A 72089-nucleotide genomic window follows, 5' to 3' on the forward strand; every position below is an offset into this window, starting at 1 on the left:
AATAAAAAAAAATGAGTACCATTTCTTTTAAATTTTAACTCATTTTAATGAAAATTTAAAGAAAATATTAAAATAAATAAATTATATTTTTCTTAACAAGTACCTATTTATAACTCATTTATTAATGGACGAATTTAAGTTTATGTTTTATTTACCCACTTCTAAATGGGTCAACTCGAACCCAACCTATTTAAGTCTCACCTGCTTATCACCTAACCCAAACTTGATCCGCCAACTCGTTTTATTTTGTGTTCAACTACCTTTTCCTATAACTCAACATTGACTCATAAGTTTAATCTTACAACAGTTGTTGTAGTTTTGAATATTGCCTTTGTTTTTGTATATATGTATTAATATGCTTTTCCTCCATTCATCTAATTTTTTCTTGGTTTTTATAGTCGTGTTAAAAAAATGAGTTAACCAAATGCTTCTAGTGTCCATTAATCAAACAACATTTTTAAGCTTCAATTGAGCTATCATCTGATTATTTAGATTTCTCACTTTTTCATTTTTTTTAAAGCTATATTAACTTAAACTAATCCCATTCAGTCACAAACTCAACCATTCCATTCTGTACTTCGTTGTAGTGGGGATTTTCGAAAAATCAAACACTGAACAAAGGAATCAGTCCCATTCATTTATCTCTAAAGGAGCTAATAGAGGAGCCACTACAAGATCACTTCATTCAGCTATAAATGTGTAAACAAAGGAGCAGCTCTTCTTCCTTTGGCAGTGGCTAACAGCTTTCCATTGACAAAAATAAAGGGCTTTCATTTTGTGAGGTGTGGGAAAGATTAAAGCATAAAGTAGAAAATGAAAAGGAAGAGGAAAATCTCCTTTAAATATTAATTTTGATTTTCTGTTGGTTACAATAGATGCATGTGTAGACACCCCATTTTGTTCAAGCATCAAAAAGCGAAACCGAAAATTGAATTTCAGGGGGTCTTGGTTCATTTTTTATTTTTTCTCAAAAATCAAGAAATATATTCAAAATTTGTGTTTTTAAGGAAGTGCCTTCTAAGCTCTTTGCTTAGTGAGGACTCTCCTGATGTGTTTCAGTTTACTTATCCTCACCGCCCTTAAATAAATGCCCATTCATTAAGTTTGCATTACAATAAAGAGGGCAAAGTTGGAGTTTCAATTTTTGTCACCCAAAACTACCAAATTCTAGCCTTTATGCTTTCAAAAGTATTTTATAATACTTAGAAACAAGTGCACATAATGTTGGAAAAATAACAGAAGAGAGAAATGAATATCAATAAAATTAATAATAAATAAAACCCAAATACTTATCAGAAGTTGATGTGTGGAACAATCTAAGACGACCCGAATATTTGCACAGCGAAAGATCTCAAATATATTTACCAGAATACTAAAAAAAACTCATTATATCAATATCTCCAGTAACAAATTTAATACATCCCTAAAAGCTCTAAAACATTAAAAATGCAACTAACTAAATATCTATTCTAAATAATTCTTCTATCCCACCCATGCTTTTGCAATGCTATTCTGATTTTTAGTTAAGCTCCTCAAGGTATATGAAATATAAGATAATAAATGGGGTGAGACACCTCTTAGTAAATAAGGACTAGACTATTATCAGTGTGTGACTAAAATGAGTTTCAGTGTAAAAATAATTCAATTACGATTTTATTTTAATAAAAATATCATTAGAAATCTGTCAATCACATATATAATCAAATACTCATACTTTCCTTCAAAACACAATTTATGTCTATCAAGGACATCATCACATAAATACCCAACATGTACACAAGACTCCTTTCGACCGATGCATGTCATGTTTAACCACTATGACCGGGTTGTGCGATCTGAAGACTAGACTTAACCTTGGTTGGTCGACCAATGCTAATCAAAAGTAACTAATTTGTAAGTGTGATTTGCCTCACATTCTGGTTCGGAAACAGGTGTGTACTACCCTTCTCGGGCCAAATCCACTATCCACCGCAAACACTTGCACAACAATGTGACTACACTAATACTCATCTGTAACTACGATACCGAGCATCCACCACGCATCTGACTCATCAAGACTTTTAAAACATATAATTGCAATTTATGCAACAACACAATACAGTGGTCTCATCATTTTCTCAACATGTAATTGTAACAATATCCCGTCACTATTTCCAATGAGCCACATAATTACTATAACACCATACAATAATAATCTCATCATTTTCCATTGTACAAATTGTCATAAATCTCATCAAAATTCCAAATCAAAAACATATATCGAATATAACACCGTAAAATTCCAATTTTCTCAATTAGGCAACAAAATTAAATTAACTCATGCTACACAATTTATTCATTAATTATAATTTCACAAATTGCCTGCAGAATTTTCAAAATATATACTCATTAGATTTAACTAAATTGCGGGTATGATCAAATCCCCATTTTTAAATTTAATCCTCAATATACTAAATACCCAAATATGATCAAATCCCCGTAGTTTAATTTAATTTCAAAATATTCCTAAAAACCTAGACATATGGAAATAACATGAATATAATTAAATTCATGTACTCAAATTTAATCAAGAATTTTTTAAAATAAAACCTGACATAATCTAAGCCACTTACACTAGCCCTGGACTAGTGCCTACGACATGTCATCAACAAAATTTCCTCGATTAAATCGCTGCAGAGCAGAGCTAGGACCCTGCTGGGATTGGTGCATTCCTAAGAGGGCGGTGAATTGGATATTTAAAAATTTTTTTCCTAAGTTAAATTAACCAGTAGCAGTAATACACAACCTAGGGTCTGTTTAAGTATTTCCCAATCATTCACAATATTTAAATCATTCACACATTCATAATTGATTAAATCAAAGCATATATGTGTAGGAAATTAAAGTGCAGGAATATAAGAGCAAATACAAGATATGTTATCGGGGTTCACCAACTGTGCCTACGTCCCTGACTCACTCAAAAAATGAGCAGCTCGAGAGCTATCCCAAGTATAGGAGTTCTGTCGTGTAATATTAAGTCCAACGGCTAGATTGTCTCCTCAGGGAATGCGTTTTAATCTCAAAATTTACGTTTCTCCAATCGAAAACAAAAAGGTTACTGAACTCAGTTCAGATTCAGAGTTTTCAAGGTTGTTCAATTTTACTTCTGAAGAATTAAATGACACATAATTTAAAAACCCTAAAACTAACATTCACTAAATAAAAAAAAAGTATGGAAATCCTAATCTACTTAAGGAAATACCTAACACACATTATTAAAGATGGCAACTACGAATAAGGAATTAAAACATGCAATGGAAACTCAATCAAACACACACACACGCACTAAAAAAACAGAACTTTAACACAAGCCAAGAACTCAAATCAAAATGCAACACATAAAAAAAAGAACGATGATAGAAAATAAAAATACGAACTTTGATAAAACCGGTCCTAACTAAACCGAACATCGAAAAAAAAAATTAAATCTTGGAAAGAAAAAAATAACTAATTTAAATATGAACCCAAGCATAATTAAATATGAACTTCCAACTAAATCTACCAATAAAATAAAATACAAAAAAATAATAATAAAACAATCAACTATTGCAAAGATAATAAAATATTCAAAACCCAAACTTTTTAAATACCTTCAATAAATAAAAAAAACAATACCATCCTATATCAATATTAAAAGAGAAAAGATAAAAGAGAGAGATCCATGGGAAGATGCTTGCTGAAGCTGTTGCTGGAGAGGATGGTTCGGGTTCCAGCCGGTGTGGAGTTTGCAGCTGTGTTGGGGCTTCGGGGCTGGTTGTGTGTGATGCTCTGTTGTGGAGAGAGAGGCTGTTGCTGTGTGTGGTTGCTGGCAGCAGGCAGTTGTAGCAAGCTGGGCTGTGACAGGCATGGAAGGCTCGTGCAGTGGCTGAGTTGCAGGACTGAAGGTGCTGCCGGAGTTGGTGTAGCAGAGGAGAACTCAGAGAACAGAGGGGAAACAAAGGGTGAGACAGAGCTAAGGGAAGAGAGAACAAAGTAGAAGAGGAAGAAGGAGAGGGAAAAGAACTAGAGGGAGAAGGAAGGAAGGAGAAGAGAGACAAGATCGAAAGAAAGAAAAAAAAAATTAAAGAAGAAGAAGAAGAAGAGGAGCAGAGGAGCAGCTGCGCGGGCCAGTTATAAAGAAGAGAGAAAAATTGCCCTACCCAGATTAGCCAACCTGACCTAGCTGAGAGATTTGACCCATTTAGAGGACCCAAATTATTATATTTTTTTCATTTTTTTCGTTCTCTATTCATCACAAATCTGACTCTTCTGGAGCTGGTTTCTCGCAAAACGCAAAACACGAAAGTTGTAGATAATTCTTTCCTATTTCTTCAGAAATTTGAATTGTATCGATCGAAATCCGAAAAGTTATGCACAAAATACGAACAAGTATCGGTTTTGGTTCCCGGGAATTTTCCTGCGACAAAAAATTACCAAAACTTCATAAATAGTGCAATAAAGTTCAAGAATGATGATTTTGGCACTTTATTAAAATATTGGACAAATTTGGACATTTAATTAAAAATATAAGTAGTAAAGACCGGATTAAAATGCCCAATTACGCAGTTTTCACGCGTAATCAGTCCCCGCCTCAAGATCATAAGTAAGATAATTCCACTATGACTCGCTTAATGGGTGGAGTGACACCTATTACAACACCTTACAAGATGGTACACCTAGTTCTCTTAACCGGGTCTGAACCAATCTGGTGCTCTCCTAACCAGGTCTGAGCAAGTTCAAGACTATTCACAAGGCTAGTCTCTCTCTTCCGACCACACGTCGGGAATACAATAAATATAAAAATTTATGTATAAAAAAATGCTTCTTACACAAGTAGATATGTACCACTATGAAACTCAAATACACTCACACATGATATGAAATATAAGCTCAAGTGAGTATGTGTGTTTCTTAAAAAGATTTTGTGATCTTTGAAAATGATGTGTATGATAATGCACTTCAAAGATTCAAACTCTAATAAAAATGATTTTCTCCCAAAAATATTTTTCAAGTAAAGTACAGGAGAACCTAGGGTTTTACACTTAAATCAATTTATGCAATGAATAACAAGTGAGCTTATGAACTCTTGCAATGTGTGTGCAAGATTCCTAAGCAAGACAAGTTTTCTCTAAAAGAAATTTTCAAGAATAGTAATGGGAGAAAACAAAAGATCAACTCTCAAGAGATTTTTGAAATAAACAATATATGAGAGTATATATGCTTTTTGATTTTAAAAGATCAATGCCCAATAATGAATACTCTCTAGAAAAAGATTTATGAAAAATGATTAGTATAAGAGAGTAAGAAAAATTTAAGGTGCAAAAATTTTGGGAGGATTTTTCTAATCTAATCTGATGTTCAAATTTTGTAATAAGGGGGTCTATATAGACTCCTTAGAAAATCTAACCGTTAGAGACATATTAGGAATTTTTGGAAATGTTTAATTCAAAATTTACCCTAATTACCGCAGTTAATTTTCGCCAACTCGATAGTTTCGGTCAACCAAGCCATAGGTTCGGTCGCCCGAACAGACACATGAGAAAAAGTGATTTTTTCATGTTCGGGTGCCTAAAAACATGACCTGCTCGAGGTTCGGTCACCTAATTAGAAATTCGGTCTACCGAACTTCAATATTCGGTCACCCGAGGTCAAAATGAACTTAAAGTTTTGGCATCTGGGGATTTTGGAAAAAATCAAGACTTGGGTTCGGTCGATCGTGGACATTTAGTTAAATTTGTTCGGTCGCCCAAGCCATAGTCAACAGTTTAACTTTTCATCTGTTCAGTCGACTGAGGCGTTTTCAACGTACAAGGTTCGATTGCTCGAAGCCCTTTCAAACTTAAAATTTTAGCAAAAGTTACGTGCGGGGACCTAGGGTCTATCTAACGCCAAAGCCTTTTAATTTAATCATGGATGCAGATGCAAATATTACAAACCATAATATTACAGACCAAATAATGAAACAAAATGCATTATACAAAATAAACAATAAGTCTTCTTCTTCTTTGCTCTTCTGAAACTTCATAGAAAATGTCACGAAATATATGCGCTTTACGTTCTTTCTAGTTTCCATTTCCTTATCTTATGTGTGTGTTTGAATTAGAGCCCTGTTCAAGTACTGAGTGCACACATAAGTAACTTGTGATTTATCATTATCAAAATCAAGGATCAGACTCAAAAAGTCAACAGACCCGAAAATGGTGACCGTTCTTCAATTCCGCTAAGAAATGGAAGAAGAATTGAGAGAGAGAGAGAGAGAGAGAGAGAGAGAGAGAGAGAGAGAGAGAGAGAGAGAGAGAGAGAGAAACGGAGAGAGTGAGGAAGATACGTAGGGGGGTGTGTTCTCAGGAAATCCTCCTGAAGCTGGATTGTTTATATATATATAATAATAATAATAATAATAATAATAATAATATATTATTATTATTATTATATTATATTAATATATTACATTATATTATTTAAATTAATAATTATTATTATTTCAATTTATTATTATTATTATTATACTTCCATGCATATTATTTTTGGGGTTGTTATACAATCACTGTCTTTAAAGCCGATTTCGTGCCTACAAAAAAAATATCTTCGATAGTCACTATGTGCATGACCTTTAGGATTACCCAATTGATTCCATGTTGTGTTCATTCACAAACATCAACAAAATATAAATCACAAGAAAGAGTATATGATAGAGTTCTTTTAAAGAATCAAAATGTTTCATGATATGAAGTTGGATTACAACTTATATAGACAAAATTAAAAATAACTTCTAACACAATAAATACAAACTCGTTAAAACAATAGTTAATATTCTAAAAATCATTAAAATTTTAGAATAGTTGGTTGAATTGTCATTTGTTTTCTGAGTTTAGTTGAATCTATATTTGATAATATAGCAACTTGATTAAAATTTTTAAAAAATGGTGAATTGGCTAGATCAAAGTTTAACCAATTAATATACATTTAGGTGTTCTTTATCTATTTAGCACTCATATTTTACACAAAAAATAACAAACATTCAACTTTATAATTTTAATTTATGAAGTTTGAATTTTGAACTTTTAGTTTAAGTTTTTTTAGCATTATGGTTGATAGGTAACTTGAATTTAAAAATATTGAATCATGTTTTAGTTGCTTTATAATGTGTTTAGTCATTAAATTTTTATGAAATTACATCTAACAAGCATTTTGTAATACTATAATTACTATGTATTTTTTAATGATTTTTTAGTAATTTTGTATTTATATATATATTTTTAAAATATTAAAATAATAATAAAATTATTTTTATCATGTTTGTGCTAGTTGATTGATCCAAAGTGATCGAACCGATAAACTGTTCAATTTGAGACTCGGGTTGTAACACCCCGACCCTCTACTCGAGCCCAGAGTGCTGCTAAAACATAACATACACATTTCTTTGATACCATAAACAAATACAACCCGCCCTAACAAGGGAAAATAGGTGTTCCATCCTAAACATCATATACATACACAGCGGAAAAATTTCTAATACATCAAACACATACCAGAGTTATTAACTGTTCCCCAATACATACCAAATCCATATTGTAATATTACAAACCCCAAAAGCATAAAACTGTTATCTATGTCTCACCAGCTCTGACAACTAGCTCGGCGGTACGCTAAACTCAATCCCTCAAAGGATCTGAAACATGATTTGTATGATAGGGTGAGACAACTCTCAGTAAGACGGATTATATTATTATCAGTGTGTGACTAGCATGATACTTCGTGTAAACATATTACTAGCAACATTTAATTACATTTAACTGGCATTTTAAAACTGTACTGAACTAAATATCTAAAAATACATAATTTATGACTAATATACTACTGGCTCAATATAACCCATTCTATAGTAAATATGCTCATATATGCCTAGAAGATACAACCTAGACTGCTGAATTAGCGTCGTCATACTATCACATACTACTACGATATGCTTCCCCCCATGAAGGGTTGTGCGGCCCATAGGCTAGACCTAGCATGTAGCTGACCGAGTATAACTAAGTCAAACTAGGTAGTAAGTACGATTGAGCCTACCCCATAACCAGAATTCTACATTGAAGGGTTTCCCGAAATTCTACATCGGATGGGGCCTCGGAATTCTACATCGAGAAGTACTCCCCGGGACTCCAATCAACTATCCAATACCCACACTTTATCTAAGACATGTGGTTGCACTATCTCCCAACATATAGCTATGGCACTGTGCTCACAATATAACATTATATCACAGAGCTCTATAATCATATATGACAATTTTCATCATAAAACTGAAATCATAATTCATTTTTATAAATTGCATAAAACATAAATTGTTCGTAATCTTGTGGGATATCTGTCATAAATTGTCTCGATATAAAATCGGCATATCAGACTCACATTTGATTGTCATATCTCATCTCGACTTATAGCTATCATATCACATCTCAACATCTAGCAATTACAAATCAATATTACACAACACATGTTCATTCATGCTAATTAAAATTGTAGTCATGCCACACCATTCTTCACCTGATAAATCATAAATAAAAATACTGCTTAAGAAAATAGACACTGTGCTGCAAATAGGGGTATGAGTATCTCCAAGTTGTTATTTTACTAAAAATATAGATACGTAGGTATAAATAGGAAAAACAAAGATAATCAACCCTACCGCCTTTAGTTCGTATTAAAAACACGGCTAAGGTTTGAAATCATAAATTCCAACAGGTGAAAAAATTTAAAAAGCCCAGTACTTTAATCCAAAAATATCATATTCGAATTTAATCGGTTGGTTTTGAAAATAACATCAGTTAATCGAACCCTAGGCTCGGAAACCCTAGAAAAGCCATAATTATATACATATAAACAAATCATGTATATTCAACCGGTAGAACTCATAAGGTTAGCTGGCATAATATAATCCCCTTGTTTCTCGAAAAAAGACCTGAGCCACTCGAAAACTGAAGCCCTAACTTTTCTTGAATCGGCTGAAAACGAGCTCCTACGAACTGCGCCCGGAGCATATGCATGTACTCCGAGTATCCTTAGGAGAGCGAGAGAATCCCTAAAATTTGAAACCCTAGTAGAGCAAAAGAGAGGGATTTAAATTTTGTTAAAAAAAAAAATGAGCTCACATCTATTTATAGTTGAGCAGCCTAGGAGAAAACCATCGACGGTTTTCCTTGTACTCACAAAACCGCCGATGGTTTGGCAGTTGACTCGTCTAGTTGACCAAAAATCGTCAATGGTTTTTCTCTCACTCTGTGAAACCGTCGACGATTTGGGTTTTGCCAAACCAAAATCCTTCATTTTCTTTGATTTTCCTTTATTTTTCTCTTTTATATTTATTTCCTTTTATTTTTCAGGTTCAGGTTTGTGACAACCCAAAAATTCATGCCATTTTTTTATGCTAAATAATCGTATTACTCTGATACCCCTAATAACATCTACTATAACATCTTAGTCCTAAAGTGGGCACTGAGGAATACTTGTTCGTAAGATAACACACTTATGCAACGGAAAACATAAAATCATATAACCATAAGTACAATACCAAAATTTAGTATTTTCCCAAACATATACATACATCACTCCAGTATTCACCACTAGATCATCTAGTATCTACACCAAAAATACATCTCCTAGCATACACTTACCTTTCAGACAGGGGACTATAAAAGTCCCCTCTATCTCCAAGCCTGATTTGCTCGTCTAGCTGGTTCACTTGAAATATGTTAAATTATTGGGATGAGACAACTCTCAGTAAGACGAAATATGCTATTACCAATGTGTGGTAGCTGAGTTTACATAAATAATATACTGTTAAACAACTGAAACTAAGATAGCATATAAAATGATATACAATATAACTCACACCTATGTGGCTTAAAGAACAACTATTTCTAAACTTTCTATTTAATCATACTTTTAGTAATTATAAGTATATCTGTTATTTTTTTATAATATACATAACTGTGAAAACTTCCCTGGATGGCTATATGTCATGATTTAGCCCTTCATGACAGGGTTGTGAGGCCCGTAGGCGGGACTTAACACTGATTGGCCTACCAGGATAAGTCAACTGAAACCTCTATCGTCAAACTGGCCGCCTAAATCCAGACTATTGGGGAGTCTGCAATCTCTCCCAAGGCACGATCGATTACTCATATAATCCATACACTATCTAAGATATTTGGTTGCACTCTGTATTGTAATAGCTACGGTACCATGCTCTGTAATCTAATCTGTTCCATCGGGGTCTAATACCATATAATACTGTTATATATCTTACTGATTTGCCATGATTCTATATAATTGTAATAACCATGATTCTGTTAAACTGTAATAACCATAACGTTGTAATAAACTAATCTGTATAAACTGTAATAACTGTATGCTATGGTTATATAATATCTGTATATCATGGTTCTATATTATGTATATCATGACACTGTGAAAACTGTATATTTGAGTAAAACTGTATATCTGAGAAAAACTGTATATCTGAGTAACTATAAATCTGTATATAACTGTATATCTGTATATACTATAATATCTATATAAACTACGTATACCATAGTTCTATAAAACTCTGAATAACTGTAGCTCTGTATCTAAACTGTATATTCTGTGTAACATAATTCTATAAAACTGTATAAGCATAATTTTGTAAAAGTTGTGCAGAATACTGTACTAAACTAATATTTCGCATGTCACACAAGTAAATAAAACTTATTAATTATAATATGTAAAACTATATGATTTCTTACTTTAGAAACCCATAAACAAATACTATATTTTTTTGGTAAATATATGTGGTTTATTGGTATAACATATTTACCTGACTAACTGGGAGGCCTGACCTCAACTTTATCCTCACGCCTACAGCGCACCAAACTCAAAACCCTAAAATAATGTACATTTCCTAATTCAATCAACCTAAACTCAAAATAATAACCATACTCGCCTTTTTCCTCAGGCTCACATATATCTTTATCCATAAAATTCTAAACTACTAGTTATTTATCAGCGTTACCTAAGTTCCTGAGAAAACGCCCGCTGGGATCCTTAACCCATGCATGTAGTGTTTGAAAACCCAAATCCTGAAATCACAATACCCTAGTTTAATCAACTCAAACTTCAGTATATTTTCATTTAACACAAGATCTGGGTTTAGAAAAGCCCACTAACCATATAAACCTTAAAATAACCTACTTACCCTGATTTTGGGATGGTGCCTGAACTAATCAAACCAAAATTCTGCTCTGATTAAGTTGTAGAGAATTTCCCCGAGATCATCGTGGTAACTTCTGATTATCGAAATGGGGAGAATCAGGGTCGAAATCGTAGAGAGAAGGCAGAGTGTCCGAATTTTAGGGAGAGGAAAGAGAGAGAGAAAGAGAGAGAGTTTTTCTCGCCAAAATATGATTTTTACGTATTTATAGGTGGCTGGCCACATGACTTCGTCGATGAGACACATGAACTCATCGACAAATCGAAGAAAAGAGTTCGTCGACGAAGGTTATGAGTTCATTGACGAACCAATGTCTAAAATTTCCTCATCTCGGTATCACTTTATCGACAAGACATTGAGACTCATTCACGAATCATGGAAGGGCGTTCGTCGATGAAATCAGGAAATTCATCGACGAACCCTGTTTTTATTCCTTTTGAATTTTCCTTTCATCTTATACCATTTTATTTTTATCAAGAGACACTTCACTTCACTTCACTTCATGAATCAAACAAAATCTTATTACTTATTTGATTTTGGAAGAAAAGAATGAGACGCAACCAATAATAGCTCAAGTGCCAAAGAAATTTGTAAGTTTGAGTAGACTTTGTTAATAGGACGCCAAAATCAATAGTGATGTGCGACCCATAGTGACCCACCATAGGCTGCGTGAATATTGCCCACTATCAAAGATAAAAAAAAAATAATTGAGTCTTTCCAGTTGGCAATTATAAAATGAATATAAGGGTCAATCAAGTTTAAAAAAATTTAAATTTTATTGTTTGGAGAGTAGGTATGTAATTTTATTTCTAATATTTATATGTGAGAAATGTTTTCTTTTTTCTTTTTTCTTAAAAGATATTATAAGCTTGAAAATAATTTAGAGGACTTTACTTAGATGACAAACTTTCTTTATTTAAAATTTTGATAATACTATTACTATTAAAAAAGAACCATTAAAAAGAAAAAAAAAGTTGATTTTGTTATAAAGTAATTGAAAATTTTTAAAATGACTAAATCAGACATGTATTTTTTTAAAAAAATTAATTAATATATTAATAATTTTACAACACTTTAAAAAAATTAGAGACATTAAGTTTTTAAAAATTTCAAATCCATAACTTTTTAAACTTCGCAAATAAGATATTACTTGAGAAGGTCATTTGATAAGTTGTAAACAGTTATAAAAACGAACATCAAAAACTAAAAAAACTAGCAATAGGTTTTGCTAGATTTCTAAAATTAAAAAAAAAATTAATTGAACAAATGCTCGCCTTGTTTTTGAATTCAGCAACAACTAAAAATATAATTAAATTAATAAAAATACAAGGAAAATGCATATTTAAAATAATATAATAAAATAAAAATTATTATAATTATTTTACTTTATTATTGTGTTTCAAAAAATCATTATTTAGAACAATCTTATTATATAAGATAATTGAAATAATTAAAGTATTTTTTTAAGATTTGAAAATTTCATGAATACTTTTATTTTATTTATATCTTAAATTTACATGGTTATTTAATTTTAATTTTAATAAAAATTATGTATAAAATGATTGAATAATTTCACAAAAAATTAATTATGAATATGTAAGTATTTAGCCAATTGGTTACTAAAATAATTAAAAACTAATAAAATTTAATTTTCAAATTTTTTTGAAGAAAATTAATGACTAACAACCAAACAAAAAACATGTAACGTAAATTATTTTTAACTGTAAAAAAATATAAAATATAAAATAAGAATAATTCTTATATATCATATTTTAAAAAAATTAAATGTAAAATGCTTTGTACAGCATAATTTTTGCTTTTAAAAAATATATATATATATATATATATATATATATAAATTGGCCGAACTCACGTCCTCCTACTGTTTGCTCAAAGTAGGAACTAAAGAAAGTAGGAACTAAAGAAACGCCGGCTTATAATAATCCGGTCAGAGTTAGGTAGGGCGAAACGGACGGTCGATGATGAGTGAATTAATGGTCCAGATATGATGGTCGCACGATAAGAGATTGGGGTCTGTAACACTGTAACATGGGGCAGTCTGAGATCCCCATGCTCCCATCGAAGATCTCAGAACCCCGGGTTCTGCTGCCCCTTCTCCTTTTAGATTTCTGGACAGAGAAAGTAGAGAGAGGAAGAGGGAGAAGGAGAGAATTATTGATAGAGGCGAGTTTCTGAGAGTTGGGACGAAGAAGAGAGGGATCAGAGAATGTCTCTAACTGGTGTGAAGATGTCTGAAGATGTTTGGTTAACATGCCTCACTCATGCATTGTCTACTGAAAAAGAAGAGATCATGGGGCTTCTTCTCGGAGACATTCAGGTCAAATCTTGTGTTCTTTAATTCATCAGTTATTTTTTGAAATACACTGTCTTTTGTTTGTTTTGGTTGAGGTGCTAATGTTGCTTGTTGTGTTTGAGATATTGAGTGACTGGATTGAAATGTTTGAGTGGTTTTGGCGTAGTGTCGTAGCTTTATACTTTGCTGGAATTGGGGCTTTAAATAGTTGGTTTCAGTTGTTTGGGAATTCTATTTCCAAGCGCATTTTCGAGCACACTTGGATTGAACTTCTAAAATTAAATGAAGTCCATAATTTTCGATTTGTTTCTATTTAAATTACCGCCGGCTTAGTTTTTAATTTTTCATTCTTTCGAAGAATGTGGTTTTGTTGCGTTGATTAGATCAGAAAACTCGCTGCATTTCAGGTTGAAATAGTTTGTAACCATTATGGAACTGGCTTGGTTTTTACCAGTGGGTTCCTGAAATTCTTTTTATGTTTTGCTTTCAATTAGACTCGTTGAATTGGAACCTGGGCACTATGTTTTTTTTTTTTTGAGAAGCCATGATAAATTATGTCCTGCTTTTTCTTTCCTTTTGGATAGCAAAATAAAATTTGCTTAGAGAGAAATGAATTACAAGGTAAAGAGGACAGGGATCCTCATGGTTAAAATGAAAAGGGAATAGAAAGAAAACTGACAACACATCAAGACACCTTGTTCAAAAGACCCTTCTTAAGTCCCTCCCCTTCGAAGTTACTTGAGTTGTAGTAAGGAATCTGTTCTTGTACATGCTATAGAAAAGTAGTATTAGGTGAGCAGGCTTCACAATTCCCCAAACCTTAATCTTGCTTTTGTAGAAATAAAATTTTTTTGGCTTCAATAATATGTGCCCCAGTGAGATCTTCTGCAGAAACATATTTACCAAATTAATGTTTATTACTAATGTTATTTCTAAAAAAAATAAAACAAATATGTTTATTATTTTTTTGCTAGATTCTTACCAAATCAAAATAGGAATGAATTATTGATAAAAACATGTGGCCATTTATAATTTAGAAAAAGTATTTTTAAAATAAAATCAACTCTATATATGGCATTTGATTCCGCTCGTGGAAGCAAAGCTGAAATGGAATTGGAGTCTGGCTCAGTCTATTGGCTGGTTCTGTATATGAGGGTGAAATTGCATTCTAGGCAGAATATTGATTTTCTGTTTAATTTCAGTTTTTTAAGAGAGAATTATGTTTCAAACAAAAACATGATCAACATGGATGCTGTTGCCTATCATCAACATCATTATTATTGTCACCATCGAGCCAATGACTTCATGGTTGGTGAACCCAAGGTCCCTATGAACAAAGATCTAAAACAAACACACATTTTCCAATTTACAAATGTATAAAACCAAATAACGTGTCATCTTTGAACCCTACGAACAATTGCAGATCTCAAAAAATAAATTTAAGTCACCACGGATGCCAAAGATGAGGTAGCCAGCCCCCATTGCAATCCATGCCTCCAACAACAGCGTACATTAGAAATCAAATGCATGTCAAGCCATGCATGATTAGATATTTATTATATATATATATATGTGTGTGTGTGTGTGTGTATACACATATATATCACCATGGACATTAGCACTTACCAACTCCTGCCTCCCATGGCAGTAACACCATAAATTATAAACTCATGTTCATTCTTGTCAAAAAAGACTTGGAATGAACGAGCAACGTAAGCTTATTTTAGTCTTTTAAGCAATAGGTAGGAAAGGAATGGTGATTCTAATACATCATTGTATGTCTCGATTCCCTAAAAATTTTAGATATTTGGGTGAGACAACTATCAGTAAGATGGAATGAATTATTTACAGTATGTGGCAGTATGAGTTTAGTTATATCATAATATACTCATTTAAGTGATTATATCATCTGGGAAAATATATTGATATGTGCTCATAATCATATGGATATAAAACATTATCTTTTATAAGCTTTTATTCCATTTTTCAAATTCATACACAACCAACCCATATTTATCGGCAAAAGTTCCCTAGGATAGGGGAGACTACACGCCCATACATGTAGCGCCCCCTACTCTGATATCATTTATCTAAAAATGGTGGCATGGTGAAAGCAAATAACTGAAAGTAAATAGAGGATGATGAATAAAATAACTAGAAGAATCTAGAAGTGGTGGGAGAAAGATGAGGCCAGAGAAAGAAATAGAAATTGCTGAAGTGTATTCTTGGAATGAAATTGCTTTCATTCGACTCCCATAGTGATTCCATATGTATATCCAAATGCATTAATCAATTCTCACATTGATTCAACTCTGTATATCCGAATGCATTAATCAATTCTCACATTGATTCAACTCTTATCCTGATTCTATTTTCTGCTTTGATTCTATTATTGGCTCAATTTTATTCTAGCAACCAAAAACTATGATATATTTACACACACACACACAAACACCACCATTATTTTTATTTTTTTAAATTTATGATCTAAGAATCTTGCTGAGTGAAAATCTGTTTGTACTTTAATTTCCTTGAGTCCAATAATGAATCATAAATAATTAATGCTTTTATTTTGATATGTTTTACTTGATGGACAAGAATTCAATTAACCATGTGATGGAGGACCTCCAATGGAGAACTTTAGTTGCTTATATTGTAGCATGGAGGGCCATCAGTGGAGAACTTTTGATGCTTACTAGGTGTTTCAAATTTACTATTTTTTTGGGGATAATGGGGAGTTGGGAAGATTATGTGAAACTATAATGATTTTTCAAAATTTAATTTTAAAATTATTTTATTAAATTCAATGTTTTAAAAGCAAAGGCGTAAGCCGAGGCGTTTTAACCCTCAAAAGGCGAGGCGTAAGCCTTTTGAGAATTTGTTTTTGAAGATAAAAATTTGTTAAATAAATTATTTATATTTAAAATAAAATAAAAATTAACAAAATCACAAATATAATGTAAAAAATAAAAGCTAGATGACTTCGCAAAATACTTATTGGCCATTCAAAAATTGCTAACTTAAATACATGACATAAATCATGACAAGAGATAGCTATACCAGTACAAAGTTCAAACTATTTTCATGACGTAAGATACAAGTTCAGTTGTTTTGGAAAGGTTGAGGTTCAAGAGTTTTAGAAATAAGTTCATATTATGACATTCCTTTTGTACAAACATGTAGTTAAAATTTTCTAACAATTCTAGCTTGAGAATCACACACCCATAATGCATAAGCCTCAACTTAAAAGGCGCAAAAGGCGTGATTTTTGTAAAAATGCGTAAGCCTCAGCATGTAATGCGTTAGCCTTTTCGGAATTTGGTATTTTAGATTGAACCTCAAGGCGTTTTAAGCATGCCGTGCCTTGAGGCGAGCCTCTATTGAGCCTTTTAAAACACTGATTAAATTACTTATATACCTATGAATTGTAAATGTTTAATCATAAGATAACTTGTATAATTGAGGGGTATTTAGGGAAAATGATGGAAGGAAATGCAGTTTGAAAACTGCTTCCTCATCGCCTAATCAATAGTATAGTATGGAAATTAATGTTTTATTTAGTTTGGAAAATTTTGGTTATTTTTAAAGTTTAGTTCATTTAGGTTTACTTTGTTCATTTTAGGGTTCTTTTGTAATATTTGTTTTATTTGTAATCTTGAGCATATAATTTATTTTGTTTGTGTATTGTATTAATTAGTTATTTTGAATTCAGATTGTTTCCTGTTTTCTCTCTGTAGCTCGTGCAGCCCTCTTCCTCTTCTCTTTCTCTCCATCTTCTTCATCTTCCTCCTCCTCCTCCTCCTCCTTTTTTCTTCTTCCTTCTTCTTATGTCCTTTTTGTGTTTCTCTCACTGTTCTGTTTCTATTTTCTGTTCTGAAACTTCTGTCTCAAATTTCTGTTGTGTCCTGCTGTTTCTCTCTCTTTATCCCGTCTTCTTCTCCTTGTCTTTCTAATGTTCTCCCTTAGGTTTCTCTTTCTTTCAGTTTTTCTCGCTGTCCTTGATCACTATATATATACATAAAATGTTATTTAGGTGCGTGTGTGCCTCATATGTTATACAATTCAATTTCCCTTCTTTTTTTTTTCGTTGCAATACATTGGATTTTGCTGTCTGAATATGTTGATGGATCGTTATGGTATTTATCAAATTATATTTTACAAACTTGTTATGAAACTAATCATATCTATTGGACTATGAATATTATTTAAGATATTCAGTATATGATCTATAATTTATAAACAAGAAATATATTTGAATTACAGAACCTGTGTATGGTATGGGATGCGTGAGTACATGAACACTGCAGTTGTGTCTTTTGGGCAGAGTTATAGGAGGCAAGAGTGGGAGTGTGAATGGGAGCAGGTGTAGGGTAGCGAGGGAGATGTAGAATTGTTTATAAAGTGCCTGTATACATTATATAACAATGAAAAAAAAGATGTGTTGAACTATAAAATGCAAACTAAGAATATTTTCTATTAGTGAGTTCTAATTCTATCACCCTAAGAAATGATTATAGTTGGTTGAATTGAATGATAAACTCTTCAGTGGTTCATCCATGGTGACCAAAAGCATTTTGAGGTTATAATGATGGGGCAAGGTTCTGTCATGGTTGGAATAGGTTTTGCCTAAGGTTCTACGTACCAAATTGAGGTGAGGCATTACCTAGTGTAGGAGGATCTTGTTACTGAAATTTTTTATTTGTGGGGGTAAATTTTATAACTGAGAAGGAGGTGAAATTAAAATTGTTTTGAGAGTTTAGATTTGTATAAGAATTGATTGCAACGCCTTATCTTTACAGCATTCTTATTTTGTTTATTTACTTCATATCAAAGGACATGTTATTAGAAAGAAAGAATGGCATATAAATAAAAGGAGGTCAAGATATTCTCTAGGGGAAGAAAAAACAACAATGAAAGAAAAGAAAAAACCAAAACGAAGATCACCTATTTAGGAAGCCTCTTTTTAGAGCTCCTCGTTCATAGTTTGTTGAGCTTCTTGAGTTGCTCAGCTTCCTCTTTCTATTCCTCCTTTTCTTAACTTGTCTTTGATGTGTTTAGCACTTTGGGGGTGATTGAAATTTCTAGCCACCCAGTGTGACTGCATCCATCACTTTTGAGTTCTGTGTGGGTAACCTCTCTCTTTTTCTCTTCTTTCCTTCTCTTTCTGTGTGTGCACTCACACATATTCTGCCAAATGAAGCACAGCCATGTTACGACATTCCAACTTCTTGTCAAATCAAAGATATATTGAACTGAATTCACCGTTAGGCAACAAGTGGATCCTTTTTCAGCTTCAATGTCTTCTAATCTCCACTGCACAATTAAGAGTGTACTTCTTGCCATCAATGAACAGCAGAGTTACCCTTGCTAGGAATCAGATACACAAAATTGCACTCTAGTTTAAAATAATGAAGCACTGTAGTACATCCACTTATTTCGTGTTAGTCAAAATCAACAAGGTTTACCACATAATTAGGGAATAAAATCAAGGGAAAGACTTTAAATTTTTTTTTTTTTTTTTTTGTTTATTCATGAACTACTATAGGCATATTGTTTGATAAAAAAATGCCCTTTCTTTCATAAGGGATGGGCTGCCTGGGAGTTTTTATCTATGCTCGACATGAGTCCTTGGAATTTATGTCTCTTTCTACTTACTACTTGATTTAATGTCATAAATGATGTTTGTTTCTTGTAGGTTGGGTTGGGAATCGTCCTTTTCTGCATCTTTTCCTCCTTTTAACTGATTTTCATATCTTCATAATAGAGGGGATTTCTTACTTGTTGGGTTTCTATATATATAATATTTTTGTGAAATTGCACTAAGAGGAATATTGACGAGCTTGCCCACTTGATGGATGATTGGATGCTCTTCATTTTTTTTTTCCTCATCTTAGATATAATGTTAGAATTTTGAAAGTCTTTTATTAGTCCTCTTTGTTACATACTGATACCAATTTACTCAGCTCTTCGAGACAAACCAGACTGACTTAGTCAAAGGATTGCAACCAGAAGTTGTAAATCTAAAATCACTAAGTTGGCCACAGATTTGGGTAACCCCAAGAACAGAAGAAAGGTTAAAAAATCTATTGCCAGAGTTAGTAAGACAGGAAGCAAATAGATTAATAATAACCGAACCACTAAGTGATTATACTTCTAGTAAAATGAGTGTATCTAAGGAAGAAGATATTAATTCGGAAATTCGGTCAAAAGGATCTGGACCATCTGAATTAGGACCATCATGGAGTGGAAGGATAGTTGGTCAAAGGACCATAAGAATCCTTATCTACGCAGAAGAAGAAGCAGACCAGTCCCATGTAGCATATATAGGAACATCCATTCTAAGTGCTAAAATTGAAGAATGGGCAACACTTGTAAACATGCCTATCAGTAAAATAAAATGTACAGCCCTAATAGACGTGGGATGCACATGGTCATGCACAAGGATTAGTTTTCCAGAAGAAAAGTGGGAACCAGCTAATCTTCAAGTTAGGTAACAGTGCACAACTCCAGATTGGAGAAGTGGCAAGAAATGTTAAGACAACTCTAAATGGTAGGGTATTTGAGGAACAAATACTTTGCTTAATTCTAGAGTTACTAGATGATTTTCTCCTAGGAAATTTAATCCTAAAAAATATAAGCCGTTTATGGTATTTTCAAAAGGAATAATTTTAGACAACCATTTTATCCCTACTTCGTCATCTATTAGAAGTGGCAGAAGCCAAATAATGATGGAAAAAGGAGAAAAAAAGGAGATACAAGTTTATCAAGCGAAGCCTGATGAATGGAGAGATTTGGTTGGAGGAGAGATCTTAAGCGTAAATCGAATAGTAGAAGGTAATAGCCAGATAGAAGAAGTCAAGGCTTTACTTTTAGAAAACTTGTCAGAAAATCCACAAGCATTATGGCAGAAGGCCGTGCTTGAGGCAGACATCACTCTTAAGGATCCAAACACAATTATTCGTAGTAAAGGGATTGCTTATCCTAAATTAATGATAGAAGAATTTGAGAAACAAATTCTAGAGTTATTAAAATTAGGACTTATCAGACATAGCCAAAGTTAGCACAGGAGTGCAACTTTTATGGTTATGAATCATGCTGAAAAGGTTAGAGACAAAGCTAGGATGGTCATTGATTATAGGGAATTAAATAAGGCCACCAAGGATGATGACTATAATCTCCCAAATCAAGAATCCCTAAGAAGCAGGATTTGAAGAGAGCAACCAACGGTTTATTCTAAGTTCGATCTTAAGCCAGGATATTGGCAGATTAAGATAAAGGAAGAAGCTATTGGTCTCACTGCCTTCACGACCCTAGTGGGATTATATGAATGGATAGTTATGCCATTCGGATTAAAGAATGCTCCGGGGATTTTCCAAAGAAGAATGGACAAATCATTTTATGGGATGCCACAGTTTGTGGCAATCTATATCGATGATGTCCTTATCTTCAGCTGAAATCTAGAAGAGCATTATAAGCATCTTAAGTAGGTTGTTGAGGTGTTTATAAAGGAAGGAATGGTTCTTTCAGAAAGAAAGACCATATGGGCTAAATCCCAAATTGATTTCCTTGGTTTAAGAATTCAAGGAAGTGGAGAGGAACTCCAACCGCACATAACAAAAAAGCTATTGCAGTTTCCAGATGAACTTGCAGATCGAAAGCAGTGCCAGAGCTTTCTGGGATTTCTAAATTACGCAAGGAGGTTTATCCAGAACCTTGCAAAAAATCATTTCCCATACAGAAAAATGTTTCTAGTAAGAAAATATGGAAATGGGAAAGGGAGGATACTGAAGTAGTCAAAATCCTCAAAAAGGAGATTCAGAATCTACCTAAGTTAGATTACACAGATGGGTCTGAATCAGAAGCTATCCTAGAAACGGATGCGTCCAATATAGCATGGGAATGTGTTTTAAAAATTAGAAAGGATGATAAAACATAATATCTTAGTTGATATTGGAGTGGATGTTTTAGTAATGCAGAATTAAATTATCTTATACATGGGAAAGAACTTCTCGCTGTAGTAAAAGACATTCGTAGTAATGAACTTTTTCTAGGAAAACATTTTATTGTCAGAACTGATAGTTCCTATGTAAAGAATTTCATTGAATTAAGCTTAGACGTTTCACACAAGCTAGAGTAGTTAGATAGAGGAATGAATTGCAATATTATTTTTTTTTTCTGTAGAATACAAAAAAAGGAAAAGAAAATGTTATTGCAGACTGTCTAACAAGATATTTAAATGCTTGCAGGACTAATGGCCAGTAGTAGCAGCTAGCTAAAATGCCCTCTTTGTCAAGAAAGACACAAGACGGCAGAATGCCTAATTGTGAAATTCATGGAAGAAAAGAGGTATTTATCTTCTAACTTGAGAAAAGGAGGAGGAAGAGGTAGGGGAAGAGGCAGTATTTCTCAGAAGAGATTAAGGCTAGTCCCAGTCCACCGAGCTGCAGAAAGCAACAAGTTAGAGAAAGGGAATTCATCAAGAAAAGATGAAAACCCCAAAGACAAAAGTCATATTTAGTGTTTTATTTGTAACTAGTACAGACATTACAATACTCAATGTGCCCAGAACCCTAAAACCAGGTAGGTAAAAGCTGAAGAAGAGGAAGTATTGATTTTAAAATAAAAACAAGATTGTGACTTAACTATCAATGAAGATGACTTAGAGTCCAGTAAGGAAAAGAGAGTAGATCTTGTTCTCGAGGATTTTCTAGGAAGAAATCCAGAGATCTCGAAAGGAAAAAGAAATTTGCTAGTAGGATTACTAGTAAATCCAACAAGCCCAGCAAATGCACTTTTTTCTAACAATATAAAAAGGAGTAAGTGAAATAGTTGAAGTATTCAAGATTATTTCAGATAATTACAAAGAAATTAATAGGGAAAATATGGCTGCCCTCATTCACCAGCAGATTGTTCTAAAGGTTGAAATGGAAATCCAACTTAAAAAGAAAATATTCACAACTAGTGCAATGGGTAGAGTTGAGGAATACCTAGAACTAAAGCAATATTGGATGAGAAGTGGATTATGTATTCCAAAATTGCACATTCCTAGTAGTCTTAGCCTTGAAAATTTTATAGCAGTTCAAAGAGCCCTCAAAATGGGAGATGTTCAATTTTTTGGTTTCAGAGAAACAGGACAAGTCTTTAATTTCTTACCATCATTGGTAAAACATGTATTAAACTTCACCGATCCAGGAAAGTTATGGTGGATAGGATATATTGAACCAATTGAATTAAAGACAGGAAAAGTTCTATTTTGGAACCTATTTCAAGAGGACTAAAAAGAGGGACCGGTTTCAAATTTTAACGAAGAAGCACCAGATTGGGATGATTTCCAAAAGCATAGAAAATTTTATGAATTAGTTCAAAATCTATGGGGGAATTTATCTTCTTGAAGCAAGATCTTCTTTAGATTGTGTGCTATTCGCAAATTATAAAACTTTAATTGCGATTGAGGGAAAATATCTCCAAGTTTTTGAAGAAGCAAGCTTATCAAATTATGCTATCGAAGCAAGAAAAGTGGTAAGCGAGATTAGAAATTGGGAATGTCTCCTCCCATCAACTCAAGCAATGAAAAATGATCTCTAGCTGGTTTTGGTAGAACTTGCTAGAAATGATAACGATGAAGGAGTCATCGAAGCACTAGAAGATCTCTGAAGAAGGTAGAGATTTTTATCAGATGATAGTCCAAGAAGTCATCATATCCCAGGTCACGTAATCGAACTAATTATTGTGGTCATATCAGTCAGCTTTGAGTCTTTGTTTTATTATTTGGCAGAAATCTTACTTTCTTTAAAGAAAAGATGGTGAGTCAACAAAGCATGTGTTGTCCTTTTCTATATTAAAGTAGCTTTATTTAAGTAGGAATCTTTAATTTATGTCGATATCTGTCAGACATCTACTTTTGAGAAAGCAAAATGTGCTTATCCTCTTGTAGCATGTTTGTCTATATAAGGGTTCTCCGACCCTTTGTTCCGGTTGGAAAAATTAATATAAGTTTCTTTCAGTTCAAAGACTCCAAAATATCTCTGTTCTATGAAACATTATTGTGTAGGTTGAAGTTCTATCTTGCCTAAAAGAGCCCAATGGAGGGGTATAAAGTCATTACATAGGCACTGACATAATAGTGGGATTAGCAGATTACCTTCTAGGCTTCTACAGCTACGTAAAGGTTCAGAGAGGATCTAAGAAACATGTATTGATCTTTATTAATTTAGTTTCTTCCTTCCCCTTGCATAATGGTCGTATTAGTCAAGTCTCTTATACTTAAAACCTCGAGAGAATTTGGGCTAAGCTATCCGTTTACTACGAATAATTGTGTCTGGATCCGTAAGAGTGATGTCTGCCTTAGGCATGGCCTTCTGCCATAATGCTTGTGGATTTTCTGACCAGTTTTTTGAAAGTAAAGCCTTGACCTCTTCTATCTGGCTATTTGAGGGCATTTTAACTAGTTGCTACCGCTGGCCATTAGTCTTGCAAGCATTTAAATATCTTGTTAGATAGTCTGCAATAACATTTTCTTTTCCTTTTATGTATTCTACAGAAAAAGAATAATATTGCAGTTCATTCCTCCATCTAACTAATCTAGCCTGCGTGAAATGTCTAAGCTTAATTCCATGAAATTCTTTACATAGGAACTATCAGTTGAACCTTTATGTAGTTGTAGAAGGTAATTTGTTGATCCCATTAATATGCTGGTGCCTATGTAATGCCTCTACACCCCTCCGTTTAGCTCTTTTAGGTAAGATAGAACTTCAACCTATACAATAATGTTTCATAGAACAGAGATATTTTGGAGAGAGTCTTTGAACTAAAAGAAACTTATATTAATTTTTCCTCTCCGAACAAAGGGTCGGAGATCCCTTATATAGACGAGCATGCTACTAGATAATAAGCACATTCTGTTTTCTCAAAAGTAGATGCCTGACAGATATCGACATAAAGTAAAGATTTCTACTTTAATAAAACTACTTTAATAAAGAAGGGGACAACACATGCTTTGTTGACTCACCATCTTTTCTTTAAGGAAAGTAAGATTCCTGCCAGATAATAAAATAAAGACTCAAAGCTGACTGATATGACCACAATAATTAGTTCGATTACGTGGCTTGGGATATGATGACTTCTTGGACTATCATATGATAAAAATCTCTTCCTTCTTCAGAGATCTTCTTGTGCTTTGATGACTCCTTCATCATTATCCTTTTTAGCAAGTTCTACCAAAACCAGTTGAAGATCATTTTTCATTGCTTGAGTTGATGGGAGGTGACATTCCCAATATCTAATCTGGCTTAGCACTTTTCTTGCTTCGATAGCATAATCTGATAAGCTTGTTTCTTCAGAAAGTTGGAGATTTTTTCCCTCAATCAATTAAGGTTTCATAATCTGCGAATAGCACACAATCTAAAGCAGATCTTGCTTCAAGAAGATAAATTCCCCATAGATTTTGAACTTATTCATAAAATTTTCTATGCTTTTGGAAATCATCCCAATCTGGTGCTTCTTCGTTAAAATCTGAAAGCTATCCATCTTTCCAGTTCTCCAATAGGACTAAAAAAAGACTTTCAAAATCGAACAGATATAAGAAGTCAAGGCTTTACTTTCAAAAAACTAGTCAGAAAATCCACAAGCATTATGGCAGAAGGCCATGCCTGAGGCAGACATCACTCTTAAGGATTCTGACACAATTATTCGCAGTAAAGGGACCGCTTATCCTAAATTAATGATAGATGAATTTAAGAAACAAATTCCAGAGTTATTAAAATTAGGACTTATCAGACATAGCCAAAGTCAGCACAGAAGTGCAGCTTTTATGGTTATGAATCATGTTAAAAAGGTTAGAGACAAGGCCAGGATGGTCATTGATTATAGGGAATTAGACCTGGTAAAGCGGATCGGGTCGGTTTGTCCGTGACGGATAAGGCGGATTATCGGGTGAAAAAGTCATAATCCATATTCGACTTGTTTAAGTGGCGGATTAGGCGGTTTCGGGTCGGATAATTCATGGCGGATGGGCGGATAATCCGCCATTCTCAAATATAATTTAATAATTTATTTTTGTCATAATAATTTAAATTGTATATGATAACTTGCAATTAGTTTGTGTATTAACTTTTTTAGTAACTATATGATATCAATCATTCAATCATTTATACTAATTAACAACTTATGATTCATGCAAGTAAAAATGTAAGTAATAAAACATAATAAATTAATCCCAATCCAACTCAAAATAGAAACTCAAACCGTGTGACTCGAGTGAGTCTAAAATCTAAACATTATAACTGTTCTTAAAGTATGTGAGTTTCTTTAAATACAACTATTGTCAAATCATGTGAATCTCCCAAAATAAAACAATCAACAAACAAAAAAAAAATCTCAATCCATCCTTCAAATAACTTCAAAATCATTTGAATGCCTTGAATTAATTGAAATGCTTTCATTTGTGTCAAAGCTTTCATCTTCTTCTCCTCGTGTGCCTCTCATGAAAGAATTCAAAATATAATTTAAGTTATGAATCAAATAACATAAATTGAACTTATTACTTAGCATCTCAAAAGTTACAAGTTATCAAACTGGGAAAAAAATTTTCAAATAATTTATTCAACACTATAAGTTAAAACAACAAACAAACAATAATTTATTGACTACATAATTTTCAAAGATAAATAGAAGTACTAGCTGCACAGCTTGTGCTAGTGTAGTAATATTCAAATAAAGTCAAATAGAGCAAGATGATACACTAGATGAGGTACGACCTGCTCTTTCAGCTTGAGCAATATCTTCAGCAAGTTCTTCCTTATCTACAAAATCTTCAACTGCATTCAAAATTCAAAATATAAATAAATAAATAAATAAATATTGCATAATACATAGTAATTATAATATAATTAAATAAGCATACCTCCTCGACTATACAGCCAATCACGAGTTAAAATGATAGTTTCAGCATTATCAGGCGTAAGAGAACTACGTGACATATTTATCACTTTTCCTCCAATACTAAATGCTGATTCCGATGCAACAGTTGATATTGGAATTGATAAGATATCTCTTGCCATTCGAGAAAGAATTGGATACCTATATTCATGACTCCTCCAAAAGTCCAAAATATCCAATTCTTTATCACAATCTACCATCCTCTCTCTAAAAAACATTTCTAGTTCTGACATTGGAGCTTCTTCATCTTCTTTAGCAAAAGCTTTAAAACCCTAAAAACAAGTATATAACAATAGAAATATAAAAATTCTATAGATGTATAATTAAAGTAAAATAAAATTTGTACTTAAAAAAAAATCTTCTTTTAGTGTCATATCAATTGATGTTGCAATAGGTGTCATATGACCACGATCATGACTAATAGTTGCTTCAAAGGAAGGCATTTTCTTAGAAGTTGAAGGGGAGTGGTGCTTCACATACTCATCAAAAAGTGAATGCATCTCACGCTGGATGTCGTTTACTCGATCTTTCCAAGACATTGGTTGCACTTCTTTTAAACAAAAGGATACAAATTGTATCTTGAAACGAGGATCCAAAATAACAGCCATTGCCAAAATTTTACTATAATCTGACCAATATTTGTCAAATTTCCCTTGCATTTGAGTAGCCATATTCCTTAAAAAGACATCATCACCCAATGCCGCATTAAGTAAAGTTACTTGTACCTTCCATACTCCTTGAAAGTATAAATTTGCAGTTGGATAAGATGTCCCAGAAAAAAGATTTGTCAAGTCATAAAAAACCTTCAAGAAACTAGCAATTTTCTCAATTTCCTTCCATTCATCATCGTTTGGGCAAAACTTGAAATTCTCCTCACTAAACCTGAATTGGCAAATAGCATCTCTATAGTATAAAGCACTTTCAAGCATCATATAAGTAGAATTCCACCTAGTAGGACAATCTTGGCGAAATCCTCTCACACGTGGCACTCTCACCTTTTCACAACATTCATGAAATCTAAACTTTCGGTGTTGTGAATGCTTCACATATTTGACATAATCTCGTATTTTGTCCACAGCGAAATGAGATAATTTTAGGCCATCTTGGACAATGAAATTCAATATGTGAGTGCAATAGCGAACATGAAAAAATTTTCCTTCCCTTACCAAAGCATTTTTCAAGTTCAGATTAGACTTCAAATACTCTACAAAACAATCATTGGATGTAGCATTGTCCAATGTTATGGAAAATAGTTTCTTGTCTATACCCCAATTCACCAATAAGTCTATGACTTTGTTACTAAGTGCTAAACCAGTGTGTGGAGGAGGCATGCTTGAAAAACTCAATACTTTCTTCTGAAGCTTCTAATTTTTATCCACAAATGTGCAGTTAAACAAAAATAGCCATCAGTATTTAACGAAGTCCATAAGTCCGAAGTAAGAGAAATTCTACTAGAATTATTCAATAAAAGCTCACGAATGTGCTCTTTTTCCTTGAAAAAAACCCTCATAACATCAGCTTTTGCAGTATTTCGTGTCACAAATTTTGTCTCTGGATTTAATTCTAAAGCCCATTCATGAATTCCTTCATACTCAACAAAAGAAAATGGCAAATTGTGTCTCACAATTGCCATTGCCAACTTCCTCCGTTGTACAACTTGATCAAGTTTTCGTGTATGCAGAGACAACTTTCCATCACCTTGACTCATTAGCATTTGTTTCAGATCATTATTTTTCTTTCCCATGCATTTTTTTGTATGACAATGTAAGTTTGATGTCCCAGAGTTCTTACTATGGTAGAAATATTTCTTAGGACAATACTTACATTGGGCATATTGTTTATCTCCACTTTCAATCAACTCAAAATCTGTCCAAATACTAGATGTTTTTTTCCTAGCTCTTTTTTACTTGTGGAGTTGTTTCTTTTGTAGGTTCTGTGTTTGATGAATCTGGCAACTGAACTTCTTCTTCACTCATTTCTTCATTTTGATCAATTGAATTCGCTATTGATTGAGACATTTTTTTCCCGAATCCTTGTAATGCACTGCAAAAAATTATGAAATGGGATTAAATGTTTTAGTTGACTCTAAAAATTTTCAGTTAAGAAATAATGCTAAACTTTTAATGAAATTAACCATGCACATGGTACAAAAATTTTTGAACAAAATTACCTTTAGATGTCAAATGTCAATTAATCAAAGTTGGTAAGCTTGCCCTTTCATAAATATATAAATTAAGTTTCTAACAAACTCAAATCTTCGTAGATATATGTCAACTATCCAACAATCAAATTTTTTTTTAAAAAAAAGAAAAGATTAGGCTTTAATAAATCTTTAAAAAAATGTGCCAATTAAATTCCCAAGAATTTATTTTACGTTTGAGACTATGAGTTTCGGGTCTTAGATTTGAATTTGTATAAACTTAGACAAAAATTTTGTAACATTGTTGTATTTATATACATATAATGCCCAACATGTAACATTGTTGTATTCAATTGCTTGGGAATTTAATGTATATACATGTAACATTAATTTATATACATGTAACATTGTCTTTTATACATATACAACATTTTGTATAAACTTAGACAAATTCCCAACAATGTTGTATTTTGTCACAAAATATAATGCAAAATTGTATTCAATTTCTTACAAATCAACACAAATTCAAATTCAAGCCTAGAAATATATGGTCCCAAAAACTGATATCTAAAATTATATTCACTTATTCAAGTATTCAACCCTTGGGGTTTATTATTAATGCATATCAAGCAACTGAGCAAGATATTAATCTTTAGTACCTGCAAGCCGAAAGGGGACGACTGGGCAAGGCCTGCAAGTGCAAACTGCAAAGGAAGACTCGGGCCTGGGCGAGGGGCAGGGCCGACGCCGAGTGGCCGCTGGCGAGAGACGAAGATGACTGGGCGTCGGTGAGGCCGCGAGTGCGAGGGAATGGTGGCTCTAGATCTGGTCTACACTGCTCGTGGAAATGGGATGTGGCTCCGTCCTGCGTAGCTGGAAATGGAAAGGATGAAAATGAAACCCTAATCAGGTGAGGTTTGAGACTTGAGAGTTGAGAGGGGCGAGGCCGCGAGGGGGGCAGGGGCTGGCAGGGCTGCTTGTGGCAGTGTGGTGTGGGCCGTGTGGCTGGCAGGGCTCCGTGCGTGTCTGGTGAGCATGGGCTGGGTCGTGGGCATGGGCTGCTGGGCTTGAGCCTTGAGGCTTTTATGGGTTAATAATAAGTTATGAAATTTTAAACGGATTGGCGGATATCCGCCAGATAAACCGACCCGACCTGCTAAGGAGGCGGATATGAAAATTAAAAACCATATTCGACTCATTTAGCAAGCGATTGATGATAAGTCGGTTAAAACGGATCGGATGCGGGTCGGATTAACGGATTTTTATCCATTTTGCCAGGTCTATAGGGAATTAAATAAGGCCACCAAGGATGATGGCTATAATCTCTAAAATCAAGAATCCCTGAGAAACAAGATTTGAATAGAGCAACCAATGGTTTATTATAAGTTCGATCTTAAGTCAGGATATTGGCAGATTAAGATCAAAGAAGAAGCTATTGGTCTCACTGCCTTCACGACCCTAGTAGGATTATACGAATGGATAGTTATGCCATTCGGATTAAAGAATGCTCTGGGGATTTTCCAAGGAAGAATGGACAAATCATTTTATGGGATGCCATAGTTTGTCGCAATCTATATCGATGATGTCCTTGTCTTCAGCCGAAATCTAGAAGAGCATTATAAGCATCATAAGCAAGTTGTTGAGGTGTTTATAAAGGAAGGAATGGTTCTTTCAGAAAGAAAGACCATATGGGCTAAATCCCAAATTGATTTCCTTGGTTTAAGAATTCAAGGAAGTGGAGAGGAACTCCAACCGCACATAGCAGAAAAGCTATTGCAATTTCTAGATGAACTTGCAGATCGAAAGCAGTGCCAGAGCTTTCTGGGATTTCTAAATTACGCAAGGAGGTTTATCCAGAACCTTGTAGAAAAATCATTTCCCATACAGAAAAATGTTTCTAGTAAGAAAATATGGAAATGGGAAAAAGAGGATACTGAAGTAGTCCAAATCGTCAAAAAGGAGATTCATAATCTACCTAAGTTAGATTGCCGAAATGGGTCTAAATCAGAAGTTATCCTAGAAACGGATCCTTCCAATATAGCATGGGGATGTGTTTTAAAAATTAGAAAGGATGATAAAACAGAATATCTTAGTAGATATTGGAGTGGATGTTTTAGTAATGCAGAACTAAATTATCTTATACACGGGAAAGAACTTCTCGCTGTAGTTAAAAGGCATTCGTAGTAATGAACTTTTTCTAGGAAAACATTTTATTGTCAGAACTGATAGTTCCTATGTAAAGAATTTCATGGGAATTAAGCTTAGACGTTTCATGCAGGCTAGATTAGTTAGATGGAGGAATGAATTGCAATATTATTCTTTTTCTGTAGAATACATAAAAGGAAAAGAAAATGTTATTGCAGACTGTCTAATAAGATATTTAAATGCTTGCAAGACTAATGGCCAGCAATAGCAGCCAGTTAAAATGCCCTCTTTGTCAAGAAGGACACAAGCTGGCAGAATGCCCGATTGTGAAATTCATGGAAGAAAAGAGGTATTTATCTTTTAACTTCTAAAAAGGAGGAAGAGGTAGGGGAAGAAGCAATATTTCTCAGAAGAGAGAAAGGCCAGTCCTAGTCCACCGAGTTGTAGAAAGCAGCAAGATAGAGAAAGGGAATTCATCAAGAAAAGATGAAAACCCCAAAGACAAAAGTCATATTCAGTGTTTTATTTGTAACCAATACGAACATTACAACACTCAATGTGCCCAGAACCCTAAAACCTGGAAGGTAAAAGCTAAAGGGGAAGAAGTATTGGCTTTGAAAGAAAAACAAGAATATGACTTAACTATCAATGAAGATGACTCAGAATCCAGTAAGGAAAAGGGATTAGATCTTGTTCTTGAAGATTTTCCGGGAAGACCTCTAGAGATCTCGAAAGGAAAAAAAAAATTTGCTAAAAGGATTACACTAGTAAATGTAGCAAGCCCAGCAAATGCACTTTTTTCAAATAGTATAAAAAAGGGTAATTGAAATAGTTGAAGAATTAAAGACTATTTCAGATAATTGCAAAGAAATTAACAAGGAAAATATGGCTGCCCTCATTCACCAGCAGATTGTTCTAAAGGTTGAAATGGAAATCCAACTTAAAAAGAAAATATTCACAACCAGAGCAATGGGTAGAGTTGAGGAATACCCATAACTAAAGCAATATTGGATGAGAAGTGGATTATGTATTCCAAAATTGCACATTCCTAGCAGTCTTAGCCCTGAAAATTTAATAGCAGTTTAGAGAGCCCTCAGAATGGGAGATGTCCAATTTTTTGGTTTCATAAAAACAGGACTAGTCTTTAATTTCTTACCATCATTGGTAAAACATATGTTAAACTTCACCAATCCAGGAAAATTATGGTGGACAGGTTACATTGAACCAATTGAGTTAAAGATAGGAAAAATTCTATTTTTGAACCTATTTCTAGAGGACTAGAAAGAGGGACCGGTTTCAGATTTTAATGTAGAAGCACCAGATTGGGATGATTTCCAAAAGCATAGAAAATTTTATGAATTAGTTCAAAATCTATGGGGAATTTATCTTCTTGAAGCAAGATCTGCTTTAGATTGTGTGCTATTCGGAGATTATGAAACTTTAATTGCAATTGAGGGAAAATATCTCCAACTTTCTGAAGAAGCAAGCTTATTAGATTATGCTATCGAAGCAAGAAAAGTGGTAAGCGAGATAAAAAATTGGGAATGTCACCTCCCGTAAACTCAAGCAATGAATAATGATCTCCAGCTGGTTTTGGCAGAACTTGTTCGAAAGGATAACGATGAAGTCATCAAAGCACTAGAAGATCTTTGAAGAAGGAAGAGATACCTTAGACCCAATAGGGTCAGAAAGGATGTTAAGGAATCTTTCAAGAATAGATATGGAAGATATCCTAAGTGCTCTTACTCCGAGAGTGTATGATACTTCTGTATCTCTCTCGTGTCTTTGTTTTATCGCTTGAGCTGCCAATCCTAGCCAACTACCTGGTAGCTTTTGCACAAAAACTTCTTTGGCATAGGCTTGATCTTGAGGCCCTAATTGATAATACCAATGCTGAAACTCACAAAGGTATTCTTCGAAATAGCACAAATCACAAATTTGAATCCCTCTCGTCATCTCTCTCTCTCTCTCTCTCTCTCTCTCTCTCTCTCTTTTCAATGTTTTAATTATTTTTGTTTTATTTTAATTTGGTGGGGACGGTAATTTGAAGGCAAAAGTTATGTACCTGGCCTCCAACTAGATGCAATATGATGACAATTTGTTTCTTCACTGCCAAATGGCTACAAAGATATATTGTTTTTTGTTTTTTGTTTTTTTTTGGTTATTTATTTATTTATTTTTAATTTCGTTTGTTTTGTTTTGTTTTGTTTTTTGGTTTTGCGGCTTAAGGTTCTGATGCGTTTAGGGCAATTTCTTTAAATGATTTGCAAGGGTTGGAGGGACGTTCTTATGTAGTGTTCTTTTCATTGAAGGACACTCCTTTTTTTGTAAGTCCCTATTTTGTTTCTTAATAATTTCTTTTTCTAAGAAAAATTGCCCATTCTTGAATTTGGGATCCACGATCTTCTTCTAGGCTTCCAAATTCGAATATACAGATGTACCCCTGCTAGCATCGGCATGACCAGGGAAAACTAGTGAGGTAAAGTGATACATTTTCTTGAAGCTGCCTGAGACATGATATGTTTTTTATTAGGATCATTTAGATAAATGTGAACTTAGGAAATGTTCCTTTTCCTACAAAACAAATAATTTTCTCTGTTGCATAGAGCAAAATTAGCCCTGTTTGGATTTGAGCAGAAAGGATTTGTCTTTTATTGTAATGCTGAATTTCTAAGATGTTTGGGCTATCAGCACTCAAAAAATGGGGGTGTGACTGCACTAATTTGGGGAGCATCACCTCAGAAGCGATCTGATCGGCGGAAGGATCGAGTAGAAACCAATCCCGAGCAATTGGCAGCTGCATCAGCTCAAGCTGAGATATCCTTACATATTTTATAATTTATTTAATTCTTCCAGTATGCTATTTAGACTGAAAATTTTCATTTTCTTCAATCTTCTTGAGGCATCCTTGTCTTAAGTTATTAAAAGAATTGATGGTGTCAACAGGTGATGTTTAAGTGATAATTGTTCATGATACTTGTAACTTGCCATGAAATTTAGTGGTATCTCTGATGCTAAAATAGGAAAGAAGTTTCATCTATCAAACCAGATGCTTATTTTTTTGGAGTTGTGCAAGCATTTTCCAGCTACTAGAAAAGGAAGAAAGAGTTTAAATTTAAGAGGATAGACTTATTTAGTGTTGTGACATGATTTTTGGCTTAGTTTTCTTTGCCTGGTCAATAAATCAAGTGTTGATATTTATTCATTTCAAATATGACGCTTCTAATATGAACTACATATTTCATGCTGAGGGATTTCTGGATTAGTGTCCCATTATGCTGATTTTTCCATTTGTACTGAGATGGTTAATCAATATCTTTTCCAACTGAAGACTTTTGAGTTTTATATCAGCATACATCAAGCCCTCCCCAGATTCTCAATATGCTGTGGGAGCTTTGTGCACCGAGTGTTGCATTTTGTGGTCTATGCATCTATCCCCATGATCTCATTGTTGAGCATGTGATGGGGACGTTGCTTAAACCTCCTGTCAAATATCTTCAATTATGTATCTTTTGATAACAACTTTAATGATTACTGGTGCTTGCATATCACTATGCATTTGCTTGTGGTACGAGCCAGAAATTTCTGGATTATTGTTGACTTTGTGCAATTAACTACATAGCACAGAATGACCTTGGCAATGGGAAGAACGACTAGAGTGATTGGGTGGTACCATTCGCATCCTCATATTACGATTCTTCCTTCCCATGTTGGTAAGTTTGACCAAAAACTGTTTGATTGATTTATTTCATTCATAAAGTTCTATGTGAACAAATTATCAATTCTGATTTTGACCTTTTGCAGATGTGCGGACTCAGGCAATGTATCAACTTCTTGATTCTGGGTTTATTGGGCTGATATTTTCTTGTTTCAGTGAAGATGCACACAAGGTCTATGTTAAATTCATGCCATTCAGTAAATAAAAGGATCCGAGCTAAATTAAATTATTGGATGTTTCAGGTTGGAAGAATCCAAGTTATTGCATTCCAATCATTGGATGGAAGACAGAACTATATGTTGAGACCTGTTTCATTATCCCCTGTAAACAGAAGTTCCATTATAGATGTTGAATCATCTTGGAGTTCTGCTGAGAACACATCAAGCAGGCCTGCAAGGGCAGAGTGTGTGGAACTAGATACTGGTGATACTGGTGATTCAAGAACAGCTGTTGGAATCAACAAGGTATAACTACTGATTCTTGCATTTGAATAATATTGCGGAAATAGTCGAGATGGCTATGAAAACAACTGGAAGTGTGTAAGACGGGAGATTTTCTGGATAATTAAGAATTACAAATATTTATTGTTGTGTTCACAAACCTGCAGTTGGTCCTTAGAACATTGCGTCTGTGGGTCAGATTTTTTTTTTTTTTTTCCCGAAGGATGTGAGATGTGGTTGGTTCACAATACTATTGGTGTTTGTGTTTTTTTTTTTTCTCCTTTAGTCATTTATAGGATATTATAGTTTTCTTAATTCTTTTATGAAAAATCATACCATATTTTAATTAAAAAAATGAAGAGCATGGGCTTTGAGAGGATGCCTTGTTATCTTGGGTACACAGTAGGTCCAATGCTTTGTCTCATGATTACATTTCTTTCTTCTTGAATGCTTCTGTCAGTAGTGGTGCTGCCTTATTTTTGTGGCATGGAACATATTATCCTGGTAAATGGTTAATGGAATTGGTGGGTTCAACAACAGTGGCTACTTGGTAATGATTAAGGGACATAATTATGTCTTCCATAAGCATGGCTGTTTATTCATCCACCGAGCACGATCTTAAAAAAATTAAAAGTTCATATGTTTAAAGAAACTTATCTGGGTATATGATGCAATTTATTGCTTTGCTGGAGCTTTCCAAAATTATTGCATGGAAAGTTTTATCTGCTTCAGTAGATGATATTGGGGACAAAGTCATGTAGAAAAGTATTGGTAGATTACTAAGTGCCAACTATAATATAGGTTATTGATCCTTTTAAAATTTCAATATATGCTCTACTTGTTTATTCCTTTTTGCAAATGTCATTTGCAGATTAAATCTTATGCAAAGTAATCTCTGTGCTACTCTGTCCCCTGCATTTAATTAATACTTAATTATTAAAATAAATTCTACTTTTGTGTAGGTTGGCAAGAAAAATAACATCAGGAATAAACTTTTTGAATATATTTTGCATTTGATTGTTTTAACATTTAAGATACAATTTGACTGCACACACAATTTGGCTCCTTCTAGTGAGAAATCTTTACCAAGTTTAGGTACCCGCTCAAATATCACCACATCAACGCCAACAATTAAATTCTGATCCACCATCTGATGAATCACACATATAGTTGATCAAATGTGGAAAAGGTTAAACCATCTCATTCATATAGTAGATCAAATGGCTAAAACTCACCCTATTAGATTGTTTTATGCACTGTTCTGGATGGGCATTAGATGATCATATTGTTTTTATGCACAGTTCTAGGTGAGCACTAGATGGTGGATTTTGAACCCTTCTATATTTTCTTTCCCTTCAGTTTGTATATTTATATGACATGATTTGCATGTGCGCTTGAACTTGTAGAGCATTTTTTTTTTCTCAGGGAGCTAAATATTAGAGTTATTACAATCATTTAAACAGATGGTATTTTTCTTATTTGTGTTTACTTGTTAGGATGGGCTATCTTTATTTTGTATCTTTTCTGAATATGTAACTACATATGATTGACTAGGGTGAGGGAAGATCTTCAGAGTTGGGGGATTTCTTTGCTAATGCCGATGCCAACTATTTAGGGAGAGAGAGGCCGGGAGCAAATTACTATAATGACAACCTAGAAAGAGCCATTGTTGATGTAGACCCTATGGATATGTCAGAAAGCATGCAAGAAGCCATGCACCGTTCAAATTTGGAAATAAGGTATGCATGAGTGTATTTGTTCACTTACTGTCTTTCATTTCTTAAACTGCTGGTCGTGGTCACTTTTTAGCTTCTCATTGCTTATTTAAACTACTTGTATTAAGGTATTCATGATTATGTATTTGATCACTTAATGTCTTCCAGTCCTTAAATTGCAGGTCTTGGTCACTTCTGAGCTTCTCATTGCTTATTTAAACTACTTGTTTTGCCCCTTTATTTTTTGTTTGCCATGTTTTTGTTTTTCATTGCAAACTAGACATTTATTCCAGATTCATGGGGTAGAATATCTTTAATGAGAAACTGCCTTCCTTTTCCAATGAAGGAATAAGAGACGGACAAGTTCAAATTTATCAAGCGAATATTGGTTTTCTGTGGCCTTCTGTCTGTCCATATGCATTACATCCCATGTCATATTACATCAACAAATGTTGCTCAAATTTTTTTTTTCTTTATATGTTTTAGTTATTATCTTTGTTGTTTTATTTCTTCCAGGTAGTTCTTGTTCCTGAGCATTTTTAGCAGAACTCTTAAACTTGCACCTCAATGCCTGTTTCTGTTGGTTAAACGTTCAAACGGATACTTTACTTGGTTTAACCCATGTCTCAGCAATGAAGTTTGCCTGAACTTTTTATGGCCTCTTGCACTTTTTCTTTGTGTTAGGTTGTAAATGAATTCTTGGAATTGAGTAAAATTCCCCAAATTTCGGTTAGGATTTTGATATTTGAACATGCAGTTATGCTGGCCACGAATTTTTGATTAAGTTTTTGTTGTTTGACTTCTGGATGTTTAGTTTGCAAACTAAATTTTAACCATTATGTATTTTGTGATTTTATTTTTGAGAGGCATTTTGGCTGATACTTCAGAGAGCTGTGTTGGCATCTATATATTTTGTATTTTTCATGAACCATTCTTAAACTGAGGCAAAATTTAAAATGGGAGTATGGAGGTTTGTGGTTTTGATATTTTCCTAGAGGGTTAGATATTCTCTTTGTTTTTGCCTTTTCCATTTACCCATGGCATTCCCTTTTTACATTTTTTTTTTTCTCACCTTGTCTTTTCTAGACTAATCTTTTTTAATATAGTCGTCATACGTCCTTAATCAATTATATCTTATGCGTGGTTTGATTGAGTATGCAATTCTGAACATTAAATTCTCTGTCTCTCCGACTGGCAGTGGTGCAGAGTATACAAGGAAGGAAATTCCTCTTCATGTGTTGCCAACCTCATCTTTTGTCAACCTTGATTCTCCTCTAACTTCTTTTATGGATTTACAACGTGTACTTTATGAAGAGGAACGAGAAGCATATAACCAAGCCATCTTACAAAATATGAGGTGTTCAAATTTTGTCATTTTCTATGTGGTCTTCCATTTTTTTTTTCAAATAATATAAATATTATTTCTTTCTTTCTTCTTATTTGCTGCATTTTTACTTAGGGAGGGGAAAGTGCATCCACTTACTTACATTCATCACACATCAACATATCAGGCTTCCATGTGCAAGTTAATGGAGTATTGGTTAGAATCAATGCCTATGTCTTACCTGTTTGTGTTTGCTTTCTTCCTTTGCCCCTTTGATTCACTGCCTTTGAATCATCTGCAGCTTAAGTCCTGCCATAAATGTTCTGCAAGACCGTTTGAAAGAGAATGAAACTCAGGCAAGTAATGAACAACACTTCTGTTTTTAAAGTCCAAAAGTGGTATACAAACAACTAGACCTTATACGGATTGAATGGTAGTTGAGTATATAATGTTTGCTTGAAACCTTGATTTTGAAATCTCAAAACTTATTGCTCCGACTGTTCCCTATAGTTAGAGTAAAGAATATTTTCTCCCAATTCTAATGTTGTTCAGAATTGTTTTAGACCAAGTGCTTGTATACTTTGTGTTCTGGTATAAATTCTTAGGGCTTTCTCCTTTGTTTTTGTTTTTTGTTTTGATTTTGTTTTTCGTTGTTTTTAAATTTAACTTTAAAAGGCACACTTGATGAGCTTGTGCCAAAATACTGACTGTTGATTTTCACCATATCATGTTTTTAATCCCTTGGGGCCATAAACAGTCAATGCTGATATGACATCCTTATGAGAGTTACTGGTATGTGACTTTCTTTGAAATCTAATTTCCGTTTAAAAGCTGTTTTGCTTTTGTGGAAACAGTTAACCCTGCTAGCTGATGAAGCCAGGATTCTGGAGGCTGAGGCGGTCCGAGGGAGTGACTTAAGCTCTGCATCTCCACGTAAAATTTCATCTCCCAGCCTCCGAGGCAGTGCTTCTTTTGGTCATAATAGGGACATGCATAATTCGGCAGAACCTATTAATTTGAGGAGCACTGGTAGTCGGAGCAGAAAAGGTTCCTAGTTAAATCCTCCATCATTTTGAAGAACTGGGTAAGCATTTTATCTAGCTGTGATACCCCTGCTATCCTCATTTGCTCCTTTTCTTCTCCCTCTTTTTGTTTTTGGGTTTTGTTGTAACTTGGAGATCTTGGGGCGATTTTCAGGATGTATGATACCAAAAAATTACAAGTTTTATACTGATTGTAAAGAATGATCAAGTTCAGTTATTATATACAAGTTTATCAGATGTCTGATTTTGGAACTTCTCATGGTCATCTCAAAGTTAAAGTTTTCACATAATTCTGTGTATCTGAGAAAAATGGACTGATTCAGTTATGTTGATCTTCATATGGAATAATAGCTCTTAAAACTTGACAAAATTTTGATAGATAATCTGACTTGTTGTCATGACTCTAAATTGTTAATATCATGTTTATTATTAAAATGAAATGCTTGAGTGCCATTGCTGATCCACACTGCGAGATTTGCAGTGCTATAAAATTATATCTCAATTATATGCACGAGCATGAAATTAGTATAAAAATTATCATTTTCAATTTTTGGGCACTATGCAAGGTACATCCTCAACAACTTTCTCCACATTTTTTTCCTTTCAGAAAAGATAGGAGAATTTTATTAGCACAAGGTTATACAACAAAATTGAGGAGGCTAGGGGAGATCCTCAGCCTTTTAGGTTGCGGCAAGAGCCTTCTACATCAAAGATGTTATTCTGAATATGTATATATATATATTTACAATAGAAATAGGTGTCTTTAAAAGCCTTGGAGTTCACTATTCTCCATATATGGTAAATAGTTGCTTACTTAAGAAGCCATACGACTGTTGAGTGTGGTGGTTTTAGAATTGCTGGCACCAAAAAGAGGTCAGATCAGAGGCCATGGGGAGGTTTTAGGATCGTTGGTACCAAACGAAGTCAGATCAGAGGCCAAGGGGATGGCCTTCTGTTATGGAAATGGGAGAAGGAGCTGGTATTGGTTGTGGGAAAAAGGTTAGCTGAAAATAAGGTGTTTTAGTTTTTTGGTCGTGCTATGGCTGTTACGAAGGAGACATGTGTTAGGGGCTTGGATGTTCTGCTTTGAAAGCTTGTTTAGTGTTAGATGGTCTGTTGAGGATGATTAGCCAACATATGGTAGTCTGTCTAGGGATGACCAAGTGGGGTTGGAGGATTTTTGGCCGTATGATGATCTTAGCATGAATTGACGGAGAAAGAATGTAAGGGGATAATAGACCAAAGTAGTGTGGTCTTCATATTGTGGAAAGGACGAGATAAATGAGGCAAAATATTGGATGTCTATGTTGTTGGGGGAGTGCCTTCTAGGCCAAGATCTATCCCCTACAACTAGGTCAACCACTTCAGCAAAGAGAGGCCAAATTCTAGATGAAGAGGCCAAACTCTAGGTGAATATTGGAGCCATGTGTGTTGAAAAATTGGCTAGAAGGATGTCAAGTGTCAAGGACGAAGGTAGATGGACCATTGCAAAGGTGAGAATTGATTCAAGGGTAAATGGTAGCCTTGTAACTAAAGATTTTCCTCGAGGTTGGTGCATGTTGTGTGTGTTGGGTTGGGTCTGATTGCCCAATCCTCTCTTTCATCTTGGAAACATGAATCTAGGTAACCTAGAGGAAAAAAAAAAAAAAGGCTTGAAGGAGTGGATATTCCAAAGCATTCTATAACTGGAAGCCTGATTGATTTCAAAGACAATTTTCAGCCTTAGGTCGGTTTTAAAATATGGTTTACAAATATCAGGGTAATTCACATTGGAGGCCTAAGATTTCTACTCAATACTCAACACCTATAAGAAAGAAGGCTTTGATTTTTCACTCAAGGCCGCAAATAACAATTGTAGGAAGCAAGCCGAGTACTAGTAGCTATGTGTCATAGATTCGCAAGCATTGACGATAGTGAGGGCTGTGCGGCACTAGTTAGGAGCCCCTCCCTCAACCAAGTTAGTCAAAGTTTATACGTTCAAGTTTGTAGGCGTGGGCATCGCATAAGTCTTTTAACTAAAGTGGTAACAGTTAGAGTAATATTAAAGGCAACCACAATTTTTATAGGTAAGAGTCATTGATGCAGAAGGCATCCAGGGATTAGTAAAGTGCATCAAAATCATATATAGTAAAATATAACAAAAATATCTACTTATTTTATTCAATAAAGAAGGCAATAGTACGAGTATTACACAAATAGTTCACTGTGAATACAAATGCCTAGAAAGTAGCATATTGTCATGATCTCCTCTTGTTATCCCATTACATTGTCATCCCTATCAATCTCACTCATTTTATTGATGTTGTTGTCAATTTTTTGTAAGGGTTCAATCTTTTGCTTGCACTGCTACTAGGGCTCCAAATGAGCCAAGTTGCTTGTGAGCTATTCGGTGTTCGACTTTATAAATGGCTCGCTTGAATTCGTTTATTAAGTTAGACGAGTTGTGCTCTAGTTCAAATTTCGAGCTTGTCAACTAGACGTGTGGTGACCCGAAAAATAAATAATTTGTATTGATATAATCTCGGATACCAAAATGTGATGACCTGGAACCCAATGGGGTCCAGGTTACACCTTTCCATAACTTATTTTAAAACAAGTAGCGGAAAATAATCTAAACCTCAAATACCATACCAGAGTACTAAATCCCCACAAAATACATAGATATCTCCTAGTATCAATATTACATCACATAAACATAAAACATACATCACGGGTTTTTACACAAACACTTACTTTAAACTAACTTATCTAAGTCCTACCCCAAAGCTTGCTAGACTTGGTTTCCTATATGTCATGAAATGTGAAAATATTTATTGGGGTGAGACACCTTTCAGTAAGACGAAATAGATTATCATCAGTGTGTGACTAATGTGAGTTTTAGTGTAAGCAAAATATAATTATTAATTTATCTTTAAATGAAATAGCATTTGTGTTGGAATTGGTGAATTCCCAAGAAGGAGGGTGAATTGAGTATTAAAAAATTTCTTCCTTAGTGTAACTAATCCAACAGCAGTATACAACAACCTAGGGTCTCTTTAGAACATACATCAATTCAATATATAAACTACTGAGCAAATATTTAATCAAATAAATCAATCTCAATATTACCAATCACTCAATGCATATAAACAGTATAATCAGAGTAATGAAAAATATCATGCAGGTGCAGAAAATAAATTGCAGATAAATAAAATTGACACTAGATATGATATCGAGGTTCGATCAATACTGCCTACGTCTTCGCCTCAAGTTCACAAGTAAGATGATTTCTACTAAAACCTTTACTCACTTGCGTGTGGAGTAGCACCGTTTACAAAGCCTCTCTTTACTGGGCGAGATAAACTTCAGGTTTGATTAATAGGGCTGACCCAAACCTTTACAACACCTTAACATGATGGTACACCTAGTTCTCTTAACCGGGTTTGAACCCGTCCGGTGCTTTCCTAATCGAGTATGAGCAATTCGGGACTTTTCACAGGGCGAGTTTTCGTCTTCCGACAACCCATCGGGAATACAATCAATAAAATATTTGTGCACAAATAAATTGCTTCTAACAAAAGCTGATGTGACACCAATAAGTACAAATACACTCACGTATGATATGAAATCAAGCTCAATGCAAGAATGTGATTTTGTAAAAAATAACTTATGCAATATTTGAATTAAATGTATATGATAAAACACTTCAAAGATGCAAACCTTAATAAAAAAATTTTCTTCCAAAAATATTTTTCAAATAAAGTGTAGGAGAACCTAGAATTTTGTACTCAAATCAATTTATGCCCAAATAATAATAAATGATTTTTGATAAAAAATATGCAAAATACTTCAAAGATCTTCAAGTTCTCAAGAGCAATCTCTAGAAATATTTTTCAAAATGAAGTATATGAGATTTTACAGTTATGCCCAAAAACGAACTCTTGCAATAAAGGCAAGATAAGTTTTATAAATTTTGCAATAGAAATGCAAAAGATTCACAAGTTAGAAAAATATTTCTTCCAAGATATTTATCAAAGGACTATGTGGAGAAACTCAACTTATACTCACAAGGAATGATTTAAAAAATATAAGAGCAAATGAGAGTAAATGACAATTGTTGTGAAAAATGAATGCCCAAATAAATTTGTTCTTGAAAAGATTTTCAATGTAATGAGTATAGGAGAGTATAAAGGAATGAAAAAATCAAAAATATTTTCAGAAGATTTTCAATCTAATCTCATGTTTAAAAATGAGTAATGGAGGGTGTATATAGAGTCTGAGGGAATTTTGACCGTTAGGGACATATTAGGTAATTTAGAAAATATTTAATTAAAATTTAACCCTGATTACTGCGGTGAAAATATGTGAATCCAAGAGGTTTGATTGTCTGGTGCACAGTACCGATCGCCCGAACAAACAATAAGCTTTTGAAATTTTAGTTGGGTTTGATTGGTTGAGCACAATACCGGTCAGCTGAGCCAAGACGATTTTCTTCACCTGCGTGAGTTTTGGCGCTTGATGCTTAGTTCAGTTTGCCGGACTATAAAGGTCGGGCGCCTGAGATCATTTTGAACTGGAGGTTCAATCGGTCGAGGCAGGTAAAAAGGGACTATATCAAGGTTTGGTCAACCGTTGGCGTTCAATTCAAACTAGGGACGGTTGCCCGAGTAAAGTCAAAATGTTGACTCTTTACACGTTTGGTCGATCAAGCCATAACACTCTAAGGTCAGTCGCCTAAGGCTATTCAAAGTTCAAGTTTAAGTCCTGATTTTGTTTAAAAATCACATCTGTTCACATCGGTATAACTTTTGAGCTACAGGGGATTTGTCATGAGGTGCTTGGGGACCTAAGATCAGTTTATGGCTTAGGCTTCTTAATTGAGCCCAAAAATTCGGCGTCAGTCGACTGAAGTCTATCTATGATCTTTTGATTTCAATACAGTCCATTTACGGTCATCACTAAGCTTTCATTCATACAATGCATGTCATGAATTATTACAGATCCAATTAAAAGAAAAATGCATTACAAATTAAAAACATAAGTCTTCTTCTTCATCTTTGCTTTATTGCCTTCTTGGAATACACCCGATGATGTGAGCTTTTAAGTTCTATTCTGACTTCCATTATTCATTTCTTTATATGTGCTGAAATTTAGGCTTGTTCACATACTAAATACACACATAAGTAACCTGTGCTTTGTCGGCATCAAAATAGGGATCAAACTAAAAAAGTCAACAATTTGTAAACTGTACTCACACCTATATAATTGAAAATACATATTTTTCTTCTCAAAACATGCTTCGACTTAATAAATAACCCTGTTTACATAAATCTACATATATGCATAGAAGAACCTCTTTGATTGGGCTAACATCATATGTAACCCCCATGATCGAGTTGTGCGGTCCGAAGACTGGACTTAGCCTTGACTGACCTACCACCAAGCTAAGTTAAAATACCTTGTCTATGAGTCTAATTTGCGTACCACAACCTGGTCTGGACTCCATGAGAGTATACAACCCTTCTCTGGCCAAATCAACTTTTCATTAATTAACACTTCCACAACAGTGTGGCTGCACTAAGAATTTCACTAGCTACGGTACCAAACTCTCAACACATCTGGTCCATTAGGATTCTTAAACCATATAATGCAATTTACATAATAAAACAGTAACATAATCTCATTTTCTCAACATACATTTCATAATAGTCTGTCCACAATTTCCAACCATTGTCGTGAACGGTATCAAACCACCTGTTTCACAAATCGGTATCAAACCGTCAAATTCATAATCCACATTATTCTCAACGTTTCGAAAGATTAGTATAAAACCATAACTTTTGCTGTATAATACCATAAAAATCCAACATGTTTAATTATACAACAATAATAAATCATTCTCATGCCACACGATTTGAATGTTAAATTATAATATAATAAACTGACTAGGAAAAGTATATTTTTCTGAAAATAAGGGTATGATGCTCTATGGTTTTATTTTAACTGAAATTATATATTTTATAGGAAAAAGGAGATGATCACCCCACTCACTTTAATTTTTTCCCAGATACATGTCTAATAAACCAAAATCACTAATTTCATACACCTAATTCATTCAGAAAATCCAATATGATATTTTTGTATCCAAATACTCAAGTTTAATCGGTTTAATTTCAAAATAAACTGACATAATCTATTCTCCTTATTTTAACCCTAGAGTGGTGCCTACGACGTCCAAACGACGAAATTTCTCTGGTTAAATTGTTGAGGAGCAGAGTTAGGACCCAGGAATGATGTTTATTTTTCAATTTGGTCGAGAAATGGCCGAGAAATTAAGAGAGAGAAAGGGAGTGAAGAAAGAGATTGATGTGTGTGTGTGTGAGAGAGAGAGAGAGAGAGAGAGAGAGATGAGAGTGTATGGCAACAGGGGGGGGGGGCAATTGAAATTGGATTCTTTAAGATTGAATCAAGAAGCTTCTTTAAGCTTCCTAATACTAAACTTATTATATATTATAATATGATTATATTATTTAATTATAATTAATTAATTAATTTTTAGGATCACTACAAGAAGAGCGAGCTTGAACTAGTTCATACTCGAATTATGCTTGTGAGCCGGCTCGTTTAACAGTTTGAAAGTCAACTCCTTTAATAGCTTGCATCCGGCTCACTTATCAACTCGTTTACTAGTTTGTTAGTAACTAGCTTAATATTAGACTTGTGAACTAGTTCGATATTAAGCTCATAAACAAACTTAATATTAATCACATTAAATATTTGCTTTTAAAATTTTTTACTTTAATATACAGTTTTCTCAAATTATATTTATTAATTATCAATTAATTTTAATTAGCTTAGTGGCTTGTTTCATTTATTAGTTTAAAACGAGTTTGAATCGAGTTGAGTTTGAGCTCGAGCTTGGCATGTTTATATGTGAAATGAGCTTTAGTCGAGGCGAGCTTGAGTCAAGCTTAAGTTATATATGCTAAACGAGCCGAGCTCGAGCTCGAGCTCGAGCTTGATATAGCTTGGCTCAGCTAAGCTTGGCTTGACTCATTTGTAGCCTTAGCTGTCACTGTCTTGGAGTTTAGGAAGTATTGAATCTTCAATGTGGCATGCTAAAGGTCTTCAATTATTTTCCTAACTATTCTCTTCTTCTCCCTACCCATCCCTCTAATCAAGTACTGCTGTTGCTGACGATCTTCTTTGTTGATGATTCTGTACACAAGGATCTCTTCAACATCTTTGGTTGTAGATTTCTTTCTAGAAATGGTTGGTCTTCTTGACTTCTGTTGGCTACAATTTTTTTCATTTAAATGGAGTGACCTTAAGTTGTGTTGATGTAAAATACAGGATGGACTTGTCGTCTATGGATTTTCATCCATGCTAGCTATTTAACTCGGTAATATGCATGTTTGAATTTTTCTATCACCTTTATTGGGCCTTCATATCTTCATAAGAGTCTTTTGTCCTTATTGTGAAGGAATCAAAATGTTTCTAGTGGCACTTTCACTAGCACAAGGTCTCCAACTTCAAATTGTTGTGGGCATCACCCTTTGTCTACTAATTTCTTTATACACTTTGAACCTTCCAATTGACCTCGAGATACTTCTTTATTTTGCATCCAGTTCTGTGTAAACTAGCACACTTTTGAGAAATTTCACTGTATGGGCCATTGAGGGTGTGTAGGAGGGCCAATTGTTGACATGTCACAGTCTTAAAACAACTTTTATTAGTTGTAGGAGATTTCATAGAATTAAAGAAAAATTGTGCTTTATTGTTTCTATTAATGTTCATAATGTGTCATAAGTATTCTTCCAATGCCCCATTAAAGCCTTTTGTCTGACTATTTGATTATGGCGGTAGCTTATGAAAAGATTAAGGCTTAACCCATAAAGTGAAAGCGTATACCCCAAAATCCACTAATGAATCTAAATGAATCCAACATCTCAATTGCTAACAATGTTGTTTGGGACTCCCTAGTACTTCATCACATGCTTGAAGAATAACTAAGCTATCTTTTTCAGAGAACAAGGTTTTGAAATGGCATGAAGGTTGCATACTTTGATAATTGATCAATTACTACCAGAATTGTATCATGATCTTCCACTTTTGGAAAAGAGGTAATAAAACCTAAGGAGACACTCTCCCACATCCTTGTCAGCACCAAAAAATGCTTTAACAATTCTAGAGTTTTCTTCTCTACTTTATTTTGTTGACAAATTACCCTATCACATCATCTTCCATTTGTGGCTAATAGTACCTCTGTTTGATTAGGGCATAAGTTTGTCACCATCTTAGGTGTCCTACCCATAAAGTGCCGTGATACTATTTTAATAATGTCTTTCATAAGTTTCAAAATTAGACACATATGGTTGTTGCCCTTTTGTCATTAAAGGATCGTCTTCCGTATCGAATTGCCATATTTTCCCTTCTTCAAATAGTTTCATCAATGTGCTAGCTTGTTAGTTTGTTACTAAATGTTTCCTAATAAGGTCTTTCATGGATAGGATAGCCTTTCTAGTTGACAAATGACTTACCGATTGTTAGTTCTGCACTAGTTAATTGTCAATTGTCAAAAGCAACCATACGACACTTTTGCAAAATAACTCTTGGTGCAAAATCAAATGCCTTGGCTTGGACTTCAAATGACTTTGAACATTCTAGAAGGGTTAACACTAGGTCCCTTGTAATTTTTTCCTCTTCAACTCATCAAACATGGATTAACAATCTTTTGACCACCATCAGTTAGCTCCCTTTTCGAATAATTTGTCAACACCATAATTCTTCTTAAGTCTCTCTTTATGAACTTCCTGTAGTAGTTGGCAAGCCCAAGGAGCAAACATAGCTTGCTGATGGATGCCAGTGCTTTCCACTTGAAGATAGTTTGAACCTTGGACAGATCCATTCGTATTTGCCCCTCTTCAATGATGTGCCATAAGAACTTATTACATTTTTTTAGTAAAGAAGCATTTTTTTCTCCTTTTAGCTACAATTGGTTTTCCCTAAGCTTTTGGAAGACTTGACACATATGTTCCTTGTGTTTAGCTAGAATTGAGCTAAACATTATGATGCTGTCGAGCAACTACAAATTTTTTGAAGTAGTCCCAAAAAATATAGTTCATTAAAGTGGTAGGTGCATTTTCTAGTCTAAAAGGCATAACAAGAAATTCAAATGATCCTTATTGAGTGACACAAGTAGTTTTTGGTTCATCTCCTTCAATAATGTGCACTTGGTGGTACCTCGATCTCTAATTCAGCTTGGTAAAATATTTGGTGGTGCTCAATTGGTCTAAGTGATCTACAATTAGGGGGATGGGGTACTTGTTTTGAACTGTCACCTTATTGAGGGCTCAATAGATTACATATAGCGTACCACCATCCTATTTCTTTTATAATAAACCCAACTTCCAGTACATATTCAATTGCCTTCGAAGTTATGCTAATTTAGGTGGTGCTATATGGTAAGGAGCTTACGTAGGCGATTTTACCCTAGGAAGAAGCTCAATCTCATGGTCTACCTACTATCGGGGCAATAAAACCTTAAGAAACTAAACTATCACATATTTGAATTCTTCTATATTATTAATTTTAGCTGGGCACATGATTAGTTCATCGGTACTTAGATCTACTTGCAACACTAAGAATGAGGGTTTATTTTATTTTCAACCCTTTTCTATTTTGAAGGGTTGAGAGCAACATCTTTTCATTTATAGCATTGCTAGATAATGACACAATAAATAGTGCAACTCCCATCATCAACGAAAAATTCTAGTGGGCACTAGAACAACTCAAGTAATCTTGAGGAAGTACATCCCCAATACCATGCTGAAATCATTGAGGGGTGCCACTGTGAAGTCTACTATTCTTGACCAATGACCCATATGAAGAGCTACCTTTAAAGCAACTCCCACTGTGTATAAAGCTTTAAATTCATTGCCTTCAATTTTCTTGAATCCTTGTCAACATGCAATTTCATCTATTGAAATTCACTATAGGCAATGAAGTTGTTAGTGGTGTCCATGTTGATCTTTGCCTTTGTATTCTTTCCATTTAGTACTAGATCAAGATATATAAGATCACTGTCTTAGGATTTATTGATACTTTCATGATTTTCAAGGGCCTCACTGGATACTATTTCTCCTAAATGTCCTCTTTCATGAATTTTTTGTTTTTTTTTTTGTTTTTGCTTCACAAGGCCTTCAAAGCATTTAGGGCCTTCTATTTAGGACAATTGCTATCTGATGAGGCCTTTTATGGAGAAGATAAGAAATGAGAGGCTAGTTCTCATTGACTATATATCCAACCCTTGAATTCTAGATGAGAAAGATATCCTATCTCTTCCAAATAGTAGGCCCTTTGTCCCCCTCCTCCATTTATAGGTCTTCATTTTATTAGGCCTCTGCTTGTATTTGGTAGAAGTTGGTTTTCCTTTTCAGATGGATTTCTAAGTAGTCATCCAATAATTCTATAGCAAGTAGAGTGTAGAGGGAAAGTCACAAACTCCTTGCTTCTGTAACTCAATTTTAGGAGGAAATGAGTCCTTGGAGGAAGTGAAATTGTCTATTTGATTAATTCATATATTTGATATCAAGCATCAAGTCCTGAAATTTTTGTATGTATTCCCTGATCAAGCCATTATGTTGTAGGTCATACACCTTGCAGTGAACAATGTACTCTATGTTTTTCAGGTAAAATTGTGTTTTTGGAGCCTATTTTAATTCTTTCCCAGTATTGATGTTGCATCAATTATTTTTTTTCTTTGCATTTGGTTCTCCACCATAACTTTGCATTATCCACAAGGTGCACCATGACAAGTGATACTTTGTCCTCTTTAAATTCAATTCTAAAGTACTTGAAATAATTATCCGAGTCAAAGATGAAGTTGTCCAGTTCCTTGACATCACAAGCCCCATCCTAAGATTATGGGTTGGGTAATTTTACTCGAGCGCCCTCAAAGCACATACCATGAGCCTCCTTGATATTTGTGCCACCATGCTCAACTTAGTTTTAATTCCTGCAATTAGTTTTTAAATTGGTCCATCATGTTTTGCAACTTGCTTATTTCCGTCAGATCTTTCTTTAGGGCACTAGTGGACTCCTTAAGATTATTTGCAAGCAAGTTAAAATTCTCAGTAAGATCTTGTAGGGAGGCCTTAAGATCTATTGATCCTCCCCCTTGGGATGATAATGATGGCAACAAGCCCTCAATCTATTTTAGCCTACATTCAAAGAATTTCAACTGCTCAATATTCTTCTAGAAGACCTCGAGCTCTATTGGCCCATTCTCTAGGGATTTTACATGTGGAATGAGATTCTCTACTTCCACAATTCTTGCCTTAAATTCATATGCACAATAAAGGATCCCTCTAGTGTTTTAAGGGGTGACCTCATGTTCTGTTGGCATGTCCTTCTCTTTCAACAATTTGACCACAAATGCTTGGAGTTCAAAGATTCTTGTCTCCAAGTGTTCCAATTTTGCAACTCTTGCCTTAAGCACTTCAATGCACTCTGTTTTAGCAGAGTTAGAGGTTCTCGGGGTACAACTCATGTTGATTAGTCACTATGCTTTGATACCAACTCTCATGGACCCACAAGTATCGACACTAATAAGGGCCGTGCGGCATTTGGCTAGAACTTTCCTCTAGCCAAGCTAGCCAAAGTTCACACTTTCAAGCTTGCAGACACAAGCATCACATAAGTCTCTCAAGTTGTGGTCACAATGAGAGTAATATTAAAGGCAACCATATTTTATAGAGGTAAGAGCCATTAGTGCAGAAGGCATCCATGAATTAGCAAAGTGCATCAACATTACACATAGTAAAACACAAGAATAAAAGTGTTTACTTATTTTATTCAATCAAGAAGGCAAAAATATAAGTATTAACACAAACAAATTTGTCAATACAAATCCCTAGAGTATAACATATAGAGTCATCGTCTTCTCTCTGTTATCCCATTATATGGTCATCTCTTAATACTATGCGTATGGATGCTTTGGAGAACATGCTTGATGAGTTGGGAGTCTTTTTTGCATAGGAGGGATCACTGTCTATAAGGAGATTATTGTCATTCGTGTTAATTTTCTTGGGAAGAGAGAGGTACTTCACTAGGAGACAACCTTTAAAAACAGAGTGTTTTAAATTTGAAATTTCTCTTTTGATATTTAGGATTTTCTTGCACAAAAATCTCAGACCCTTTAGAATTATTAGCTTTGAGAATAGTAAGGCTTGGCAGAGAATGAGAAATGCTTGATGCTTGTTGTAGAATTGGAGTCAACATGGGCAAGAATGAAGAGATCATCTTCAAAGCAAATATTAGTAATATTTCCTTCACCGTAATTATTTGGAATTTTGAAAATAGAAACTGAAAACTATCTTAATAACTTTTTGGAGATCAACGTTAGCAAATCTTGGTGGGTGTTTGTCAAGTAATAGTTTCATGAGGAGCTTATGGGCAAAATTTCTTCCCTGGATTTCTCACCATGATCTTATTTTTAAAAATTAAATACAATAAAATTATATTGTAAACATGATAATTATGTTTTTGGCACATCTCATTTTTTGTCCCAAGATTCAAGTTGCCAACTTAGTTCAATAATTAATTTCTAAATAAATTGTTATATATATATATATATATATTTATATTTATATATATTATTTTCAACTAAATATTTTATTGCATTTTTTATGAATGAAAAATAAAAATTTGAATAGGCTAATTCAGGATGGTTACTAAAATTAATAGACCTATAAGAAATGAAGTATTTTTAGTTAATGTAACTAATCATTAGATCAAATTATAGAACTAAAATTGAAGTCCCATTTCATGAAAAATCTCAATCAAACATGGCAATAAAGAGTGAAGTAAAAGAAAGTAGTATCACTTTTGAGCCGATGAAAAATAAAATTTTGAACTAAGCACTTAATAAATCGAAGTAACTCATAGATCTTCTATCAAGTTTCTTTTGCATTTAATCTTGAAAATTAAATTGAGAAAATATATTAAAAATCATTATGATGAAAACTAAAAAAATACTTCTTACACATGAAAAATATGTTATATAAATAGTGTGTTCGACTTTTGCATCAAGCAAAATGTTGGGTCAAAGGCACCCAAGAGGAAAAAGGTGTTGGATAAATTGGATGTTATATAATTAAGAGCAATTAATTTTAGTTAAAAATTAATTTAAGAATCCACGCACAGAGACATAAAACAAGAAAGATGAAGTAAATATAGAGCCTAGAGTCATGTTAATTGAATTCTACTTTTATTTGAATCATATAACTATACAATATTCACATTATAGGATTTTTGATACTATTCAAGCTAAAAATTTTACTCTTGATCCTTTCTTATAATATGTTATTTGTGGCTCTTATACTTTTGTTTTGATAAGCAAAGAAGGAAGGAAGAAAAACATGAAGGGGCAGCATAGTAGGACTCGTCGACGAGAGCCCTGTATTCGTCGACGAGGGAACAACAGAGGTTTGTCGATGAATAATTACCGAGAGGAAAAAATTTCAGACTTCTGGCATCGTCGACGAGAGCCTTGCATTCATCGATGAAGGTTCTTTTTGGTCTCATTGACGAAGCCCCTATGTTCGTCGACAAGAGGCACCTTGACTGCGGCAGTTTTTTGAAATTTTGAAATTTTGAACATTGGGTGGTTAAGCAAATGGGGGGAAACCTCTGAGGAAACTCTATATTTGTCATCTGGGCATATTTTGAGAGTGAGAGTAATAATTATTGAAGTGTATTGTGTACATTATGGTTTCCATAGTGAAATTTGTGTGCTTTTTGCTTCCGTGGATGTAGGCATTTCCCAACCACGTAAATTTTTGTGTTGTTGTTCTTATTGGTTGTGTTATTTATTTCTTGCTGTTTATTCCGCTGTGCAATTTCATTACACGATCCATATCACAACAAATTGGTATCATAGAGATTATTGTTATGGCATCAGGATCGTCTTCTGCAAGATTTGACATTGTCAAATTCGATGGAACTGGAAACTTCGATTTATGGTAGAGGAGAGTGAAAGACATTCTTGTGTAACAAGGAATGGCTAAGGCTCTACTTGAGACTTAACCATAAGGAATGGATGAGGCAACATGACTAAATTTGAAAACAAAGGTAGTGTCGACAATATGCTTGTGTTTGGCTGACGAAGTTTTCTATCGGGTGACGGAGGAGGATTCTCCAGCAGCTATCTGGCGAAAGTTAGAAAGTAGGTACATGTTTAAATCCCTCAATAACACACTTTTTCTTAAGCAGTGTTTATATTGGCTTAAGATGGTAGAAGGATCTAGTTTAGATCAACACATTAATGCGTTTAATCAAATCATAAGTGATCTTATGAGAGTTGATGTGAAGTTTGAAGAGGATGATAAGGTTTTGATGCTATTAAATTCTTTACCCTCAACTCATACCTATGAAAATCTTGTGACCATTCTTACGTGGGAAAAGAAATACTTGATTTGGAAGAGGTAACAAGTGCTTTGTTAAATTTTTATCAAAGGTTGAAAATATGTGATGAAGGAGAAGGATTTGGGGTAAAGGGTAGTAATGAGTGAGGCAAAGGAAATTTTAAAAATGGGTCTAATTAGAAATCCCAGAATCAATACAAGAAGAAGAAGGAAATTCGGTATTATAAATGCGGTAAAAAGGGGCATGTGAAACCGGAGTGTCCGAATTGGAAGAAGGGAAATGCTAATAAGCATGAGGGGATTTCTAAATTTGTGAATGTTGTTCAAGAAGAGGATTCAGTGGATGGTGATGTTCTATTAGTTTCAGCGGAGTCAAATAATCTAACGGACTCCTGGATACTTGGATTTCTAAATTTGTGAATGTTGTTCAAGAAGAGGATTCAGTGGATGGTGATGTTCTATCAGTTTTAGCAGAGTCAAATAATCTAACGGACTCCTGGATACTTGACTTGACATGTTCTTATCACATGACTCCAAACAAGGAGTGGTTCAACACTTACAGATTACTAAATTCTGGATCAGTTCTTATGGGCAATGATGCTTCTTACAAGATCGTTGGCATAAGAAATGTAAAGATAAAAATATTTGATGGTGCTATAAGAACATTGTGTAATGTAAGACATATACCTGAGTTGAGAAAGAGCTCAATATCTCTTGGCACTTTGGATTGTAATGATTTTAATTACAAGTCCAAAGGTGGAGTATTGATGTTATGGAAAGGTAATCTGACTATAATGAAAGGGCATAAATTGGATGGAAATATTTACACGTTGTAGGGAACTACCGTTGCAGGTGGAGTTGCAACCATGGATGCTGAATTAGATGCGACCATCTTGTGGCATATGCATTTTGGGCATATGGGAGAGCATGACATGAAAGAATAACACAAGATAAAATTGTTGAAAGGTTTGAAAACGTGTCAGTTGGAATTTTGTAGGTTTTGTGTTCTTGGAAAATAGAACAGGAAAAAATTCAGATTAGCTACTTACAAGATGAAAGGAATTCTTGACTATATACATTCAAATGTTTGGGGTCCGGTTAGAGTTGCATCAAAGGGTGGACATGTGTTTTATATGAGTTTCATTGATGACTTCTCACGGAAGGTTTGAGTTTACTTCATGCGTCACAAATCTAGTATGTTTGCCAAGTTTAAGATTTGGAAGACTGAAGTGGAAAACCTAACAGGGAGGAGAATCAAATACTTAAGGTCGGATAATGGGACTGAGTATGCTGATTCTTAGTTTATGGAGTTTTGTGTGGAGCAAGGCATCAAGAGACATTTTATAGTTCGTCGAACACCTCAAAAGAATGGTATGGCAGAATGGAGGAATCAGACTCTTGTTGATAGGGCTCAGTGTCTCAGATTGAATGCAGAGCTATCGAAGAACTTCTGGACTGAGGCAATTAGTATGACTTGTTTTCTGGTTAACCAATCACCAAGGGCATCACTAGCGAGTAAAGTGGCAGAAGAGGTTTGGACGGGAAATGTAGTAGACTACTCCAAATTGAAGGTATTCGGGTGTCCAGCCTATGTCCACGCGCCTAGTGAGGAAAGGTCTAAACTTGACCCGAAGTCTCGTTGTTGCATCTTCTTGGGATATCCAGAGGGTGTGAAGGGGTATAAGCTATGGGACCCAGTGACAAACAAGGTGGTGATCAGTAAAGTTGTAGTCTTTGATTAAAAGTTTATGATGAAGCGTACTCAAGAGTTTGATGAATAGAAATAGGAGCCAAAAAGCTGAGGCAGTGATGAACATATCGTGCAGGTGGAGTTGGAAGCTTAGGGCAACGCAAATGATCATGGTCCTGTGATTGCAGAGAGCTTTAGCTTGGAAAGCCAGCAAGTCCACGATATTCCATTAAGAAGATCCAGATGCACTATTCGGCCTCCGCCAAGGTATGGGTTTGAAGAATTAGTGTTTTATGCTTTTCTTATTTGTTGTAACGATCCAACTACATTTCAAGAGGCAGTCCACGATCAGAAGAAAGACAGATGGATGGGAGCAATGATTGAGGAAATGGAGTCAGTACATAAAAATCAAACTTGGGAGTTGGTCGAGCTTCTAGATGGAAAGAGGCCGATTAGGTGCAAATGGGTGTATAGGAAGAAGGAGGCAATATCAAAAAAGGAAGGTGAAAAGTTCAAGACATGGTTGGTGGCAAAAGGATACTCATAGCAGAAGGGGATAGATTATGATGAGATCTTTTCTCGAGTGGTCCGACATACTTTTATCAAAGTTGTGTTGGGGTTGGTAGCTTATTTCGATTTTCATTTGGAACAGATGGGCGTGAAGACAACATTTCTTCACAGTGACTTGGAGGAACAAATTTACATGGTATAGCCAAAGGGATTCATTGAACCAAGAAAAGAAAATTTTGTTTGCAGGTTGAAGAAATCTCTTTATGGGCTGAAACAGTCTCCAAGGCAATGGTATAAACGGTTTGATTCGTACATGATGAAGATTGGCTACAAACGATGTGAGTATGACTGCTACATATATGTGAACAAACTTGATGATGACTCACTTATTTTCTTGTTAGTGTATGTTGATGATATGTTGATAGCTGCAAGAGATTTAACTGTGGTGAATCAGTTAAAGGACCTATTGTATAAGAAATTTGACATGAAGGATCTTGGTTCAGTCAAGAAAATACTTGGTATGGAGATTCGCCGAGACAGAACTGCAAGGAGATTATAGCTATCTCAGGGCGGTTATGTGCAGAAGGTGTTAGAGAGGTTTAGCACGGCTGATGCAAGACCAGTGTGTACACCTTTAGCGAATCATTTCAAGTTGTCTACTGTATTGCCCAAGTTCGGATGAGGAAATTCGAGACATGTCAAAGGTCGCCTATGCTAGTGTTGTGGTGAGTTTAATGTATTCCATGGTCTGTACAAGACAATATTTAGCTCATGCAGTAAGCGTGGTGAGCAAGTTCCTCTTTAATCCAGAAAGGCAGCCTTGGGAAGCTGTAAAATGGATACTTGGATATTTGCGGGGTACATCGGGATATGACATCATGTTCGGCAAACAACAGGGTTGTCCTTCAATTATGGGGTTTGTTGATGCATATTATGATGGAGATATGGATGACAGAAGGTCTACAACAGTATTTTTGTTTACCCTTGTAGGAGGACTGGTATGTTGGAGATCCATGGTACAGTCTCTTGTTGCATTGTCCACGACTGAAGCGGAGTATATAGCAGTTGCCGAAACTACAAAGGAGGCCTTATGGCCTACTGGTTTAGTCAGAGAGTTAGGGTTACAGCAAGATGGTGTGTTGCTGCATTGTGATAGTCAGAGTGCCATTTACTTGGCGAAGAATTAGATATGCGATGCTAGGACCAAGCACATTGATGTGAGGTTCCACAGGGTTTGGGAATTGATTGCTTCAGGTGAACTTGTGTTGGAGAAAGTTCACACGTCTGAAAATGCAGTGGATATTCTGACGAAATCAGTTACTTTAGAGAAGTTCAAGCATTGCTTGGACTTACTTAATATCTCCAAGTGATAGGAGGGAGACATACCCAACCAACCGTATTTAAGTTCAAAGTGAAGCAGTTTATGTTTTTGAGATTCTCCTAAGGAGCGTATAGTCGCCAAGGTGAAGATTGTTATTTATGGCTCTTATACTTCTGTTTTGATAAGCAAAGAAGGAAGGACGAAAAACATGAAGGGGTAGCACAGGAGGACTTGTCGACGAGAGCCCTACATTCGTCGACGAGGGAACAGCAGAGGTTCATCGACGAAGGCTCTGAAACTTGTCGATGAATAATTACTGAGAGCAGAAAATTTCAAACTTCTGGCATCATTGACAAGAGCCATGCATTCGTCGACGAAGGTTCTTCTTGGTCTTGTCGATGAAGTCCTATGTTCGTCAACGAGTGGCGCCTGGGCTGCGGCAGTTTTTTGACATTTTGAATTTTTGAACATTGGGTGGTTGGGAAAATGGGGGGAAACCTCCAAGGAAACTCTATATATGTCATCTTGGCATATTTTTAGAGTGAAAGTGATCATTATTGAAGTGTATTGTGTACATTGTGATTTCCATAGTGAAATTTGTGTGCCGTTTGTTTCTGTGGATGTAGGCTTTGTTGAATCACGTACATCTTTGTGTTATTGCTCTTATTGGTTGTGTTATTTATTTCTTGCTGTTTATTCCACTGTGCAATTTCATTACACAATCCATATCACAACAAATTGGTATCAGAGAGATTATTGTTATGGCATTAGGATCGTCTTCTGCAAGATTTGACATTGTCAAATCCGATGGAACCAGAAACTTCGGTTTATGGCAGAGGAGAGTGAAAGACATTCTTGTGCAACAAGGAATGGCTAAGACTCTACTTGATACTCAACCGGAAGGAATAGATGAGGCAACATGGCTAGATTTGAAAGCAAAGGTAGTGTCGACAATACGCTTGTATTTGGCAGACGATGTTCTCTCTCGGGTGATGGAGGAGGATTCTCCAATGACTATCTAGAGAAAGTTAGAAAGTTGGTACATGTCTAAATCCCTTAATAACATACTTTTCTTGGTACATGTCTAAATCCCTTAATAACAAACTTTTTCTTAAGCAGTGTTTATATTGGATTAAGATGGTAGAAGGATCTAGTCTAGATCAACACATTAATGCGTTTAATCAAATCATAAGAGATCTTATGAGAGTTGATGTGAAGTTTGAAGAGGATGATAAGGATTTGATGCTGTTAAATTCTTTGCCCTCAATACCTACAAAAATCTTGTGACCACTCTTACGTTGGGAAAAGAAACACTTGATTTGGAAGAGGTAATAAGGGCTTAGCTAAATTTTCATCAAAGGTTGAAAGTATGTGATGAAGGAGAAGGATTTGTCGTAAAGGGTAGTAATGAGGGAGGCGAAGGAAATTTTAAAAATGGGTCTAATTTGAAATCCTGGAATCAATCCAAGAAGAAGAAGGAAATTCGGTGTTATAAATGCGGTAAAAAGGGGCATGTGAAACTGGAGTGTCCGAATTGGTAGAAGGTAAATGCTAATAAGCATGAGGGGATTTCTAAATCTGTGAATGTTGTTCAAAAAGAGGATTCAGCAGATGGTGATGTTCTATCAGTTTCAGTGGAGTCAAATAATCTAACAGACTCCTGAATACTTGATTCGACATGTTCTTATCAGAAGACTTCAAACAAGGAGTGGTTCAGCACTTACAGGTTAGTAAATTCTATATCAGTTCTTATGAGTAATGATGCTTCTTGCAAGATCGTTGACATAGGAAATGTAAAAATAAAAATGTTTGATGGTGCTGTAAGAACATTGTGTAATGTAAGAACATTGTGTAATGTAAGACATATATCTGAGTTGAGAAAGAGCTTAATATCTCTAGGAATTTTGGATTGTAATGATTTTAATTACAAGTCTAAAGGTGGAGAATTGATGGTATGGAAAGGTAATCTGACTATAATGAAAGGGAAGAAATTGGATGGAAATATTTACACGCTACAGGGAACTACAGTTGTAGGTGGAGTTGCAACTGTGGATGCTAAATTAGAAGAAACCATCTTGTGGCATATGCGTCTTGGGCATATGAGAGAACATGGTATGAAAGAACTACAAAATAGAAAATTGTTGAAAGGTTTGAAAATGTATTAGTTGGAATTTTGTAGGTTTTGTGTTCTGGGAAAACAGAAACGAGAAAAATTCAGATCAGCTACTCGCAAGACGAAAGGAATTCTTGACTATGTACATTCTGATGTTTGGGGCCTAGTTAGTATTGCATCAAAGGGTGGAAATGTGTATTATGTGAGTTTCATTGATGATTACTCACTGAAGGTCTGAGTTTACTTCAAGCGTCACAAATCTTATACGTTTGCCACATTTAAGATTTGGAAGGCTGAAGTGAAAAACCTGATAGGGAGGAGAATCAAATACTTAAGGTCAGATAATGGGACCGAGTATGCTGATTCTCGGTTTATGGAGTTTTGTGCGGAGCAAGGCATCAAGAGACATTTTACAGTTCGTCGGACACCTCAATAGAATGGTTTGTCCCTTTTGAGAAGTGGACACTCATGTTTATAATGTCCAATTTCCTTACCGTTGTAGCAAGTAGGTGGTTCTACTTTTGACTCTTTTCTTCTTGACTCTCTCCTTTATCCATCTTGGAGTCTTGAAATTTTCTTGTAAATTTCTTGTTCTCCTTGAAGAACTTTCTTATTCTTTTGGTCATAAAAGGCTTGGTCATTTACATCCATCTCTTCTTCATCTTCATCACTTGAACTTTCCTTGGAAGCTTTGAGTGCGATGAATTTCTTAGCTTTAGAGTTTTCACTTGCTCTTTCATTAATAGTCATCTCATAAGTAAGAAGTGACCCGCTGAGCTCATCTAGAGTCATTGCCTTCAAATTCCTACCTTCAGCTATGGTTGTAGCCTTAAGTTCCCATATGGACGGGAGTTCTCTAAGAATTTTCCTAATCATTTCATAGGTGGCATAATTTTTTCCAAGGGCATTGAGAGAGTTTATAATATGAGTGAACCTAGTGTAGATACTAGAGATATATTCATCAGGGTTCATTCTAAATGCTTTATACGCACTAGTGAGCATGTCTCTACGACTATCCATAACGTTTTACGATTCCTTTGTAAGTTATTAATTTCTAACTTCTCCCAAAATTTTTTAGCACTCTTATAGCCCATTATCCTATTAAATTCATTTGCATCTAACACATAGTAAAGGGCATTCATGACACTTGAGTTAATTTGCATTAACTTCATGTCAGCTTCATTCATCTCACTTTCACCCTTAAGATTTTATTTATTATCAATTAATTTTTTAGGCACATAATCGCCTTGGACAATCACTCTTCAGGCCCTCCAATCCATAGTTTGAATAAAAATTCTCATCCTTTGTTTCCAAAAGGTGTAGTTAACACCGCAAAATATTGGAGGCCTAGTGGAGGATTGACCTTCAACAAACGAGGACACACCTAGGTTTGCCATTAGATCTTTATGTAACTATTGGTTAGAATTTATTGCAACTGATGCTCTGATACCAATTGAAAGTCGAGGTGTGATCCCAAGCAAGGGGTGAATTGGATATTTGAAAAATTTATGCACATAAGCTTAACTAATTTTAAATGATATGATTTTCACAAGTACTCCAATTTCTTAATAACCACTGAAGTGTTCTCGGCAAATAACTATACCAATATAGATATTCCTAAATACGAAAGATTTTAAGCTAAGATTTTAATACGTAATTAATCTCCTCACAAAAAGTCAGTGTTCACAGCAAATTTCAATCAAAACTTATGTTTGACTACAACAGATTTTAATCAATAAAGATGTGCTCAACTACAACTAAGTTGTTGCAATGATTCAAGCAATTAATCCAATCAACACAATAAAAGTAAGAGGATTCTTAGCATTCACAGCAGAGTCGTAACGAAGTTTTCATACGTAAGAGATGTACGTAGGTAGAGAATTCAACAACATTAATGCCTTGTCTTCATCTTCAAACTTTACATCAACCCACTTCAGATCACCGATGATCTGATTGGATACGTTGATGTATTGATTCAGATTTGAACCCTCTAATATCTTATGCCCATACAATTTCTTCTTAAGATATAACTTGTTCGTCAATGACTTGGACATTTACTGACTCTTTAGTTTCAGCCAAACTACCACCAACGATTCCTCATCCAGGATGTGATACATCACTTCATCAACCAAACAAAGCTTGATAGTCGCCACAACCTTCGCTTCTAATTCCTTCCTACTCATGTCGTCCATGCCTTCCGTCTGCCTTCTATATAATGCCTTCACTATACCCTGCTACATTAACAAGTCCTTAACTCTCCTTTGCCAAAGTTTGAGATTTCTCAATCCATCAAAATCGATAATGTTGAAATTTGTAGAAGAAATCCTAGCCATTGTAACTAATAACTCTGATACCAATTTGTTGTGCAAATTAATGTGCAGAGGAAAAACAAATTTGGATCATGGAATGCAGCAACCAACGATGAATAATAATGAAATAATAATCACACATAGATGATAAGAAAAGAAAATAAATAATGACACAAGAATTAATGTGGTTCGGCAGTGTGCCTACATCCACGGGAGCAAGCGGTGATTGATTTTCACTATCATCACAAAACTAGGGTTACAACATTGTATATATATGCTAACCATATATGTACAAATGGATTATGAAGTTCTCCAAATACCCTTTATTAATCCTCGGAGGTTTTACCTCTGAATTCCCAATCCCCAATTCAAAATTTAAAAACAGTGCTAAACAAAACCATTGATGGTTTTAGACAAAACATCGAATGTTTCTCTTCGAGACTAAACCATTGATGTAACCGTCGATCAAGTCGTCGATTGTTTCTTCCTGCAACTCGACTTCCTTGTTTTCCCTCATCATGCTTTTCCTGTACATGTGTTGTACTTAATATGAGTCACATACTCCAACAGACTATTACATGACCATTGACAAGCAATGCAAAATATGATGCCTCTTATTTTGTAAATTTGCTCCCCATTTTTTTGAGAGCCTAGATTCTTTTGTTACGGAAAAATATGCATGCTCATATTCTTTGAAACAATGATGAATACATAGATATTATTATAATGTTCTATGGCTTCATGCATGTGATAACTAATTTAAAGAAACATGCTTATAAATGCAAATTTGCACTTTAGATTGAATGACAAAACAGATGCAACAACATAAACATAATGGGTTTTTTTTTTTGTTTGTCAATTACTATAGTTGAGAATTTTAGGATATATATTTAGTTTAGTATGTATTTATAAAAAGTTTTTGCGTTAAAAAAAGATTAGTCTTTGCATATTATTTATATTTAGAAAAAGTGCATATTGATAATTTTTGAAAAATGTTTGTAAGCATTTTCACGTTGAACCAAGCATTGATATAAGCATGGTGCATGTGTATATACTTGAGAATTTATAGTGAAAATCCAATAAAATTATTCTAATAAGATAGACATCATGTTTTCAAGTATGAGATTCTTAGAAATAATAATTGACTTTTCTTTAAGATTTCATCACTTAATATCATGAGATAGTATTTGAAAGCAAGAATTTTGAGTTCTAGATTTGAATTTATACTGATTTGACTAAAACTCATTATAATCTTATATTATATTTTATTCAAATATACTGAAAAATTCAAATGCAATAACTAATATCTCCCAAACACAATATAAGCATGAAATAATTCAAATGATTTTCCCCAAGCGTCTGGCTTGGTAAGTTCAAGATTTTGCAATTAGATAACAGATTAATTCAAGTCTCGAGAACTATATCTTTTACCAATTCATAAATTATTCCACTGTATAAAGGGTCTAAAATTTTGAAGTATATATATTATAAAATCAAATGATGGGATTGTACGGGCAGGGAAGGGGCGCCGGGTATGATTGGTGAACAGTGAACAGGAGGAAAATAGGAAGTAGGTGATTGGCAAATTGGCGTGCATGGAAGCGATTCCCAAGGAGAATCGAATCACCCCACTTTGCTTTGCTCCCCCTTTCCCTCTCTCCCCATCTTTACAGTTTGCTTCTCTCCTTTACCTCTCCCCAAGAGAATGGAGGCCAGATATCTCTCTCTCTCTCCAAAACAGCATTATAGAGAGAGAGAGAGAGAGAGAGAGAGAGAGAGAGAGAGAGAGAGAGAGAGAGAGAGAGAGAGAGAGAGAGAGAGAGAGAGATGGAAGTAGCAGGTAGGCAAGTATCTAGCGAGCTGCAGCAGCCGCAGCAGTGAAGAAAGAAAGCTAAGGAAGAAAAAGAAAAGATGGTCAAATAAAACCTCGAAGACTTCTAATATTCCAAGCATCATCAGCTTCGACTAATCTTTATTGAAACTCACCACTTTGCTCTTTTCCTTTTTATGAAATTCCCTCTCAATTATCTCTGTCTCCCTAGCCAAAAGATGCTGCAATCAATGTCCCAACTCATCCACCTCCTCTCTCTTCACTAAGTTTTGTTTTTGTTTTTCCTCTTTTTTTTGGAAGTCCCAAACGGCCATGCACGCACACTTCAAAGCTAGACCCCCCCCATTCTCCCACTTCGTTTTTCTTTCTTTAAAGATGTATAGAACTCCCTTCTCATATAATGTTCGGTGCAATAAAATACAATAATTAATTTACCAGTGAAATAAAATAAAAAAATATACAATAAAAATATTAAAAATTCATTCTATCTTTATGTAAAAATATAATACTATATGTGTCTATCGTGTCATGTATATAAAAGTCTCGTAACTTGCTATCATTGAATCTCGAGGTTAGGTGTATATTGAGGATATAAATGGGCCCATGAAATAGTTTCTAAAAATAAAATATAATTTTGATATGACTGAAAGAAAAGGAAGTTGTGGTTATTTTTTTTTTAAATAAATAAATACATAAAGCAGCTAATAATACTCATTCACAACGACTATTCAAAAATTACTAGATGTCTGAGAGGCATCACGCACCTAACTAGCTACTCTACATATATAGTCATAGGAAGACAAGCTTATCTATTATTCCAAATCTTCTTGATCGTCTCTTTTCATAATTTGAATTAGATACAATAAAATAAATATTCTAAAAATAGAAATTGTTTGTGAATGGAAGAAAATGGAACGACATAAAAAGCGCTTCCACATGCATAAATTTTGACAAGAAACAAAGGGAGAAACTATTTTTTAAATAATTTTTTTTTAATTATACCATGGCTTTTACTTGCCCTCAAAAGCCGAGTCTCACTTCCTACTACTGCATTTTTAACCAAAGACATCACTATGCTTAAGTCGCTCAACTCCTCATAAAACTAGATGAGTTAATTTTGGACAGATCATTAACTTGGATGTTCTAATTCAATTATCTTCTCATAAGATCAAACATGTATTTAAGTGAACACCCGTAATTTTAACTCTAAATGTCCAAAAAGTGAGATGTCATTTTTTAAGTGAACCATCATCAAAAACAAAAGGACGTATTGTTTGACTTGCCTAAAAATGTAGAGCTAAAGTGCATGCCTGATAGAATATTCAAAACTGCAAAGCAACGAGTATAATTGCTTCAACTCCCATATGTTGAATGCCAATATACATATACATACGTTGATAAACATAAACCAAAGCACATCAATGAAAGAGACATGCATGATGAATGACCTCTCATGAATATATATAAATGCATGGGATAAGAATGAGAAGTTAGCTAGCTAACTAGCTTTTCACAATGGTTTTTATGCTTAGAATATTCATTACATGCATGGGACGTAATAAGAAAAATTGTGACTTGGGATATCCTGCTTGTCCAATGATTGGGGTTTGTAAACAGAACGCACCCATGCAGCTTTGCTGTGGGTGTGCTGCGGCTATAGTTTTCCAGTATAGTGGACAGTAAATCGAGGGCCCTAGCTAGCTTTGTTGCATGGCATGGGATGGTCAAAGGTTGAAATCTTTCTAGGGTTCATTCGTTGGTAAGGTTGATTGTGTAGATTTGGGAAGAGGTATGCTGTCCCTAGCAAGAGGCTACAATATCTTTATATGGGATCTTGATGCCAGATCCACTAATACAAGACTGCATATTGAATTTATAAGGTGGGTCACTCTAGTACTTTAACCATTAACTTTGGTTTGACTGGATCCATGGAGCTGCAGCTTGGCTGGACCCCATTTTGAAGCTCCAATATTGTATATCCTACAGAGATACTAGGTTTTATTTTATTTTATTTTATTTTATTTTTAATGTTTTCGCCCTAGCTTTTAATAATATGTTGAATTTCTAACTATTTGGATTCATCTTTAAATAATAAAGTATGGAACAAAACTTTATTTCATTCATTAATTTAATAATTCGTTATGTCTAACTTTTAAAATTTATTTACAAAATATATGTCAATATGAAATAGGTTGATATAGTGATTGAATAATACTACTTATATTCAATTATATATGCTGACTGCGTTAAATATGAAATTTGGATAGCGTATCTAAATACTAATAAATTTGACTTTAAAGAATAATAGAGTATCTATAAAAAAAATCAATTGAATTGAAAATTTTACTCATCAAATTCAATTTTAGCGTAATATATCGTTATCAAATTATAGTTTAGCTTCATTTTATACATGTATGTGCATATGCGTGTGTGCGTACAACATGTAATATCATGATTATGCATAAAATGTTGCATTGTGGAGTTTATTTCTGTCTAATTTCTTTCTTTTCTTGTGCTTCCTCGAATTTTTAGTATGCACATATGAATATTTGCCCTTTCATTTTTTTTTTCTATTAGTATAATCCTTTAAAAAGCCATTCCAAATTTTAATTGGGGCTATGCCATCTCTACCCAAATTATCTTTAATTGGATTTTTTTTTTTTTAATTTGGATAAGCAACAATTCAAAGCTTCTAATCATGAAAACATTTTTTTTTTTTTTTGGAATTTTCTCATTAATCTCTTATGATGAAAACATTATATATAATTGCCGTTTCAAGAAATGTTCTTTGTACTATAGTATTCAATAGTTAAATTCTCTTGAATATATATATATTGATGCATTTGACTCAAGCATGCAATGACAAATTCAAGTTTGTTAGACTACTAGTTATGTAAAAGTTCAAGTCAAGTAGTTGTGTTGGCCCTAGAGTCGAGTCTAGAAGGGGGGGGGGGGGGGGGGAGAGGTGAATATACTCTTTTGCGTATGTTTTATTTTTTCTACAAAATATAAGACTTGACAATATGCAAATGATTATATCACTATAAATACAAATTAAATCATGGATAAGATATAAATTAAAGAGAAGGGAGGAATAGTTTAACACCAATGTTTAACGTGGTTCGGCCCTTTGCCTACATCCATGCCTTGAGTGACACCTAAGGTTTCCACAATCCACTAAACAAACTCCTTCACGAGCGGAAAAGCCTTTATACTATGGGAACAAATCCATTTCGCTCACCAAGAGCCTTCCAGCAAGGTTCACCGAGAACTCTTGTAATTCGGTTTACCAAGAACCCTCTCACTTTGGTTCATCAAGAACCTTTGAACTAAGTTCACTAAGAACCTTAATACAACAAGATGATGAAAAATGATTTGAAAAACAAATGCTCCTTGAATGAGCTGATAAATGATACAATCAAAATCTCACACAAATCTCTCCAAGTAATGATTCACAACAAGATTAAATAGTAAGAGAGATTTTTGAGCACAAGAATGATGAACTAAAATATGGTATGCTTGGGAATAATATATGAACTACAAAATCAATGTTTAAACAAGTCTTTGGACTTGTATTTATAGGCAAATTGAGTTACTAGCTGTTTTATGGTCGTTGGACTAATATATTAATTGTTTACTTTGAAAACTAGTCGTTTATAGTCGTTAGGGTTGGAATCCCGACGCAAACAGTCGATGATTTTCCCTATTTATTTAGTTAAACCTTCTCATTTGTGAAAATCTTCAGCATGAAAGTTGTGAGATTTTTTTTTTTAACTTTTTGTAGATACCAAGATTGCCCTTTTTAGAGTTCTCTAGCAAATGTTATGCTTCAAATACTAAAGGGTATTTCAGGAAATTTGATAGAGGAATTTGAGTGGTGCATAAATGAGATTTTAAACCCAAGTAGGACCAAGTATATAAAAGATTTACAACACTAGGATTGTTTAAAGCTTGTCCCTTATGAAAACATGGCAAGTATAGGACATTTGTATAAACTCTTTGTTTTTGTTCTTTGAAAACTCATTAAGTTTTGTTCTAAGAATTTAGTGATATCCTATATACTTACAACCTAATATGCAATGTATTTGCTCAACTTTTGCTCAATGATCTTGCATGAAAAAAATACCACAAGAGTTATAGTAGTTCCTACCTCAAAACACTCCATATTATATTATGACTTTGTTGGATGTGCTTGAGTTCTTCCGAGTGAGTGTCCACCTTGATCTTTCCTACTCGAACATCCACTCGGTCCAATTTTTGCATTTGATCTAGTACCTTCATGTATTTGTCACTTGTACCTGTACTAACTTGATCTGTAGAGATAGGTTAAACTTGGAACTACAAATAGGTTAATATCATCAAAATACATTAAATATGATTATGTAACCACTAAGACTAACAATCTCCCCCTTTTTAATGATGTCTAACATGTTAAGAGTTTACTTGATCTTTGCATTTGAGTTTGCACCTATCATAGTTTGATATGCAAAGATTAGTTTACCTAAAACCACTAATGAGTTGTTATCATCAAAATATGATAATTTGGATCATATAGCCACTAAGGCTAAATCTCCCCCTTTTTGATGATGGAAAACCATTTGTGTTCTTACAAGATATAATTTTAAGCTTTCCATTAACTTATGCATATTGTTTGAATAAGATGAAATTTTACTCCCCCTTACTATATGCATATAAGGCATAATAAAAACATTCAACTAGATATTTCATATCTATTGGAGCTATAACATGCAATACGTACATTATTAGAAAGTTCATTTAAGATAAAACAGTAAGCATATTGAACTTTCATCAAATTTATACCTAATACACCAATTTATAATAAATTTCTCCCCTCACATACCAAACACCACATAACTTCTCCCCCACCCCAAATATCATCATAAAAAAGAGAGGCACTATTCATGTTGGCTTAACATGGCTTACTAATCTTGTTTTGATGATAACAAATAAAATGTTATTTAACATGTTTGAGTTGTGAGTATTAATCTTCAGTAATAGGTATTTAAAGCTCAAGTTTAAGTTTAAGTAAAGCTCCAGATCAAGTAATCACAAGAGTACAATGAAAACATACAAACAAGTGATTCAAGCAAAGCTCAAATCAAGGTGTTACAAAGCTCAAAGTTTGACAAATATCATGGAAGCTCAAAGAATGTTGAAGCTCAAGACAAGATGGACTCAAAGCAAGGACATACATGAAGATTTCAACAATTGAAGGATTTAAAGTCTTAAGGAAGTCTTATGTGAGTACTTCAAGTAAAAGTCAATATAAATGCATTGAAGCTCTTAGGTTAATTACTTAGACCTAGATACTTTTTAAAATACTTGAAAAATAAAAGTTATTTCAAAAATGTTAAAATTATTTTTAGAATGAAATGCACAAAAACAGGATTTTCCAAATTCTGGTATTTTTTTCTATATCCGCATTGATGAGCATTTTTTTTTTTCTATCAAACACTTCTTATCTTAAAAAATATTCAATATGAAAGTTGTGAGATTTTCTCTTAACTTTTTGTTGATACTAAGAACATCAAATTTCAAGTTATATAGAAAGAGTTATAATCAAAATACTGAAGGGTACTCGAGACAGACAGAATGGTGATAGGCGCCTCAGCATAACCAGATAGGCGCCTGCCTTGTCAACTGAGGAGACTGAATGTGTTTGGATAGGAGCCTGTCAATACACTGACTTTCAAAATTAAACTGAAAAGGGCGCCTGACCCTGTGAGACAGGCGACTGCCATTTGAGAGTCTTTTAAAAATTACAAACGAGAAAGTTTCAAAAATTGGTTTCTTGGGTTCCAAACTTTGTGCAAACTTGAGAAACACTCCAAGTAAACTTGGGGAACAAGGAATTAACTTTTTAAACTCTATATATAGCCCCTAAGGAAAATATTTTCATTACCAAGAAATATTTTCAGCAATCAATACACTCTCAATTGCTCTCAATTCTCAAAGGCTATCTTGGTCACATCTTGCTGATCTTTCAATTGAGTTTTTGTTGAACCTTTCACATCGAAATCGAGCTTTAAGTATGAATCTTTTAAAGATCAAACTGGTGATAGATTAACATTGAGCTCAATTTCATTATATTGAGTTTTACATTGAAATATACTTTGTGTGTGATGACCCAAAAATATATATACGATTAAAGCACAATAACAATAAAATAATAAAAATGGTCATTAAGTTAATATCAATACAGAAGTGTTTTTCTATAGGATCCTTGATTCTATATTTGATGCCTAAGAAAGACCTTATCTTAACAAGTGATCAGAGACCATTGCGGTTCAGTTGCTTCCTAGAGGTCGGTTTGGTTAAAATGAAATTTCATAAGATAAACAGGATAGACATTGTTTATATACGTAATTAAGTACATAAAATAATGTTTTGGTTGACATAATTTATAGAAATATATGATAAAATAATAATAATATAAGTATCCTTGCATGGCCCACAAGACTGTGTGGGGCCCACATGAGTCCCAAAGCCGTGTGGAGGTTTACACGAGTCAAGAAGTTATGTAGGGCTCATAAAATCGTATGAGGATAATTGGAGTTACGTAGGATCCATTTAGGTCTCGAAGTTCTGTGGGGCCCACAAGACCATGTAGGGCCCACATAAGTTTTCAAAATTCAGATTTAATTCTTATTCAAAAATAAATAATAAAATAAATAAATACTAAAAATAGTTTAAAAGTAATAACAATAATAATAATAATTAAGAAAAATAATAAAATAATAAAATAATTAATTAACTAATTGATTAATTAATTAGGTAAGTAATTAATTAAAAATTTATGGTGGCAAGTACTCTTATATGGCCTCCATCCCTATCCCATACTCAACCCATACTTTGCCCATCCCTTACCCATTCTTTAATTTTTTAAAAATTATAATTTCACCCATCTTCCCACATTTTTATAAATTTCATTTCTTCCCCAAAATTTTCTTATAAATAGGAAACTCTCAACTTTCATTTTTCACAACAATTTTTCCAAGGAAGAGAAAGATTAGTGAGTGAAAGAATTTGTGGTGGAGAGAGAATTTTTGAATAAGTTCTCACTCACCCACTCTTTCCGATCTCATTTCTTAGAGATAGTTACTGTGTTTGTAGCACAAGGTAAAAGAAGAATGTAAGTAAATTTGATTATGTTAGTTTCTTTTTTATTTAAAATTCATACCCGAGTTTATTTTGTAAGTAAATTTCAATTATGTTACTTAGTTCCATAAAATTTCCATGAGTTTATTTTTACGTATATTTAATTATATTAGTTCTATCTTTAATATACTTGCATTTATTTTTGGGTTAAGAAATGCTCTAATCTCCTCGGGTAAATTTTCAGCATTTCTTTCTATAAAAAAAAAAATTTTATATATTTTTAACACAAAAATTGTGTGGCATGAGTTTATTTCTACGTTGCATTATTCATGAAAATATGAGTAAAGATGAGATTTTCACAAGATTATTTTAAATTGCATAAATTATAATAAGATGATTTTAAACCCCCTTATGGCAAAGCAAGTTCAAAGTTACAGATGTTCGGTACTGCAGCTTAAAGTTTAAAAGAATCAGAGTGCACCCACACTGTTTACAGAGTGGTTATTTATGTTAGTAGATTTCTCCTGAGTGCACACCTGGTTCCGGACCAGGACTTAATAAGGAAAATCTCACTTAATGTTTATGTACGTTGATTTAGTTTGGTCGGCCAACCAGCTAAGTCCAGTCTTCGGACCGCACAACTCAATCATGGGGGTAAACATGACCTACGACAAATAGGCCTAAAGGTGGTTTTTATAATATATGTTTATACATAGTTAATTACGTGTACAAAGTTACTGATGATTTGAAGAAAAAGTGTAAGTTTACATAAAAATGATCATTCTAGTGCTTAAATGACGATCTAAAGAAAACGTATAAGGAAAAGTATATGTATGTTTATCATTAAATATTTATACAGTTTTAAAGTTAAAAGTTTAATTTAACAGTATAGTATATGATTATAAAATTTTACTGTTATAGTTGATGGTAAAAGTTTTATATAAAAATTTTTAAATTTATATTTATTCTAAAAGTAAATTTGAAGTTATAATATTAAATATTATTTTACGAAATTTTTAAAAAACTCATTTTGGTCACACACTAATAATAATCTTATTTACTTACTGAGCGTCGTCTCACCCCAATCATATTTTTACTTCAGATAACTCTGAAGGGCATGTTGAAAATCAGGCTTAGCAAGCATGCGGGTGGAGATAGAAAAATAAAGATTGATTATAAATATTAGTATGATGTTAGATATTTATGCTTATGTAATTTTTCTTCTTTTGAAATAAATGATTATAATATAGATAATTAGCGCTCTGGTTTAATAATAATTGAGTTTATTTGCTTCTGCTGTAAATCAATATTAAAAAGTAAATATCCCAGACCCTTCGGGATTAGGGTGTTACATTGTGCTTATACTTGTACTAACCTACTCTATCTGAGAGTGATTCTTGTACACAAATCTCTTCTTCTGGTTTCTTGCTTCTTGACGGTTCAGGGCTATTGGATCGTTTTAACCAATTGTGGGGTATCACTTGGAGAGGGATCTTTACCCTTAAAGAGGGACTTGTAAAGGTTTGCTCCCCCGGAAAGGTGTGCTATAGTAGAATCCTTAGGTGGTATTGGCCTAAGGCGAGGACGTAGGCTGGGGATAAGCCGAACCTCGTAAAATAATTTGTCTTACTCTTACCCTTCTCTTTATTTTCCGCATATATATATATATATATATATATATATATATATATATATTGTGTGGTGTGTGTGCTAAGTGCAGGTTGCTGAAGATCAAAAACCAAGTTTA

The 72089-nt window shown here is 34.2% G+C and overlaps 1 protein-coding gene across 2 annotated transcripts; it reads left to right on the top strand.

Moving 5' to 3' along the window:
- The first annotated feature begins 13302 nt into the window (after positions 1–13302).
- LOC131157178 (uncharacterized) lies at positions 13303–39296 on the top strand. Of its 2 annotated transcripts, XM_058111139.1 has the most exons (11): positions 33026–33131; positions 33218–33283; positions 33496–33621; positions 34430–34517; positions 34609–34694; positions 34765–34986; positions 36517–36701; positions 37876–38034; positions 38137–38217; positions 38303–38357; positions 38856–39296. In XM_058111139.1, exons 4-11 carry the CDS (start codon positions 34433–34435, stop codon positions 39054–39056), a joined length of 1074 nt encoding a protein of 357 aa, XP_057967122.1. In that variant the 5' UTR covers positions 33026–33131; positions 33218–33283; positions 33496–33621; positions 34430–34432; the 3' UTR covers positions 39057–39296. The 2 variants fall into 2 exon arrangements, with proteins under 2 accessions (XP_057967121.1, XP_057967122.1); XM_058111138.1 differs by lacking the exons at positions 33026–33131; positions 33218–33283 and adding an exon at positions 13303–13607.
- Positions 39297–72089: the final 32793 nt, after the last annotated feature.

Source organism: Malania oleifera, chromosome 6 (genome assembly GCF_029873635.1).
Source record: "Malania oleifera isolate guangnan ecotype guangnan chromosome 6, ASM2987363v1, whole genome shotgun sequence".
In the NCBI taxonomy this organism is placed as follows: domain Eukaryota; kingdom Viridiplantae; phylum Streptophyta; class Magnoliopsida; order Santalales; family Ximeniaceae; genus Malania; species Malania oleifera.

Bases quoted from the DNA above. Each gene is read 5' to 3' on its own strand.
- LOC131157178 (XM_058111138.1), top strand. From the start codon at position 13,497: ATGTCTCTAACTGGTGTGAAGATGTCTGAAGATGTTTGGTTAACATGC. The intron at 38,218-38,302 runs GTTAGAATCAAT...AATCATCTGCAG, and splicing joins TGCAAGTTAATGGAGTATTG to CTTAAGTCCTGCCATAAATG. The intron at 38,358-38,855 runs GCAAGTAATGAA...TTGTGGAAACAG, and splicing joins TGAAAGAGAATGAAACTCAG to TTAACCCTGCTAGCTGATGA.